This window comes from Arachis hypogaea, chromosome 6, assembly GCF_003086295.3.
Source record: "Arachis hypogaea cultivar Tifrunner chromosome 6, arahy.Tifrunner.gnm2.J5K5, whole genome shotgun sequence".
Lineage (NCBI taxonomy): Eukaryota > Viridiplantae > Streptophyta > Magnoliopsida > Fabales > Fabaceae > Arachis > Arachis hypogaea.
The window spans coordinates 16213431-16285519 of record NC_092041.1 but is presented as its reverse complement, the minus strand read 5'-3'; the positions used below and the strand labels follow the sequence as shown (position 1 = coordinate 16285519).

General features: G+C 31.2%; 4 protein-coding genes and 1 pseudogene across 9 annotated transcripts; 1 reads left to right on the top strand and 4 right to left on the bottom strand.

The window, feature by feature from the left end:
- Positions 1-31930: 31930 nt before the first annotated feature.
- On the bottom strand, positions 31931-33154 carry LOC112805366 (uncharacterized). The gene is made up of 3 exons (XM_025847760.1): positions 32638-33154; positions 32172-32489; positions 31931-32082 (listed from the first exon to the last, which is right to left on the bottom strand). Exons 1-3 carry the CDS (start codon positions 33152-33154, stop codon positions 31931-31933), a joined length of 987 nt encoding a protein of 328 aa, XP_025703545.1.
- Positions 33155-38952: 5798 nt separating this feature from the next.
- LOC112696223 (pre-mRNA-splicing factor ATP-dependent RNA helicase DEAH7-like) lies at positions 38953-46392 on the bottom strand (annotated as a pseudogene).
- A 5989-nt stretch (positions 46393-52381) lies between these two features.
- LOC112696221 (uncharacterized) lies at positions 52382-53987 on the top strand. Its single transcript, XM_025748857.3, has one exon. The coding sequence runs from the start codon at positions 52915-52917 to the stop codon at positions 53833-53835; it is 921 nt and encodes a 306-aa protein (XP_025604642.1). The 5' UTR covers positions 52382-52914; the 3' UTR covers positions 53836-53987.
- A 447-nt stretch (positions 53988-54434) lies between these two features.
- Positions 54435-55427, bottom strand: LOC112696222 (uncharacterized). The gene is made up of 3 exons (XM_025748858.2): positions 54949-55427; positions 54743-54884; positions 54435-54658 (listed from the first exon to the last, which is right to left on the bottom strand). Exons 1-3 carry the CDS (start codon positions 55188-55190, stop codon positions 54575-54577), a joined length of 468 nt encoding a protein of 155 aa, XP_025604643.1. The 5' UTR covers positions 55191-55427; the 3' UTR covers positions 54435-54574.
- Positions 55428-55868: 441 nt separating this feature from the next.
- LOC112696220 (F-box protein SKIP17) lies at positions 55869-60216 on the bottom strand. Of its 6 annotated transcripts, none has more exons than XR_003150688.3 (14): positions 59839-60216; positions 59523-59698; positions 58933-59106; positions 58743-58853; positions 58352-58437; positions 58154-58275; positions 57803-57867; positions 57629-57701; positions 57488-57550; positions 57339-57403; positions 57019-57093; positions 56736-56918; positions 56119-56174; positions 55869-56026 (listed from the first exon to the last, which is right to left on the bottom strand). XR_003150688.3 is itself a non-coding variant. In XM_025748854.3 (12 exons), exons 1-12 carry the CDS (start codon positions 60121-60123, stop codon positions 56903-56905), a joined length of 1311 nt encoding a protein of 436 aa, XP_025604639.1. In that variant the 5' UTR covers positions 60124-60216; the 3' UTR covers positions 55869-56902. The 6 variants fall into 6 exon arrangements, 2 of the variants coding, with proteins under 2 accessions (XP_025604639.1, XP_025604641.1); XR_003150687.3 differs by having other exon boundaries at positions 56133-56174; XR_003150686.3 differs by having other exon boundaries at positions 56119-56918.
- Between the last annotated feature and the right edge of the window lie 11873 nt (positions 60217-72089).

The following is a 72089-nucleotide window of genomic DNA, read 5'->3' as shown; positions in this document are numbered from 1 at the left end:
CTTTCAAAATTTTTTTGTTTTCATTTTTCTAAAAAAAATTATTATTTTCAAAAAATCCAAAAAAAAAATCATAAAATAAAAAAAAAACCAAAAATATTTTTGTGTTTCTTGTTTTAGTCTAGTGTCAATTTTTAAGTTTGGTGTCAATTGCATGTTTTAAAAACTTTTGCATTTTTTTCAAAAACTCATGCATGGTGTTCTTCATGATATTCAAGTTGTTCTTGTTTGATCTTCATATTTTCTTGTTTTGTGTTTTTTGTTGTTTTTCATATGCATTTTTGCATTCATAGTGTCTAAGCATTGAAGATTTCTAAGTTTGGTATCTTGCATGTTTTTCTTTTCTTAAAAGTTTTTCAAAAATATGTTCTTGATGTTCATCTTGACATTCAAAGTGTTCTTGGTGTTCATCTTGACATTCATAGTGTTCTTGCATGCATTATGTGTTTTGATCTTGCATTTTCATGTTTTGGGTCATATTTGTGTTTTTCTCTCTCCTCATTAAAAATTCAAAAAATAAAAAATATCTTTTCCTTATTTTGCTCATAATTTTCGAAAATTTGAGTTGACTTAGTCAAAAAATTTTAAAACTTGGCTATTTCTTATAAGTCAAGTCAAATTTTCAATTTTAAAAATCTTATCTTTTCAAAATCTTTTTCAAAAATCAAATATTTTTCATTTTTCTTTTATGATTTTCGAAAATTTGAAAATTTATTTTCAAAATCTTTTTCTTATCTTTATTTCAAAATTTCGAAAACTATACTAACAATTAATGTGATTGATTCAAAAATTTGAAGTTTGTTACTTTCTTGTTAAGAAAGGTTCAATCTTTAAATTCTAAAATCATATCTTTTAGTTTCTTGTTAGTCAAGTAATCAATTTTAATTTTAAAAAATCAAATCTTTTTCAAAATATCTTTTTCAATCATATCTTTTTAAAATATCTTTTTCAAATCATATCTTTTTCAAAAATTTGATTTCAAAATATCTTTTCTAACTTCTTATCTTTTCAAAATTGATTTTCAAATATATTTCAACTAACTAATTGACTTTTTGTTTGTTTCCTAATTTTTTCAAAACCACCTAACTACTCTTCTCTCTCTAATTTTCGAAAATCATCCCCCTCTTTTCAAAATTCTTTTAAATTAACTAATTGTTTCAAATTTTAATTTTTAATTTTATTTCTTCTCCTAATTTTCGAAAATCACTAACCCTTTTTCAAAATTAATTTCAAAAATTCTGTCTCTCTCATCTCCTTCTATTTATTTATCTACTAACACTTCTCTTCCACTCAAGAATTCAAACCCACTCTTTCCCCTTGTGTTTGGATTCTTACCTTGTCACTTCTTCTATTCTTTTCTTCTTCTACTAACATAAAGGAATCTCTCTACTGTGGTAAAGATGATCCCTATTATTATTTTTTGTTCCCTTCTTTTTCATATGAGCAGGAGCAAGGACAAGAATATTCTTGTTGAAGCAGATCCTGAACCTGAAAGGACTCTGAAGAGGAAACTAAGAGAAGCTAAATTACAACAATCCAGAGACAACCTTACAGAAATTTTCAAAAAAGAAGAAGAGATGGCAACTGAAAATAATAATGCAAGGAGGATGCTTGGTGATTATACTACACCTACTTCCAAATTTGATGGAAGAAGCATCTCAATCCCTGCCATTGGAGCAAATAATTTTGAGCTGAAACCTCAACTAGTTGCTCTAATGCAACAGAACTGCAAGTTCCATGGACTTCCATCAGAAGATCCCTATCAGTTTTTAACTGAATTCTTGTAGATCTGTGAGACTGTTAAGACTAATGGAGTAGATCATGAAGTCTACAGGCTCATGCTTTTCCCTTTTGCTATAAGAGACAGGGCTAGAACATGGTTGGACTCTCAATCTAAAGATAGCCTGGACTCTTGGGATAAGCTGGCCACGACCTTCTTGGCTAAGTTATTTCCTCTCAAAAGCTGAGCAAGCTTAGAGTGGATGTTCAGACCTTCAAACAAAAAGATAGTAAATCCCTCTATGAAGCTTGAGAAAGATACAAACAGATGACCAAAAGGTGTCCTTCTGACATGCTTTCAGAGTGGACCATTTTGGATATATTCTATTATGGTCTATCTGAGTTCTCTAAGAATTTACTGGACTATTCTGCAGGTGGATCCAGTCACCTAAAGAAAACACCTGCAGAAGCTCAAGAACTCATTGACATGGTTGCAAATAACCAATTCATGTACACTTCTGAGAGGAATTCTGTGAGTAATGTGATGCCTCAGAGGAAGGGAGTTCTTGAAATTGATGCTCTGAATGCCATATTGGCTCAGAACAAAATATTGACTCAACAAGTCAACATGATTTCTCAAAGTCTGAATGGATGGCAAAATGCATCCAACAGTACTAAGGAAGCATCTTCTGAAGAAGAAGCTTATGATCCTGAGAACCCTGCAATGGCAGAAATAAATTACATGGGTGAACCCTATGAAAACACCTATAATTCCTCATGGAGAAATCATCCAAATTTCTCATGGAATGATCAACAAAGGCCTCAACAAGGCTTTAATAATGGTGGAAGAAACAGGCTTAGCAATAGCAAGCCTTTTTCATCATCTTTTCAGCAACAGATAGAGAATTCTGAGCAGAGCCCTTCTAGCTTAACAAACATAGTCTTTGATCTGTCTAAGGCCACTTTAAATTTCATGAGTGAAACAAGGTCCTCCATTAGAAATTTGGAGGCACAAGTGGGCCATCTGAGTAAGAAAATCACTGAAACTCCTCCTAGTACTCTCCCAAGCAATACTGAATAGACTCCAAAAAGAGAGTGCAAGGCCATTGACATAATCAAAATGGCCGAACCTAGAGAGGAAGGAGAGGATGTGAATCCCAATGAGGAAGACCTCATGGGACGTCTCCCAGACAAGAAGGAGTTCCCTATTGAGGACCTAAAGGAATCTGAGGCTCATACAGAGACCATAGAGATTCCATTAAACCTCATTCTACCATTCATGAGCTCTGAGAACTATTCTTCCTCTGAAAAGGATGAAGATGTAACTGGAGAGCAAGTTGCTCAATATCTAGGAGCCATCATGAAACTGAATGCCAAGTTGTTTAGTAATGAGACTTGGGAAGGTGAACCTCCCTTGCTAATTAATAAACTAGATACATGGGTTCAGCAAACTTTACCTCAAAAGAAACAAGATCCTGGTAAATTCTTAATACCATGTACCATGGGCACCATGACCTTTAAGAAGGCTCTGTGTGACCTGGGGTCAGGTATAAATCTTATGTCAATCTCTGTAATGAAAAAACTGGGGATCTTTGAGGTACATGCTGCCACATTCTCATTACAGATGGCAGACAAGTCAGTAAGACAAGCTCATGGATTGGTAGAGGACGTGTTAGTAAAGGTTAAAGGCCTTTACATCCCTGCTGATTTCATAATATTAGATACTAGGAAGGAAGAGGATGAATGCATCATCCTTGGAAGACCCTTCCTAGCCACAGCAGGAGCTGTGATTGATGTTGATAGAGGAGAGCTAGTCCTTCAACTGAATGGGGACTACTTGGTGTTTAAAGCTCAAGGATCTTCCTCTGCAACTATGGAGAGGAAACATGAAAAGCTTCTCTCAATACAGAGTCAAACAGAGCCCCCACAATCAAACTCTAAGTTTGGTGTTGGGAGGCCACAACCAAACTCTAAGTTTGGCGTTGAACCCCCACATTCAAACTCTAATTTTGGTGTTGGGATGTCCCAACAATGCTTTGATGATTTGTGAGGCTCCATGAGAGCTCACTGTCAAGTTATTGACATTAAAGAAGCGCTTATTGGGAGGCAACCCAATTTTTATTTTTATTGTTCTTTTATGTTTTATTAGGATCATAATCATGTGGAGTCATAAAACAAATACTAAAATTAAAAATAGAATAAAAAAACAGCAGAAGAAACAGCACACCCTGGAGGAAGAGCTTACTGGCATTTAAACGCTAGTAAGGAGCATCTGGCTGGCGTTCAACGCCAGAACAGAGCATTAATCTGGCGTTGAATGCCAAAAATAAGCAACAGTCTGGCATTTGAACGCCAAGATTACACCCTGAGGAGAGCTGGCGTTAAATACCAGAAACAAGCATGGAACTGGCGTTTAACACCAGAAACATGCTGCAGACTGGCGTTGAACGCCCAAAACAAGCATAGAGCTGGCGTTCAACGCCAAGCATCAATCTGGCGTTTAACACCAGGATTGCATGCAGAGGGCGTTTTACATGCCTAATTGGTGCAGGGATAATTCATCCTTGACACCTCAGGATTTGTGGACCCCACAGGATCATCTCAGGATATGTGGACCCAATAGGATCCCCACCTACCTCAACTCACCTTCTCTCTTCTTCACACAATCCAATAACACTCTTTCCCAAAAACCCTTCACCAATCACCTCAATCTCTCTTCCCCATCACATCTTCACCACTCACATCCATCCACTCTTCCCCATAAACCCCACCTACCTTCAAATTTAAAATCTCTTTCCCACCCAAATCCACCCTAATGACCGAACCTACTACCCTCTCCCTCAACTATATAAACCCCTCTATCCTTCTTCATTTTCACACATCACAACCCTCTCTTCTACCCCTTGGCCGAATACACATCCCTCTCCCTCTCCTTCATATCTTTTTCTTCTTCTTCTTCTATTATTTCTTTTCTTTGCTCGAGGGCGAGTAAAGTTCTAAGTTTGGTGTGGTAAAAGTATAGCTTTTTTGTTTTTCCATAACCATCTATGGCACCTAAGGCCAGAGAAACCTCTAGAAAGAGGAAAGGGAAGACAAAAGCTTCCACCTCCGAGTCATGGGAGATGGAGAGATTCATCTCAAAAGCCCATCAAGACCACTTCTATGAAGTTGTGGCCAAGAAGAAGGTGATCCCTGAGGTCCCTTTCATGCTCAAGAAAAATGAGTATCCGAAGATCCGACATGAGATCCAAAGAAGAGGTTGGGAAGTTCTGACCAACCCCATTCAACAAGTCGAAATCTTAATGGTTCAAGAGTTCTATGCCAATGCATGGATCACTAGGAACCATGATCAAAGTATGAACCCGAATCCAAAGAATTATCTTACAATGGTTAGGGGAAAATACTTAGATTTCAGTCCAGAAAATGTAAGGTTAGCATTCAATTTGCCTATGATGCAAGAAGATGCATGCCCTTACACTAGAAGGGTCAACTTTGATCAAAGGTTGGACCAAGTCTTTATGGACATATGTGTTGAAGGAGCTCAATGGAAAAGAGACTCAAAAGGCAAGCCAGTTCAATTAAAAAGACTGGACCTTAAGCCTGTGGCTAGAGGATGGTTGGAGTTCATCCAACGCTCTATCATCCCCACTAGCAACCGATCTGAAGTTATCATGGATCGGGCCATTATGACCCATAGCATCATGATTGGAGAGGAAGTAGAAGTCCATGAAGTCATTTCTCTTGAATTCTACAAAGTAGCCGAAAATTCCTCCACCATGGCAAGGCTAGCTTTTCCTCATCTTATCTGCCATCTATGCTACTCAGCTGGAGTTGTCATAGAAGGAGACACCCTCATTGAAGATGACAAGCCCATCACTAAGAAGAGGATGGAGCAAACAAGAGAGGCCATCCATGGATCTCAAGAGACGCATGAGGAAGCTCATCATCAAGAAATTCCTGAGATGCCTCAAGGGATGCACTTTCTTCCAAACAACTATTGGGAACAACTCAACACTTCTCTAGAAGGATTGAGTCATGATATGAACCAATTAAGGGTGGAGCACCAAGAGCACTCCATCATTCTCCATGAGATTAGAGAAGATCAAAGAGCTATGAGGGAGGAGCAACAAAGGCAAGGAAGAGACATAGAGGAGCTCAAGTACATCATTGGTCCTTCAAGAAGAAGATGCCAGCATCACTAAGGTGGACACATTCCTTAACTTCCTTGTTCCTATTTCTCTGTTTTTCGGTTTTAAGCTTCATGTTTATCTATGTTTATGTCTTTACTACATGATCATTAGTGTTTAGTCTATGTCTTAAGGCTATGAATAAATCCATGAATCCTTCACCTTTCTTAAATGAAAAATGTTTTTAATACAAAAGAACAAGAAGTACATGAGTTTTGAATTTATCCTTGAATTTAGTCTAATTATATTGATGTGGTGACAATACTTTTTGTTTTCTTAATGAATGCTTGAACAGTGCATATTTTTGATCTTGTTGTTCATTAATGTTAAAATTGTTGGCTCTTGAAAGAATGATGAACAAGGAAAACCTTATTGATAATCTGAAAAATCATAAAATTGATTCTTGAAGCAAGATAAAGCAGTGAAAAAGAAAAAGCTTGCAGAAAAAAAAAAGAAAGTGGCGAAAAAATAATAAAAGAAAAAGAAAAAGCAAGCAGAAAAAGACAATAGCCCTTAAAACCAAAAGACAAGGGTAAAAAAGATTCAAGGCTTTGAGCATCAATGGATAGAAGGGCCCAAGAAAATAAAATTCAGGCCTAAGCGGCTAAATCAAGCTGTCCCTAACCATGTGCTTGTGGCATGCAGGTCTAAGTGAAAAGCTTGAGACTGATTGGTTAAAGTCGTGATTCAAAGCAAAAAGAGTGTGCTTAAGAGCTCTGGACACCTCTAACTAGGGACTTTAACAAAGCTGAGTCACAATCTGAAAAGGTTCACTCAGATTTATGTATCCAGTGGTAATACTGAAAAACAAAGTGCTTAGGGCCACGGCCAAGACTCATAAAAGTAGCTGTGTTCAAGAATCAACATACTTAACTAGGAGAATCAATAACACTATATGAACTCTGAGCTCCTATAGAAGCCAATCATTCTAAACTTCAAAGGATAAAGTGAGATGCTAAAACTGTTCAGAGGCAAAAAGCTACAAGTCCCGCTCATCTAATTAGAACTAATCTTCATTGATATTTTGAGATTTATAGTATATTCTCTTCTTTTTATCCTATTTGATTTTCAGTTGCTTGGGAACAAGCAACAATTTAAGTTTGGTGTTGTGATGAGCGGATAATTTATACGCTTTTTGGCATTATTTTTAGGTAGTTTTTAGTAGGATCTAGCTACTTTTAGGGATGTTTTCATTAGTTTTTATGCAAAATTCACATTTCTGGACTTTACTATGAGTTTGTGTTTTTTTCTGTAATTTCAAGTATTTTCTGGCTGAAATTGAAGGACCTGAGCAAAAATCTGATTCAGGCTGAAAAAGGACTACTAATGCTGTTGGATTCTGACCTCCCTGCACTCGAAATAGATTTTCTAGAGCTATAGAAATCCAAATGGCGCGCTCTCTCAACAGCGTTGGAAAGTAGACATCCAAAGCTTTCCAGCAATATATAATAGTCCATACTTTATTTGAGATTAGACGACGCAAACTGGCGTTCAACGTCAGTCCCATGCTGCATTCTGGAGTAAAACGCCAGAAACATGTCACGAACCAGAGTTAAATGCCAAAAACACGTTACAACTTGGCGTTTAACTCCAGAAGAAGCCTCTACATGTGTAAAGTTCAAGCTCAACCTAAGCACACACCAAAGTGGGCCCCGGAAGTATATTTCTGCACTTAGACTTATTTCTGTAAACCCTAGTAGTTAGTGTAGTATAAATAGGACTTTTTACTATTGTAATTTCATCTTGGTATCTATCTTTGAACGTGTAGTTCTTAGACTTTGGGGGCTGGCCATTCGGCCATGCTTGAACCTTGATCACTTATGTATTTTCAACGGTGGAGTTTCTACACACCATAGATTAAGGGTGTGGAGCTCTGCTTTACCTCAAATTTTAATGCAATTACTACTATTTTCTATTCAATTCAGCTTATTCTTGTTCTAAGATATTCGTTGCACTTCAACCTGATGGATGTGATGATTCGTGACAATCATCATCATTCTCACCTATGAACGCGTGACTGACAACCACTTCCGTTCTACCTTAGAACGAGCGAGTATCTCTTGGATTCCTTAATCAGAATCTTCGTGGTATAAGCTAGAACCCTTTGGCGGCCATTCTTGAGAATCCGAAAAGTCTAAACCTTGTCTGTGGTATTTCGAGTAGGATTCAGGGATTGAATAACTGTGACGAGCTTCAAACTCGCGATTGTTGGGCGTAGTGACAAACGCAAAAGAATCAATGAATTCTATTCTGACATGATCGAGAACCGACAGATGATTAGCCGTGCTGTGACAAGAGCATTTAGACCTTTTTCATTGAGAGGATGGGAAGTAGCTATTGACAACGGTGATGCCCTACATACAGCTTGCCATGGAAAGGAGTATGAAGAATTGGATAAAAGCAGTAGAAAAACAGAGATTCAACAGGAACTAGCATCTCTATGCACTTATCTGAAATTCCCACCACTGAATTACATAAGTATCTCTATTTTATTTTATGCTTTATTTATTATTAATTTCGAAACCTTTATAACCATTTGAATCTGCCGAACTGAGATTTACAAGATGACCATAGCTTGCTTCATACCAACAATCTCCGTGGGACCGACCCTTACTCATGTAAGGTTTATTACTTGGACGATCCAGTGTACTTGCTGGTTAGTTGTGCGGAGTTGTGACAAAGTATGATTCACGTTTGAGAGTGCTACCAAATTTTTGGCGCCATTGTTGATGATCACAATTTCGTGCACCACCAGGCAAGTGTGAGCTCCGTTGTACCTTCTAACCTCCTAGTTACCCTTGCGCTACTGAAGTGCCAAGCAGATCATCCACATGCAGCCGTTTTCAAACTCCTTGCACCTCCCAACATACTTCAGATGATCTGACTCCATAACTCGATACTGAACTCCACGACGAATGCTATAATCCTTAACACTCATCATAGCTTCCTCCTTAGTTTGGAAAGATTGGCCAATCTGAAATTTCCCAGAAGTATTGTCCTCGTGTAATCCTTGGTCTCCGAAGGTGTGTGCCTCAGCAGGTTATTGACTCACTGCTTCCAAGTTCAGCATCGAGGAATGTGGCGGTTGTTGCTGGGACCCAGAACTGGATGGCCCCTGAGGTGTAGGTGGAGCCATCGGAGTCTCCTCCTCATTATCCCCCGATATGTGATCGGGCTTATCGTTTGAATCATCTTCCCACATCGCGTCCTCAACGTGTTCCGGCTCACCACCACCAACAAGACCAGTAATCAAACCAGGTGACCTAGCTGCCGGTGCTGGAACAAGTGGAGGAGCAGCTAAGAGACAACCAGTTGCAACAACAGGCATCGAAGTAGAAGCACCCCCACCGTCGTCGATTGAGGATTTGGCACTGAAGCCCCGGAACTGTCGAGACTGTCTTCCAACTTGGCAAACAACTCGTGTATTCTCACCTCTAGAAAACTCCGCCGACAATGAAACAAGACCTCCGTATCTTCATCCAACCCTATCACAAATGTTTCATACTACACACCACTTGACACATTCGCTATCGGAATCTTGTAGAACACCTTCTTCACCAACTTGGCCCCACACAACCCTGCCTTCTGCAATATGTTCCTCTTTAGATTCGACAAAGTATTTGTCGAACGGATAAAAACGCTCAGCGGTTCTTTATCAGTGAACTTAACACCATGCCTATTACTTTTTTTATTATACCAAAGCAGTGGACTAGAACCAACAAGCTCTCCTCACTATTCATTTGTGAAAGTGTGAAAATGACTTTCTACAAATATCACACTCCTTATCTTGAGTGGTATATATAGACGAATTTGATAAAGCATAAACCACTAGATCTCTGTAATAGTTTATGCACGTTTACAAATCACACATAAACCGCGACACCTCTACCGCGAATTATGTAAAACTTTACTTCAAACGTAAACCACGACATTCCTATAACGAATTGCATCTATTCGTAAATTGTGGGACCCCTATCATAATTTACATAATTTATAAAAAAATATATTTCAGTATCTATTTTGTAAAATATATATTCTAAATTTAGAGGCCAAAATATTTACTGAATTGCCCATTTCAATTCTATTTGTCATGTCAATATCCATAATGAAATTCACTAGTATCTGTATCAAATCATCCTTGCACCAAAGTCCAAACCAATATATATATATATATATATATATGTGGTAAATACTATCAAATCCCTCTAAAATAACATGTAAGTTACCCTTCATTATGTGCCGCATTGTAATTGGTTCTTATCTTAACCATAGTTGGGTTATTTTATAATTTATTATTCTTAAAATATCAAAACTCCACTCTCGTTAATTAAAGCACATTCAACTCCTCCATTCTTTGTTTATCACTTCATCACCAAGATTTGGTCCTTCCAAGCACCGTCGCGTTCGTGAGAAGAAGCGCTAACGTCATCACCATGCCCTCCCACACAACCTCTCTTCCCAGTATAGTATAGTCAATGCCTCTTTTTGGCGTGAATCACTGCTTACCCACATAATTAATTGTTAATTTGGTTATTAAATTTTTTTATTAAAAAAACATATCTTTATTTAGTTACGTGATGGAACATATATTTATATGTAAAATATAATATAATAAAATAAATATATTCAAAGTATTTAAAAGTATAATTTAAATTATGAACATACAAATATAATAATAAAATTTGTACTCCAAACAAATAAACATATTTTTTTATCATACATATATTATTTAAAAAATAAATATATTATTAAAATTAATAACAAAAATTTAAAATAATAAAATTTAACTTTCTTATCGTATTTTTTATAATATTTTTATTTTTTTAATTTTTAATTTATTAGTACTTTATTATTTAATTAAAAATTAAACAAATTATTTTTATGAAAAATTATTTTTTGTATTATATTAGAGAAGAGACCAATATAACAGTTTAAAAAATAAATTGTATAAATATTTAAGAGATAAATATGAAATACATACCTAAAATAAATAAAACAGACAAAATGGGAGTACTATTGAGAAATGGAGAATTATTTTTGTTTGTTTTATTTATTTTAGGCATGTATTTCATATTTATCTCTTAAATATCTATCTATATAATTTACTTTTCTATTTAAAAAATTTAATATTATCTTTTTTTTATTTAAAAATCATTTTTACATTATTTTTTAGACTGTTATACTGGTCTCTTCTTTAAGATAATACAAAAAATAATTTATCATAAAGATAATTTATTTAATCATTAATTAAATAATAAAATACGAATAAATTAAAAATTAAAAGAATAAAAATACTATAAAAAATACTTGTAAGAAAGTTAGATTTTATCATTTTAAACTTGTGTTATTAATTTTAACAATTTATTATTTTTTAAAATAATTTATGTACGATAAAAAATATTTTTTTTCTAATTTTAATTATACTTTTAAGTACTCTAAATAGAGTTATTATATTATATTTTACATATGAATATATGTTCTATCGTGTAATTAAATAAAGATTTATTTTAATAAAAAAATTTAATAACCAAACTAAACATTACTTAGGTATGTATTTCATATTTATCTCTTAAATATTTATACAATTTATTTTTTAAACTGTTATATTGGTCTCTTCTCTAATATAATATAAAAAATAATTTTTCATAAAAATAATTTGTTTAATTATTAATTAAATAATAAAGTACTAATAAATTAAAAATTAAAAAATAAAAATACTATAAAAAATACGGTAAAAAAGTTGAATTTTATCATTTTAAATTTCTTTTATTAATTTTAATAATATATTTATTTTTAAATAATATATGTATGATAAAAAAATATGTTTATTTTTTTAGTACAAATTTTATTATTATATTTATATGTTCATGATTTTAATTATATTTTTAAATACTTTGAATAGATTTATTTTATTATATTATATTTTACATATAAATATATATTTCATCACGTAATTAAATAAAGATATGTTTTTTTAATAAAAAAATTTAATAACCAAATTGACCATTAATTATGTGGGTAAGCAGTGATTCACGCCAAAAAGAGGCACTGGCTATACTATACTCAGAAGAGAAGTTGTGTGGAAGGGCATGGCGATGACGTTAGCGCTTTTTCTCACGAACGCGACGGTGCTTGGAAGGACTAAATCTAGGTGATAAAGTGATAAACAAAGAATGGAGGAGTGGAATGTGCTTCAATTAACGGGAATGGAGCTTTGATATTTTAAAAATAATAAATTATAAAATAACCCAACTATGGTTAAGATAAGGACCAATTACAATGTGACACATAATGAAGGGTAACTTACATATTATTTTAGAGGGGGTTGGGTAGCATTTACCTATATATATATATATATATATATATATAATCAAGAGAGAAAAAGCAATAATACACTGATACACTACAGCCATGTAATGGACAATAAATTTTACCTATTTGCCTTCTTTACACGTAACCTTTGAGGATGGAATAACGTTGTGCTTCACCATCACACTAACATGCATATATACATGATCTATTCCATCCTTTTTGTTGCAAAACCCAACAGTGCCCACAAACAAAATTTTGTTAATATAATAATAAATGATATCACTCGAACAAGGATAATAAATAGCTAGAAAGAAAATAAAATAAAAAACAACATAACTTCTTATTATTCATAGTTTATTATTTCATGCACATGTGTATGTAAAATATGTAAACCGCTACTGAAATTTAGAAAAAATTAAGATGTTTTTGAATTTAGACAAAAAAAATCAAAATTTATTTTAATATTATTTAATATATAAATTTAATAGACAAAAATTTTTATACATATTTTAATTTTCATTTATTTATTATATATAGAAGTGATGAGTCATGAATTAGAATATGAATTAATCAATGAGAATTTGCCAAGCAATCACCAGGTGTCGCAATTGCTGCATGCGATTCAAATGCTCTCGGTCGCCGCTTACTCTAACCACACCATCATACGACACCTATGAACTCCTAACACTCAATTATAAGTTCATGATCTTCTTGGGAAGGTATACGAATATATTTAGAATAATATATAGTTTAAGTAGGCAAACAATGCCCTTAAATTTGATCGCCTAAATGCAAATGCAACTCCTATATTGTAGCTCTCTGCTTTGGAATATACGTAGACTCACGTGAATTTTGTTCGTAGTCATAAAATTAGAAACTCCTTAACTGCAACGAACTACGATGGACTTCTTTAAACGAAATTTGATCCTTCGTGAGAAGAAAGCTAATTAACACTGCATAATAAGCATAATAAGTCACAGTAACACCTATGGTGTATTTGTTTGAGGTAAAAATAGAAAAAAAAATAAGAAAAATAAATAAATAAAAAAATTTTGGTGAGACTTATTAATTTTTTTCTTTCTAATAATAGAGAAAAAATAAAAGAAAATTAATTCTTTCTCTCTATTTTTAATATTATTCTTTTATTTTTTTAATATATTTTATAATATAAAAATAAAATTATCTTTTTATAATATTTTTTTATTTTTTTTTATCCAAACATATTTAAAAAAAAATAAAAATTTACTTAATTTCTTTTTTTTTCTTTTTTTTTTTCTATTTCTTTTCTTCCAACCAAACATTGCCGGATCTATTAGTAAATTTGGTAAACTACCATTTAATTATAAAAATTTAAAATATTAACAAATATATTATAAATAGAAGTAGTTTTCTATTTAAAAAATATGTATATAAATTTTTTAATTATATTAAATATATATTAAAATTAATTATAAAAATTAATTAATAATATAAAATACATATTAAAATATAAATATATTAATAATTAAAATTTTAATATATAAATAATATTTTTAAATAATTTTTATACATAAAAAATGTCTATTATTATTAAAATTTCCACAACAATATAAAATATATAATTCTATATATGTGTGCAGAATAATGTGATAGTTTTCCACTTCAATTCCTCTTATAAAGGTGACCATTTCTAGCAAAAAAGATAAGGATGAAGAAAAACAAAATAGCTGAAATATAGGGAAAGAAAGTTACTAGTATACAATATCTTGATAATAATTATGAGCCAGCATCAATCACGGAGAGATGAGGATGAAGCAATTAGGTATGGGGAAGTGTTCAACGTGTATGGGGAGTTAGCACGCAAGCCTATCACCCCGGAGACGCAGCCACGTTGCAATCCTGGAAGGCCAAATTCTCTTAGAAATCCGAAAGGGTGGCCCTGTTGTCATGATGGAATTTGCGGCTGCAAAACACTAAAAAGCCAGTGTTGTTGACTGCAAAGACTTCACAAACATTTCCCAAATCGAAGGGGTTACCATGTCGAAACAGAAAAATGAAAGGGGAACTCTTGATGGATAGGTGTATATATATATATATACTAAAAAAAGGTGAAAACTCACAAATGACTAAATAAAAATTGTTAAATTATTTAATATATTTAAGTAAATTCATAATTATTAATTTACATAAAGGTAAGAGTATTCATCCGATGAAATATATATGGTTGGAATTTAACTTTTGTAATATTTATTTAAAATTTTTGTAATATTTGTTTAAAATGAGCATAAGTAGGTGAAAGAGCTGAATTACTTGATCAATTCGAAGAAAAAAAAAGTTCTTATATATTATTTGTTGGATAATTTTATAATGTTTTTATTTTGATATTTAAATTATTTAATTTATTATTTAAAATAAAATTTTTAATATTTAAAATTTAATAAATGTTATTTTTTTAATAAATTAAATATTAAGTTAAAAACTCTATAACGAACAATCACTCTATTTATTATATTATCTAAATATTTATTATTAATAATGTTACGTAGTTAATAAATATTAGAGGCCTGCTATACATACAAGTCTTTTTGACTTACAAGTCTTACAAGTTGCTACACATACGGACTTTTAATGCGTTATTCAACCGATTCCTATTTTTAAAGCGCTACACTCACCATGTATTATGAACTCTTCTTCTTTTTCTTCCTCTTCCTCTTCCTCTTTCTCTTCTTCTTCTTCTTCTTCTTCATTTTTTTTTCGATTTTTATGGTTTCTGAAATAAAGCTTTGAAATCGTTTTGAAGATAATGGAACTTTAGAAATACATCCAAACGATTATAGAAATACACCCAAACGATTACAGAAATACATTAAAAGGATTATAGAAATACACCCAAATAGTTACAGGAATTCACCCAAACGATTATAGAAATACACCAAAAAGATTACAAAAATACACCCAAAAGATTATAAAACTACACCCAAAGGATTTAAGAAATACACCCAAAATTTGTTGAAGTACACCTTATGCATAATTCAGAACTCTTTTTCTTTCTCATCTTCATCTTCTGCTGCTTCTTCTTCTTCAAAAATGATTTCAGAGATTGATGTCAAAAAATAATGGAAATCGAGAATAACAAAGAAAGAAAACAGAGAAAAAAGCACGTAAATGAAGAAGAAGAAGAAAAGGAAGACGAGGAAGAAGAACGTGCAGCAAGAAGAAGAAGAAGAAGAAGAAAGAGAAGGCAAAAAATGAAAGAAAATGAGAAGAAGAAGAGTAAGAGGAAGAAGAACATGCAGCAAGAAGAAGAAGAAGAATGAGGAGAAAGAGAAGGCAAGAAACGAAAGAAAAGAAGAAGAAGAAGACGAAGAGGAAGAAGAACGGTTCGAAGCGCGTTTTGAGCATTAGTTTTAATTGGACTTGTAAGGTTTACAAGCCTTAATCGCTTGTATGCGAAGAATTTCTCTAAATATTATTATTTTAAATTAATATTTAATTTTTAATCATTTATATTTATATTTATAAAAAATAATATATATAAATTAATAAAATTTTTTTTTAACGGTAATTTAGTATTTGTGTTAGTAAATTACGGGATTAAATTACTAAAATGTTTTGCCTCTAAGACTTTAATTTCTGATTTTCTAAAACGACGAAAAGTATTTATTTAATTCCGAAAAATAGGTTGTAGGGCAGTACGAAGAAGTAGATGAGGCAAAGGATAAGATAGATGTTAATTATGGTGGTGGTAGCGGTGGCGATGCTTTAACCCAAGCTCCACACGTGAAACAAACCAAGGATGATGAGTACGATTTCATAAGTAACCAAGATGATGCTACTTCTCTTAATCCGCGCCTTTCTACCACTGATCACCTACAACAAAATATACTCTCCGCTTAGTCCGCTGTTTCAACGGTATATCAATTATTCTGTTCCTGATTTATTAACTTGAATATGCAGCGTTATTCCCCTGCATCTAACAGCATTTTTTGGGATAGCAATATATATTGATGAATTTGGCAAACAAGGGCAGGAGAATCTGAATGTTACTACAAGTAGCGTACCTGGTGGCATGGGAGCATCCATGGCCACCGCTGATAAGAGAATTTAGTGTGTTGGGTATTGAAATTGGGTATGTATGTGTGATATATGTGAATTAGGCTTGTATATGTGTATGTTGGAGGTTGCTTGAGTACATTGGAGGTTTGGTGGAGTTTGGGAGACCTTGCCTTGGAGATTTTGAACCCTGAGGGTTGTGTTTGGTGTCTTGGTGGTGTCTCGGAAAATACGTAAAAATCGGCCAAGGTGTAGTTTAGGTTTCACGTATATAATATATAATGTGAAGGTTGTGGTAGGCTTAGAGAAGGGGGGTTGAATCTATGCCTTCCTTGTTAGTTGTTGTTTTGACCCTTTTTAATCAAAGTTACAAATCTGATTCTGTTTGAACTCAGCAGCAGAAATTTATGAGACAATTTGTTTTTGTCTCATGAATATCAGAAAACAGAACATGACAGAGAAGAAAAAGCTAACACCAGCATATATCCTGGTTCGGTTGCTTTGTGCTATGCAACCTACAACCAGTCTCCTCCACAACTGTGGAAGAATTTCACTATAGTTAACAGTATTACATACACCAATTTCACACTCAAGTTCTAACCTAACTTGACATTGGCTATGCTAACCCAACTAAGAAAGGGATACCAAAGAGGTACAAGATACAAGACACTTAGCTAACCTAAAGAAATCTGAAAATAACTCTAGGCTTTTCTCTCAAGTGTTTCACTCAGCCTTTTTTTTTAACTCATGGCTTTTTCTTGAGCTTTCTCACAATGCCTTTTCTCACAAGAAATTAAAGAAAGATAAACTTGGAAAAGTACATTACAATCAGTAAAACATGAAGGATATTGACTTCATCAACAGCCTCTGTGCTATGCGAAAAACCAGATTAGCAAGCCTCTGATTTAGTTCTTCATACTGGCGGAATGCACCTTTGAATAGGTTACACTGTCCAGTTAGTTGAACTTCTTCAAAGAGCTCTCTTCAGAACAAACACCTCAAGTTCACTGGTTATCTCTCCTTGCCTCAGAATGAACAACAAGCTTCTTTTTATCTCCTTGCATGTTCCTTGGTTCTTCCTCCAAGGTCAACATCTTGAGCCTTGAGCTTCACCAACCCACAAGCTCACTTTTTCTTCTCAATCATCAAAGTAGAACCTTTCCTTCTGACTTTCCCAACTTGACCGAAAGCCATGAAGGAGTAACCGAAATTGTTTTCTAATGGTCAACCAAATCTGAGCCATAGATATGCAACTTGGTCCCCAAGAATCTCTTGTGACCGTGGATTTGTAACAGTGAAGAACAGAGATCAACTTTTTCTTTGAATACCATTTTCGGATAGAACAGAGAGTAGGGAAGAAAGGATGAAGATCTGATGCATGCAAGATGAGATGGATTACCTTTCTTAAGCTTGATTTGTATTAGATTTTCTGCTTTTGCTTCTGTGCTTCAAGCTTAGATTTTCTCTTTCTTGCTTCTTTGGTTACTGGCTTATGGAAGAAGCTTTTCTTCTCTTTCTCTTTCTTACTTTACTGAAGTCTTGATGTGACTTGATTAGAGAGGAGAGGAACGTTGCTTTGGTTGGAGCAAGATGGTGGGAAATTGAAAACAATTTCAAGCTTGGATCGGGTTATTCTCTTTTTGGCCCATGGTGCCTTGCTATGCTTCTATGGAACTTGTTTGATATGAATGACTTGGGCTTGTCTTTAATCACACTTTTCATTCAGCCCATTAGCTTTGTTTTGTTATTCATTCAACTTGGGCTGCCAAAATTGAATTATGGCCTGCAACATAACATAAATAATTAGCAATGTATACTTGTTAATTTAACAACTCTAATTTATTTATTTTGCCAAAAATAATGTTTGTCATCATTAATTAATTTTGTTAATTTCTTAACTCAACATAATGTTCTGTGAAGATTTAGGCTAATTGACTATAAGATAGGAATGAATGTATGAGCATATAAATTGATTAGTATTTAATGATAAATATTGAGTTTTGGTTTAGTTGTTGATGTTGGAATTGGAATGCTAGTTGATGACTTATTGGTGTTTGTAAAGTGGGAAAAGGAATGAATATGAGTTGTGGTGGTATGTTGGTGTATGTTGTGACTAAGGTCATGAAATTTAGGTATGAGATTATGTACATATTGATGTATAATTGATTGAAGCAGGTTGTGGATGACTTTGGTAACATAAATGATATGTGGCTATGTTAAATATATGTCATGGAAGTATGAATTGAGTTTGGTTTAATGAAAATTGAGGTTTGAAGCTTTTTGTGTAAAATTGATTTTTTGCCAAAATTCGGCGAAGCATAACTTGGCTTTCAAATACCCAAATGATTTTAAATTTATTTTATATGAAAATTGGGTCCGTAAAGTTTACGCTGTTCGAAGAACGGATGAAAAATGTTTTAAAACGAAAAAGTTATGCGCGTCGGAAGTTTGGAGGGTAAAACTGAAAATTCTATAGCATTAAGCATTTTGCTTATTCTGCACAGCTTGCGTACGCAACCACTGCACGCGACACGACCAAACTCTTTGGGTTTGGCTGCTTGCGTATGCAAGCAGTGGTTGTGTACGTGAACATTGATTTTTAAGGGGTTGGGATACTCACGTACGCGAGCATGGTTTTTCGCACGCCCACGCGTACACGTGGCACCTGTTCCAGCAAAAATGGACTTTGTATTTTTAAGGCAAATTTCAAACTTCTAAACTTTTATTTTCATCCTTTTAGCCTCAAATCATAGTATTAGCTCTAGTAGTAAGATGGAAATAAGGAATTGAGGTAACTTGGGAACGAAGTAAAGTAGGAAAAGTGATGAAGTAAATATAGAAATGAGTACATTTGGAGTGTATATATATGATACCATGGCTTATATAATATGATTATGCAAAGATTACAATGATTATGAATATTATTTGGCATTATACACTCAATTGATTTGAGATACGAGTTTCGTTGGGTAAAGTACGGTGGCTTGTCACCATGTGTTCCACGTCGAGACTCGATACTCTGTTGACCATACGACGTAAGATGTAACCGGGCACTCTAAATTTTTGGGAAGGTTGACCACCATTGAGCAATTTTATATATTTGAGAAAAAGCTATGCATATGGTTTAGCAACTTGTCAGGTTGGCTTGATAACCGACAGATGAGCCTCATCAGCCATAGGACAGGCATTCATCATGTGCATTATGTTTGCTTTGTTTGCTATGCATTATTTGGAAATGCCTAACTGAATATATTATGTTATTTGCTATATCTGTTACTTGCATTACTTGTCTCCTACCTGTGTTTGTAATTGTTTGTTTGTTTGTCGTTGTAAACTCACCGGGGATGGAAGAACGAAGGAAAGGTGAAAGGGGCTTAGTAATAAGTTTAAGTTTAAGCTAGACTTAGAACTCCTTAGATAACCACCCTTTTTATGGTTTCTGTTTAGTATTTTAAACTTTATAATCTGAGTGTCGCCGTTCTAGGATTGCCTCTGGCATTTTCCAGGACCTTTTATGTGCGTGGCACCTTACCATGCTGAGAACCTCCGGTTCTCACCCCATACTGTGTTGTTATTTTTCAGATGCAGGTCGAGAGACACCTTGCTAGACGTCTGAACTTCTGAAGCGAAGTAGTTTTTGGGTTTTATTTCGATGTACAGTTATGTATATATGTACTTAACTTTCTCTTTGAATAACTTGTTTATTTTACTCCTCTTATAGGTTTATGGAGAGTTAGAATTTTTGGCAATGTATTTTGGGTTTTGGGATATATATATTCTCCGATCAGCCTTAGCTTTGCAGGCTAAGTTAGAAGCTTTTTATTTTGTACTTTTGGCCCTCTATTCCCACTTTCTGTTTAGTTATACCTATCGTTTTAATATTTCTTCGCATGCAAGTTATCTTGTTTCCTGAGGGTTGCACTTTTTATTTTGTGAATTTTGTTTCACCTGTTTTTCAAGGCTCCTAGTGTATTATATTCTTTCTGCTATTATATGTATATATTTTATTTTAGAGGTCGTAATACCACACTATCTCTGTTTTACGGCTTAAGCGTAAAGCTCTGTGTAGTAAGGGTGTTCATGGTTTTGTTAATCCAAAAACCAAACCAATTTTTTGGTTAACCAAAAATATAGTCTTGATTATTAACCAAATTGGTTTTACATTATAAAACTGGTTATTAACCGGTTAGTAAAATTCAAAATCGGTTTTTAAAATAAAAATTGATTTTTAAAAAATAACCGGTTTTTATATAGAAAAGTTGGTTTATACATCAAAAAATTGGTTTTTATTCTAAAAAATTGGTTTTTACACAAAAAAAACTCCAATTTTTACCTTTTTTAAATTAATTTTTTAATCTAAAAATTAATTTTTTTCTTTCTAAATAATACAAATAACATTTGTAAATAATGAAATCCCTTCCATTATAAATAGTAATTACTTTTCTAAACTTTAGGTGGCAACACTTATCACATACACCAAAAACAAAGAAGGTATAAGGCACATTAGGATCAAACTCTTCATTCCCAATGGCACTTCAAAAGATCTCTTCAATGATAGAAAATTTCTCCTAAATCAAAGAAACCATGCAAAATTCCAACAGCACCCAAAACTATACAAGAAATTCACTGTGAATATAATCCCATTGAAAAAATGACATTCCAACTGCTATAATTGTTGACACCAATATCTCCATTTAAAAATGACATTACAACTGCTATAAGTTGTGCCTCAAACAAACCAACATAAACATAAGCATAAACATAAGCAAGTCTAATCATATATGAAAAAGCAAGTCTAATATCTTTACTACCTAAGTGTTTAGAACATAACTAAAGAAAACATAAATAATCAAGACTTTTTAGTCATCTTCAAGCGCAATTGAACCTGGACCCACTGAACAAGTAATGTCCTCTAATAAAATCAAATCTGCACAAAAAAAACTATAATTATAAATTAAAAAAAGTTATACAGACTAACAGAATAATTTAATTAATTGTATTCATCATTTGAATCTACATAATTAATTTTATTCAATTTACCTTGCTCGACCTTTTCAAGCTCTTCGAAATTCTCAGGTGCAAGAGAAGAGAAAAAGTCTCCTTTAAGACAATCTTCGGTACATACAAGGGCTTCTACCATTTTAGGAGTCAATGAGCTACGATATTGATCGATGATTCTTTCCCCTATACTAAAAGCAGACTCAGAAGCTACTGTTGAAACTAGTATAGCCAATATGTCCCGTGCCATATTTGCTAGGACGGAAAACCGATTTGAGTTAGTCTTCCATCATCCTAGAATATCCAAGGGTTTATCATCTGGCTTACAGTCTTCATTCAAATAACGATCAAGCTCAGATTTAAGATCGGATTTGCGACCGATTGATCGACGATATAACCCCATATCATAAATGTCTTTGGCTTTATCACTTGCACTCGGTTGGGATAGGGTATCATCTGCACCTTGATATAAATTAAAAAGTGAATGAAGACAAGAAGACAATTCACGGCCCACTTTCACACCAAAAGAATTAACTAGGCACCACTCAACATAATCCAACTTATGGCTGGGATCTAGAACCACGGTAATTAATAACAACATGTTAATAGTTTTTGCATTTCTCCTGTACTTGTTGTATTTTTCTTTCATCTTACTTGCCATAAGACTTATGCTCAAATCATCATCATCACGATATTGTTGAATCCTCTTTTCAAGAGCAAACACTTCTTTCATGTATAAGTTACTAGTGACATAAGAGGATCCAGAGATACGAAGTGTAGCATTGTAAAACATCTCTAAAAACGATAAGACAGACTTAGCATAATCCCAATCTTGAATTGAAGGTACCCTTCTTCCCTTGTTTAATTTTTCAACAAATTTTTTGTCTTGCATCTTTAATAACTCAAATGCCTTCTGATATTTTAAGGCTGCTATTAACATTAAGTATGTAGAGTTCCATCGCGTTTCAATATCTAGGCAAACAAGAGTCTTATGTAGAATATTCTCTTGTGCAATACATGCCTTAAACCTAGTTAATCTTGAATTTGAAGATCTGACATACTTCACAGCATCTCAAATTTTGACGACCGAATCATCAATCTCCTTCAATCCATCCTTCACAATCAGGTTTAAAATATGCACACAACACCGCATATGGAGCTACTCTCCATTCAAAACTGAACTCTTCCAAAAATTGAGTCTTCTTTGTAAATACATAATTCCTACGTCGTTAGACGATGAATTATCAACTGTCAAACTTAAGATCTTGTTCAACTTCCAGCTATTCAAACAAGCTTCAACATTTTGAGCCATAATTTCTCCTGTGTGGCCGGTGACTTGGATTATCTAATTCAACATTATAGTGCAGCCAAGACTTAAATCCAAATGAAAGACTTAGGTGTCTCATAAAGTGTTGTACAAAAATTCGAATCTCATCAAGTGTTGTACAAGAATTCGAAACTTGAGTAAGTTCAAAAAATGTAAAGATTATCTTATTCTTTTACCTCCAAAATTATCGACTTGTTACAATAAACCAATCTAATTAACCACTCATGTTGTGAGCATTTTCCAATATTATAATGGAAATTAAAATCCAGCCACATACCAAAAGAGTTGAAAAGAAAAGAGAAATAGAAGGAACATGGATTAATTTGGTATTTCGGATATAATTAGGAGTTAGTTTTAGGTGGAATATCATAAATTACTGCTTTGTAGTTTATTAGAGATTTAGTTAAGATAAAATGGTTATCCAATTTTAGAATTGGTAATGTTAATGTGACAAAAAAAAAAAAAATTTATTTTATTTATCATTCATTAATTATTATAACAATTAATAAATACTAAATAAAATAAATTTTGATTATTTTTAATTAATTTATTTTAATTACTAAATATTATAACACATTTCTTTAATAAAAAATTTAGTAATTTTTTCATATATTATTTGTGTAAATTTTGCGTTTCTACTCGTAAGTTCTGTTTCTTAACAAAAGAAAAATCTAGACGCTTACTTACCCATATAAAATAAATAAGCAAGCAAGCCTATAAAGATTAGAATGACTGAATTACCCATCTCCTGATCTAGCTGTAACCAATTCGGCTTGATTACCTTTCAATCCCTAAGCAAGAACAAATTGAATAGAATACTAGAAAAATAAAAGTAGTAATAATTTTATATAAAGAGTGTACTCTCCTCTTAATGTAAAAAAAAATAATAGTGAATATATAACTCAGTTCTTAACAATTACTTCGAAAGGATTATGAGATTTTTAACAAAAAAAAAAACACTCAATCCAATTCTTGAATTTTATTTTTATGGGACTGATTAGTTTTTGTGCAAAAAAAAATCAAAAAATAAAAACATTACCCCAGGACTAATAATCCCATAAAACAAATTTTAGAAATCGAATTAGATATTTTTTTTATTAAGGATTTTGTTGTCTTTTAAAATAATTATCAAGAGAGTTTAATTTTTTTTTTAAAAATAATACGTCTACTTTCTTTTAATCTTATCGTTAACCTCACTTCTTTCGCTCTTTACTTTGCATTGGTTCCCACTCTTCATATACAGATGCGTTCATGAAAAACAAATTAGGAGTGGATGTGATTGTAAACAATATGTGTTGCTATTGCATGTGGCTCAGATTCTCTTTTCATATATACGAGCTCAAGAACGTGTGTGTTTGCAAGGGTTTGAGCAATTTTTGACACTCATGGTCCCACATGCATTATTGTCTTGATCCTCTCTTTTGATAACTCTTGCAATAGTTATTATTATTAATGAATTAATGACGGTGAAAATTCTTATTGGAGCGTGGAAAGAAATTTAAGTGAAGTCGCAACCATTAAATTCGAGTATATTATAGTATGTATAGGGTCAATGATGATTTAGTTCTTGTCACTCTTAATTAGGGGTGGAAAAAGGCTAGACAGCTTGCCAGGAGCCTGCAGTTTGATCTGTATTTAGTTTGACCTGTTATAAAATATGTATAGGTTTAGATTCTTTTAAAAGTCTTAATACATTAATAAGTTAGGTCCAGGTTCACTAATTAGTTTTATAAACTTGTCAGGCCTGTCTAGATCTATTAAAATATAATTAAATATATAAATAATTATTTATTATTAATAAAATTATGAGATATTTTAAATTTTATATTTTATTATAAATATTTGTATATATTTTAAATATGTTAAAAATTTAAAATTTTTTATAAATATTAAATATATGACATATTACATATAACTATTTTTATTAAAAAATAAATTTTTTAAATAGGCCAGACCAGACTGAATAACAGGCTAGACCTAATACTTTATAAAAAATCTATAACAGACTGCAAACCAGACTCAGACCAATCAATTATATGATAAGACAGGCCTGTTAAGAACAAAACCTGGCCTGACCTGACCTGTTTCCACCCCTAATCTCAATGCAAGCTGCTTCTCTCTTCAATAAACACAATAACAAAGGCAACGAGAAATATGTACATGATGGAAAATTGTATTAATATATTTTTGTATATATCTACATATAATCTGCTTGTTGTATGCAAGGTAATTAAATGAGAGAATCATTATTTATTTAGGGTGATTTATATGGTATAGAGGTATTTTTACAAAGATAGAACAAAAGCAACTTCAGGTTGACATGTAACAGAAAGAACAAGAGACGGATTCCCAAGTTACGAAGCAGAAGTAGATGGCTCCGTAGTTGAGCCGCGCAGCGCATGGAAGATCCCTTAAAAGAATGAGAATAAGAGATCACGTCATTAATGGGTAGAAAACAGTGCTATAATAATATTAAAATATAATAATATATAAAAAATAAATCATAACTGTTTAACTATAATAATATAAAATATATATAAACTAAATATATTCTAACATGTATAAAAATAATCATTAAATATATTCTAACATGTATAAAAATAATCATTAAATATATTCTAACATGTAAAATAAACATCAAAGCTAAAATAGGAAATAAATACAAGTATAAAATAGGAAAGTTTGAAATTTATAATTAATCCAAGAATATAAATTTATATATAAAAAATAATTACAGATATAAAATAAAAAAATTTAAAAGATATAATTAATGGCTATAATTAATATAATTTATAGGTTAGATAATATTTTGATTTGTTTAACTTTGTTTTTTTTTTTTTTATAAAAGATTAATTCAAATGGTATCATAACAAGAAAATTTTAAGAATATAATTAGGGACGGTAACACTACTCGAATTCGTGGGTATCCACTCCCGTTCTTACTCCCGTTCGGGGTAAGTTTTTAGTGGAATGGTGCGGGACAGGATCAGGTTTAGGTAATACTTGCTCCGATATATATAATATATGTAATCTATTTAAAATAAATTATTAATAATATTGTATCATATTAAAATTTTTATCTTAATTTATATTATGTATGTGATGATAGTTATATAAATTTTAAAATTTAATTTTATTTGTTGGATTTTAATAATTATAGGAATGAGTAGGGATGGAGCGGGTACCCGCAGAGCGAGTTAGGGTTTAATATTTTACTATCTACGAGTAGAAGTGGGACAGATTCTATGCGGATTATTGTAGGGTAGAGCAAGATCGATTAGGGCAAAAATCCTACCTTACCCATCCCACTACCACTCCTAAGTATAACGGCCGACATAAATAGGCACATGCTAAACAAGCATGGTGGAGAAGAAGACTGGTTATTGGACAAAAAAAAAAGGATATCATATTCTGATTTCATAGTGATGTATTCCAGAGGTTTGAAACAATTCTATTTATTTGAAGACATAGATTAAATTTTTTGTTGTTTAAAAAAATAGGGATCCTACACATCCATGTAACCATGCAATCAAGTTGCCCAACACAAAAAAAATCCAATACCATTAAATGAAACGTGAAATACACGCGCTCAACACACATAAAATCGTCCTTGCATAACGCTTCTTCTCTTCTCTCCCATGCTTCTTCTTCTTCTTCTTCTCCCATGCTTCTTCTTCTTCTTCTTCTCACAATTGTTTACGCACGGAGCGTCTTTCTTCTTCTTCGCCTTCTTCTTTGCGTTCCTCCTCCTCTTTCTTCTCCTCCTTCTTTTTCGCGTTCCTTCTTCTTCACGTGTTTTCTTCTTATCGTCATTCTTTTGTTGTTGTTGCTGCTGTATTTTTGTATTTTTCTCCTTTTCTCTCTCGTGAAGAAGCAGTAGAAGATAAAGAATAAGAGTTTTGAATAGTGCAGAATAAACCGAACACAGTACTCATGGTGAAATAATTGTACAGTACTGAGTGAACGAAATATAATCCATTATATAAAATCAAATTCAAACAGCTTTCTGCAGAATGAATTGAACACAGTACTCATGGTGAACCGAACACAATACTCATGGTGAATTGAACACAATACTCATGGTAAAACAATTGTATAGTACTAAGTGAACGAAACATAATCCATTATATAAAATTAGTACACCTCCGTCCATTTAATTCAATTCAAATTCAAATAACTCTGCCTACAATTTACATATTATCAATTCAATTCAATTCAATTCAGTACACCTCCGTCCATTTAATTCAATTCAAATTAGCAATTGCATTTCATTCAATTCGATTCAAAATTGAATAATCCAAACTTTGTCAATTTGATTCGTTTCAGAAGAGTAATCCAAATCGCTCTCCATTCAACTGATTTGAAGTTGAGTCATTCATTGTTTCGATTCAGAAGTGCAGATCGAAGAAAACGAAGAAGAATAGGAAGAAGATAAATGCAACATAACCATATCAAAATAAGAAAATGAGAAGATGAACGCGACCAGAGGAGAACGACGAAGACAATGCAGATCAATAAGGAAGAACGCGAGCAGAGAAGAAGGTTTATGTTGCAGCAAAAGATTTACGTTGAGCAAAGCTTTAGGTTGCAGCACATTATATGTAGCGCGTGTATGACAAACGAGTGAGGGGTGAGGAACGCGCGTGCAGAGAAAATCACTTGGTTAACAACCGTGTAAAAAGTACATGAATAAAAAACTTTTCCATTAAAAAAAATGGGTACACACATTTTCTAATAAAAATTAAGACATTATTTTATTGTATATTATATATATTTTTAATTAATTTAATTTTTTTGAATTTTTTGTTAGGTACTTTTGGTTATTATTCACATTAATAAAAAATTAAATTGAGCTTAATTTAAAGTTAAATATGTTAATTTTTATTAAAAATACTTTAAATATAAATAAAAAATTAAATATTTTTCGTACATTGCACGGATAGATACACCAGCATATACCAGCATTATATAAAAATTGAGGTAATACATTTAATAATAGGACTGACATGACAAACTGAAAATTTTTTTAATTTATTTCTTTTAACTTATTAAATACAATTTATTACGGTAAAAATTATAGCTAATACAGTGCACTCTGAATTATACTTTTATAATTGGTAAAAAGTTCAAAGTAATTAAAAAAGTTAAATAAAATTGGATAGTTAATTTTTTTATTTGAAATCTTTTATTAATCATATAAATGTTAGGTATAAAAGTGAATTTTAATCAAAGAGACTAAAATAAATATTATTTAATTTTTGTAGAAAAAGAATATATCATTTAATAATCATATTAGATGTACACTAAAATCAACTATCAATATAAAATATATATTAAAATATAAAATATATATTAAAAAATAAATAATATATATTTATATATAAATATATAATGACTAATTTTAATATATAAATAATATTTTTGAACATTTAAATATCTTACAAGAAAAAAACATCATTTTCTCTTTATTAAAACGTTTTTGAATTTGACTTTTCTAAATACATGTTACTTGCTTAAAATAAAGTGACGTTTTTTTTTACTTTTTAAATAAAAATAATATAATTAAAAAAGCAAAAATCTTGACAGAAAAAAATATTCAAAATTAAAATATTCAAAATTACATATGATAACACAAGATATCTTAGGCAAAACCAAGCCTTGTTTAATATACTCATTTGGTTTAAGTATTAGTGTTTTATCTATTTCTACTTTCAAGTTTTTACTGAGAATTAGAATAAACAACAAATATTTTTCTTTAAATTTTAGGTTACACTATAAAAAAGAAAAGAAAAATATTGTTCTAATGTTTGTAGGTTCACACCCTTCTTTGTACCCTTTCCCCTGCGTTAAGAAAGAAAATCGCTTATGCCTAGCCAACTAGCTAAGCCAATTTCCTGCGCTAGCGCTGCATGCCAAGCTGCTCCACAAAATGCACGTGTCGCAAGGAAAGCTACTCTATGAGAATTTCTATAAATTTAGATCTGTATTGTAGTGCGCACTTTATTTAGAGGGCAAGGAAGAAGTAGTGGTGGCCCCACACTCAACCAATATTGACCACAGCACTTAAACATCTTCGCATGGACATACATGACTTCACATATCTTTGTATAAGCTAGATTTAAATTTACATCCCTCTCCCTATAAATCAATCAATAAATAAATCATATAAAAAAGAATGGGGAGTGAAAAACCAATCAAAGAACAACATTAACATGACCTACACAATTAATATAATTTGGAGAAGAAAAAATCTAGAAAACTAACTACAACCTAAACCAATTCAAGTCAATCATTTATGTTTTTAGTTTGGAAATTCAAAAAATAGATTAGTAGAATATTATTTTTTTTATAACAGATTTTTTATTTTTAACTAATTAACTCTAATTGACTATCTTTTTTAATTGGTTTTTTAACAAAATTATTATATATATATATATATATATATATATATATATATATAGGCTGCGTCTCTGGTAGCCACGTTAGTCGTGGCTAGCGGTGGCTATAAGATAAGCATCTAATGAGATACTGACACATAGTTTTGGAGTTAGTTTCTTTAAGGCGTGTTTAGCAAATTAAGCACCGATCATATCAAAATGAGTGAATTTAATTTTCACAAGTAGTTTTTTTTATTGGGATTTTTTAAAAATAAATAATTTAAGAAAAAATTTCAATTTTCTCTTCTACGAGATGTTGAAATGATATTTTTCTCATTCCTATTTTATAAATGTATATTCTTTTTCCTTCTAACTTTTAAAAAATCTCCTATTTAATTTAATTTAAATTTTTTGTGTTAACTAATATTAACTTTATCTATTTTTTAAGAAAAAAATTATTTTTTAAAAAAAATATTCATTAACAAATTTTTATTTTTTATTATTAATTTTGCTTACTAAAATATATTTTAATAAATTATTTTTTTATTGACTAAATTGTATTTTTATCAAAATACTTTTAAAAAAAATAATAATTAAATTATTTTTTTCTAAAACATATATCCTTCAATAATTTTTTAATTATTAAATTATAATTTTATTAAAATTTTTGTTAACAATTATTTTTATATTTTACTATTAATTTTTTGATATCAATATATATTATTTTAACATTAAATAAAAAAATATTACCACTGTTAATATGTATAACAAATAATATATATTGATATTGAAAAATAATCTTACTAAAATTTTTTATTTAATGTTAAAATAATATATATAAATATCAAAAAATTAATAGTAAAATATAAAAAATTTGTTAACAAAAATTTTGGTAAAATTATAATTTAATAATAACAAAATTATTGAAGGGTATTTTAGAAAAAAATAATATAATTGTTACGTTGGGTAACCAGAGGTTAATGAGCTGGACTCGTAAGGTTGGCCCAATCGTATGAGGGGGGAAGCCTTTGAGCGGGTTTGCGCCTTTTGAGACTCCTTCCGACTTGCGAGTGTGAGTGAATGGGGGGTGGTACCTGTAAAGACACTCTGATGCCTAAGTTAGCGAGAGTGTGAGCAGGTCTTAGAGAGTATTGGGACTTAGAGATACCTGAGAGGTGTCAGTGTATTTATAATGGTGAGCCAATAACCACCGTTGGAATAGTTTCACCTTTTAAGGTGGATAACCGTCCCTTTATCTTAGGGAGGTTGCGATATGGCTCATGGAAGTGGGTTGAGAGATCTTAGGGGCAGTTATCATCTGCCAGCTAACTTTTGCTCCCAACTTCTTTAGAGCAAGTCGTGTGGAGCACTGACTTCTTAGGAGAAGGTCGGTGTTCTGTGAGGCTCAACCCCGTGGGTTGGGTCTGTCGTTTGTTAACGGATATCTTAGTAAACAAAATTTAATGATAAAAAATAAAATTTTTGCTAATGAGTGTTTTTTTAAAAAATAATTTATTTTTTCTTAAAAATAGATAAAGTTAATATTAGTTAACACAAAAAGTTTAAAAGGGATTAAAGATGAGGTTTTTTAAAAGTTAGAAAGGAGAGGAATGTACATTTATAAAATAGAGGAAAAAGAAATGTCATTTGAGCATCTCATAAAGGAGCGGAGTAGAATTTTCTAATAATTTAATTATCGAAATATGTAATTTATAGCGTATTTATCAATTTACTTCACATTAATTTATCAAGATAATTATAAATATATTTCGTTTACCGTGTAAAGGAGATATATATATTTGTAAATATAAAAATATAATTTTTGAAAATAATTAAAAATTTTAATAATTTAAATTGTATCAAACTCTTAAAAATGAAATGTTTCAAATAATAAAAAGACAAACAATTTTAAATAATAGAAAAGATAGACAATTTTAAAATACCAGGCAAAATAGGTGATTTTAATTAACTGATTAATAGACGACTGGACGCATTATATAATTTAAAATTTTTCATTTAAAATCAGCATACTATTTTCTTAAAAATTAATTTATTTAAATTAAATTAATATTTAAAATAATAAAAAATGATAATTAAAATAATTAAATTATTTATTTTAAAAAATTCCCTTCCCTTATTTTTGTGAGTTTAACTAAATGGCAAAACTAAGCATGGATCACGGACATTCATAATTACCGTTTTCATTAGGATGATAGAGAGTTAGGTGGTTTTTCAAAACTGGAATCCTGTAACAGTCAATCTAGCACGTATCGTTTTATCATAGGTCAAACTCCCATAGTCACGCTAGTCACATATCGCAGCTAGCCATCACAGAACGCACCATATATTTTTATCATAGGTCAAACTCCCATAGTCACGCTAGTCACATATCGCAGCTAGCCATCACAAAAATATATATATGTTGGTGGAAAAATATAAAGCCAGTAAAACTTTCTAATCGAAACTACTATATATAGTAGCTATTTACAAAGTCTTTTATGCGAAGCTAAAGCTTTGTTTACTATAATTTCATCAATCCTTGGTTTCCACGTATTTGGTGAGTTAGTTTCTTTCGATCAGCGTCATAAATATACTACTTACTTTATTTAATTTGGTAAATTTTAAGGTCGTAAAAATCTGACCGGTTATTAAATTGGTCAGATGATTAGTTTAATAGTTCAATCAAAGTTAAATCGTAATTGAATCAATTTAATTAAATATAGAATAAAATTATAAAAAATTTAATACACAATTTTAAAAAGTTAAATTTAATAATTTTTAAACTAATAAGATTCAAAATTTAATAATTTTACAAAATGAATAATACGTAATTTATCATTAAAAGGTTCTAAACAACTTTAAATATCAAAATTTATAACTAAAAAAATAAAAACGCACATAAATGACAAACATAATGTTTTGCAATAAAAAAAAAACAATATTCAACAAATAATACTTTAACTAAACAAAGACACTATTCATCAGAAGTCATAATCATCATTAAATGTTCCGATGTCTCCATCATAAACATGTAATTCAAAGCCAGCATCTTTAGAAATACCACCAAAAGAAGTATTTGAGGATTCAATTACAACATCAGGCATATCCACTTCAACTTCCATGTCTCCTCCATCTAATAAAATAGAAAGAAAACTCAACAAAAAATAAATATTAATGACATGTATTTTTATGGAAGGAAACAAAGTTTGCTATGTCACTCACTATTAGAATACGAAGGCATAGCATTATCAGTGTATATTATACTTTCAATGCCTTCAACATCTCTATTAGTAAATTCAGGATCATCCTCATCTGTCATTACCCAAAAATCTACCGTGTCAATGCTTTGAATGTCAAGTGGATCATAATTCATCTTCTTTCGATGCAACCCAGATTGAAGATGTAGGTTATAGGTGACATAAACAATGTCACTTAATCTTTGATACTCTAACCGATTTCTCCTCTTTGAATGGATTTGTTCAAAAAGACTCCAATTCCTCTCACATCCAGATGAATAAGAGGTTTGATAAAGAAGACAAACTGTCATTTTTTGTAAATTAGGAGTACTCCCACCGTATAACCTCCATCATTCACCTACGTAAATATAAAAATCAAATACTTTTTAATGTTTATCACCCAACATATTAAACTTTTAAACTAAACTGAACTTGGATATGAAATAACTTACCAGGTTCGAGTCTTGATATCGCTCTCTTAGCACTTTCTCTCCCAAAACTTTTTTTACAATCTTGATACCGCTGTATCTCTTGCATTGCGACAACTGAATCATCACAAAGTGTTTTAACATCAAGCAAATTAAGTAAAGATCTCAAAATATTTGCTTTCTCAACAAAATCTTCACTATAGAAAATGCCTGGATTTAAAAAGTACGCTGCCGCATGGAGATCACGCTTCAAATGCTTATCCCACCTCATTTTCAAGATACTCGTGTATGGCGTATAAGCAGCTTTTCGATTTCTAAACATTGTCTTGATAGCATTTTTGGCTCTTTGTATGCTTTCATACACGATTCTCAAAGAGGATTTTTCATCAGCATCAACAAGCCTCAACAACTTAATAAGAGGACCAACAATTTTCACAGTGGTAACACAATTTTGCCAAAACTTACTATCCAAGACAATTGAACTAACAATCTTTTTATTAGCACTTTTGGCTAACTTATGAGAAGTGAAATATTTGTCCATCATCAATGCCTGCAAATCTTCCTTGTGATCATATATACTTTTCAAAGTAATGAAAACAATGGCAAAATGTGTGACTCCTGGTCGAACAATTTCTGTCTAACTTTTTTTTTCTAAGCCAAGACAATAAGATCAGATGATTATAAACAAACACAGTCACTTTTGAAACATGGAAAGTAAGGTGAGCTATGTGAGGAATACTTGCAATGTCTTTTAAAATAAGATTGATACACTAGGCAGCACAAGGAGACCAAAATATATTTGGGTATTTTTCATGAATAAGTTTTTCAGTAGATACATAATTAGCAGCATTATCAGTGACCACATGCACAATGTTACTAGACCCAACCCACTCAATAACATCACCAAACAAATTAAACAATGCATCGACAGTTTTTATCACATCAGAAGAATCAACAGTCTTAATAAATGACATACCACCAGGACAATAAACTAGAAAGTTAATTAAAGTTCATTGTCTTTGATCAGTCCACCCATCTGCCATCAGCATACAACCGGTGCTTTTCCATGAGTTCCTATACTTTTCAACAAGCAACTTACACTCTCTCTTAAGATCGGCCAACAAATGAACTCTCATTTCATCATATGATGGTCCCTTGAAACCAAGTCCAGTTGCAGCAATACCATTTAATGTAGGTTGAAAGTAAGGTTATTGAATTGCATTGAAAGGAATACATGCATCAACGATCCATTTGGCAAGTCCCAACTTAGCCTTGTGCACAATTTTTTTACTAACCAAAACACTTTTCAAAGTCGATTGAGATCCTGGAGTAGTCCTTTCTTTAAATTAACTTTCAGTTTGTGTAGCTACTATAGCTCAGCAGCTTGTACAGGGTTAGGCGATGCAGCCTCTTGTGCATGTGTTTCTCCACCATAAGACTCCTCTTCAATTTTTTTTCCATTTTATTTTTTTTGTTTTCTATCAGAATCCTTTTGAATTGAAGTTCAACTTCTTCAGTGATTTTGTTACATACTTTAATTTGTTCAGAAATTTTCGCAAGATGATATTTCATCCTATATATCCCCCCTCCATTATAAGTATTCAAACAAAAGATACATGTATATTGTGCCTTATAATTTTTATCATACTTCACAGTGAAATATTTTTAAGTCGGGTCAGATTTTCCTCGAGAAGAACCTGTCTGAGTTTGAAACGTAGATCATCGCCGTTCTTAACCGAGACTCAGGTTAAGCTCCGTCTCGAAACCTTGTGAGATTCTTCTACAGTATTATGTTGTTGTTGCTGATCATTTTGTGACTGTTCTATTTAAATTCAAAATACTAGTAATTTAGAATCCAAACCAATATATTAATTCAAAATTCATACAATTCATATGACATTTAACATAATTAAATTTAGCAATTTATCTAGTTAATTCAACAGAACAAAATTAAAAAAATCAAAATAAATTGTTTAACTAAAGAGAAATTAAGACTCTCAATCTATCAATTCAAACAAAATAAAATTATCTTAATTTGTGTGTGCATAATAATTTTAAATATATATAATAGTACTAATTTATTTAATTTTATCATTCATGCCAAGATAAACTTTCATCGGGTCTCTTTTCCTCAAAATTATTGAAAGATGAAAAGAATTGGAGGAGTAGGGTAAGTAAAGTAATAGTAGATCAACTTTGACATATGAACCGCACATTTTTCATCTAGAAATCAATAAACTAATAGTAGCTATAATTGAAATAATAAAAAATTAGCTCAAATTCAATCTAAAATTATTTTATTTAATATTTATTATTAAAATAATTATATAATTTTAAATTAAGAGATATATAATTATAAATATTATAGATATAAAATTATAAATATTATAGTATATAAAATAATTTTAGATATTATTTTTTTAATATTATATATAATATTAAAAAAATAATATTTATATATAATGCACGTAGAACTTTTTCGATTTGTGTTAATCTTCATTGAGACGCCCACGAGCTTTTATTGTGGTTGATGTTATATTGTTGGGTGTGTGACCTAGGTTTAATATGACCAACTATTATATTTGAAAGTAAACTGGCAATCTAATTGAATAAATAATTTAAATAAATTAAAAAAAAGGTTTAAAATATAAAATTTTTAATTATAAATCAGAAATATTTTAAAGTTATAATGTTTGAAGAAATGAATAAAAAAATACAATTTTTTATATAAGAAAATAGATATTAAAATAATAATAATAACAAATATCTTTTAATAAAATTTTAATTCATAATAATTTTGACGATAATGTCAAAAAAAATTATTATGTAGCTAGTGTTTAGTATTTAATTATGTATGATATGATAGGTGTAAAAATAGAAAACAAATATAAAATATATGACATGTATGTTTTGTTATTTTATTTTATTTACTATTCTTACTAGAATTTTCTCCTCTTTTATAAGGTTGAGAACTTGCTTTAACAATTATAAAAGAAAATTAGTAAGTTATATATATAAAAATAAAATCACATAAAAAAATAAAATTAAAACTGAGATTTCATATCACACATAATTTTAAATATAAATTTAATAATAAAAATAAAGTGATAGAATGATAAAAAAAAAAAAATATGAAAAGGACATATGCTTTAGGTAGTTTAAATGGAACATTGTGTGAAAATTATGGTGGAAGGATAGTAAACAATTAAATATGACTTGAAGATATTTTTCATAGAACTTTCTTTTATTTTGAAGTCAAATTTTTTTTAAATAAAATTGATAAAATAACTCATCGAAAATAAGATAAGTAATATTTTTATATTTTTTCAAAAATTCTGAATTAACTTTTTAAAAAATTAAAAATATTTTTTAAAAATAATACTAAACAACATAATATGAATTTTTATAATTTAAAAATAATAATTTTTGTTACTTTGCATATTTGAATATTTTTTTTTTTTAGGCTAAACCCTTAAATTCTATTCAAACTGAACAATAATCTACCGGTCCCAAATTCAGACCCCTTCTCTGTACTTAGACAGTTAAACTACGTTATTTTATATGAAATTAAAAGTAATGTTTCCATAACTTTGTTTTTAAAAATACGATCCTCTTCTCTTAGACACATTCATATGAACCGTATGCAGCAATTGCAACAGCTGGTGACTACTTGATAAATTTTCAGTTGATTGATTTATATCCTAATTTATGACTGACATTACCTTTATATATAAATATAAAAATACGTATGGAAGTTTTTGTCTATATATGTTAAGTAGCATTAAAACAAATTTTGACTCTTTTGTCTAAATTCAAGAGCATCTTAACTTCTTCCAAATTCCAATAGTGATTTACATATATTACATACGCATATTCATGAAATAATTATTATTAATAAGAAACTTTGTTATTTTTTGTTTTATTTTCCTTTTAGTTATTTGGTTTTTATTTTTTGGTCAAACTTTTCAACTATTTGTTATCTTGTTAACTTATAGGTGATGGGGGATGAGAGTTGCTAAGTAATCTTACAAACCCAAAATTTAAATCATTTTAATTGTTTTTATAATTTGTGTTTGGGCTTATTGGGAGTCACCCAAATAGGTTTATAATTTTTCTGGTAATGAAAAGAACAACCCAAATTCCTCTTTATTATCGTAAGCCAGTTTCATTATATTTAAGTCCTAAAATTTTTTTATAATTTGTATTTGGACTTATTGGGAATAACCCAAATAGGTTATATTTTTTCTGGTATTGAAAAGAACAGTCCAAATGCCTCTTTATTATCCGGAGCTAATTTTATTACATCTAAGTCCTAAGATTTTTTTATAACCCAACTTTATTTTTTGGTAAAACTCCTGTAACCCAATTAGATTAGGAAGGATTGGTATAAAAAACAAACTAGGTTTTGGGTCGGATTTCAAATAGTCCAATTATATTGTGTTTTTGTTACTTTGCAAATTTGAATATTTTTTCTCTTTAGGATAAATCCTTGAACCTTATTCAAATTCAACGGTCTACCGGCCTCAAATATAAATCCTTTTCTGTACTTAAACAGTTAAACTACGTTATTTCACAAGACCAAAAAAAAAAAAAAAAACTACGTTATTTCATATGAACTTGAAAGCAATATTTCTATGACTTCGTTTTTAAAAACGTGATTCTCTTCTCTTGTACAGATTCACATGAATTGCATGCAGCAATTGCAACAGCTGATGACTGACAAATTCTCAGTGAGTTGATTCATATCCTAATTCATGACTGATATCACCTCTATATATAAATATAGAAATATGTACAAAAGTTTTTGTCTCTAATATATATATATATATATATATATATATATATATATATATATATATTATAAGTAGCATTAAAGCAAACTTTAACTCTTTTGTCTAAATTCAAGAGCATTTTAACTTCTTCCAAATTTCAATAGTAGTTTACATATATTACATACAAATATTCATGAAATAATAAATTATTATTAATAAGAAGCTTTGTTATTTTTTATTTTATTTTTCTCCTAGCTATTTTTTTTTTTTTTTGGTCAAGCTTTTCAACTATTTGTTATCTTGTTAACTTATGGGTGATGTACGATGAAATTTGCTAAGTGACCTTACAAACTCTAAATTTGAATTATTTTAATTATTTTTATAATTTGTGTTTGGACTTATTGGAAGTCACCCAAATAAATTTATATTTTTTTGGTACTGAAAAGAACAACTCAAATACCTCTTTAGTTTTATTACATCTAAGTCTTAAGATTCTCCTATAACCCAATTTTATTTTGTTGGTAAAATTCTTATAACCTAATTACATTAGAAAGGATTGGTATAAAAAATAAACTAGATTTTGGGTCGGATTTCAAATAGCCCAATATATTATATATCATGCAGTTCGGTCATTGTTAAACCAAAAAGAATTAAAGAATTCTTTATTATTATTTAGTTAATTAAATAAATATTACCAACCAATTCAATCTTACATATAGATATATAGCTAATAATAAGATTCAAAATTCTTTATAATTATATTCTACTATATACGTCAACAAATAATAAAGCAAATTTTTGTAACATATTTTTGGTACAATACATGACTTTTATATTAATTTTTTTGTTACCACTACAATTTCTTACTAAATTTTTAATATAGTCCAAATATCTCATTTAGTTAATCACATAATTAACCTATAAAAAATGGGAGACTATCTTTTAAACAAAGAACGAGAACATAACCTACTAGTAACTCTATATTTCGTAAGACCACCGTAACAATAACACAGTGTTTGGTTCAAACGAAAATAAGGGGAAGGAAAATACAGGAAAAGAAAACGGATGGAAAATCAAGTTTTCTATTGTTTGGTTTATCAAAGAAAACGAAGAGGAAAAGAAAAAAGTGGAGTGAGGTCCACGAAAAAATTTTCTCTTCGGCTGGGAGATGAAAACTAACAAGAAAGAGAAAATAGTGATATAATTACAAATTTACCCTCTATTTAATAAAAAGATCAAAATATTTTATTTTATTTTTTTTACATTTGAAAATCATCTCTTGTACTCTTCTTAATTTTACAGTACTATCAAACTTCATTTTTTTTAAATATAATTTAAGAGATTAATAATATAATTTATGAATAATTATTTACTTGTAAAATTATTTACTTGTAAAATTAATATATTATAATTTATATATAATATAAATAAGGATATTAATGTAATTTTATTCTAACATAATTTTCTTTCTTCTCACTTTTCTTTCAATCCAAACAAAAGAAAATTTTCTCTCTATTTTCTTTCCATCTATTTTCTCTTAATCCAAACAACATACAAATAACTCTACTTTTCTTTCAATTTTCTTTCCTTTTATTTTCTTTCCTCTTATTTTCTTTCCTTCCATTTTCCTTCTTATATCCAAACAAAGCCTAAGTGAGATCAATAGCCACGTGTTACATTTTCAGAGTGACACACAAGGACATCATCACATGTTTGTTTTTGCCATCAGCATCATAGAAGTTTCCTATTTACAAATCAAGTTTCTTTGGTCTCAAATATGTGGAAGACCCCTTTTTCAAACCTGGCATGGAGACTTGCTGTTGCTGCTTAGCCAACTTTTCTTTCTCCTCCTGCTTCTGTTTTCTCTCAACCTCTGCTTGCATCTTCTTTAAATTCTCCATCTCCTCCTCCATGGCCGTCTTCTCTTGTTTCTGTTTCTTCTTATCAGACTCCTTAACAGAGAAAAACATGGGTCCAAGCTCAGCCAACCACTGGGGCTCCACGGCTGTAGCACATTGCATATACTCCTTCGTGGTTAGGATTAACTCGTGATAAACCACATACTCCGGAGTTGCACCCATGCCATAGAGTGCGCTACTGGGGTGTAGATGACACGGCATCCCAGTCCGGCAGTTGACATACTCTCCAACACCCTTTAATCTTGCTGCATTGTGGAAGTATGCTGAGCAAATTGCTTTTCTGACTATGTCTGTATCAGGCCAACAGGTGGTTAGAGAGATCTTCAGTGTCTTGACAATATCAAGCAGCTGGGATCTCACCTCTCTGGCCTTTCTTAGACCTTTAACATGCAAAAAATGATCATTACACCAGTCACCTCTGTAATCATGCTGTTTCCATTGCTGATAGACATTGTACAGGGTTAAGTGATCAGATTCTGGCACAAAAAATCTTTCGCGTGCAGCATCACTCTCCTCTGCTCGGTCCTTGGGTCTAAAGAAAACTGACGGTACTGAAAGCATGGAAACAATCGTCAGAACCTCCTTAAGGCACCCTAGCTGTTCACCCATCAAAAGCATCTTGGCAAGTGGAGGGTCCAGTGGAAACTCAACCATTTTCCAGCCAAGATCTGTTAAGGCACCCACATTGTTAAGGGCACCCAATACCCACAACTGGTACATAGAATTGAGAATATTATCTTGCGGAGGTGGGTCCATGAAATCAAAATCAAGTAAATTATCAACTTTAAGAGATTTCAGCAACAAGACCACAATGCCGAGGTTAGTCCTTTGAATCTCAGGGACAGGGCTGGGCAACATTTCATTTAGGTAAGCACTCTCTGTGTACAGTCGACAACATGTACCAGGCCCAGTTCTACCAGCTCGACCAGCACGCTGATCAGCAGCAGCACGGCTGACGGGGAAGACTTGGAGAGTGTCCATTCCCATCCTTGGGTTATACACCTTCATTTTACCATAACCTGTGTCTATGACATATAAGATACCATCCACAGTCAATGATGTCTCAGCGATGTTAGTGGCAACGATGCATTTTCGGGCTCCATCTTCAGCTCTCTGGAATATCTTAGCCTGCAAATCAGCAGGAAGCTGAGAGTATATGGGTAGAATCAAGAGTTTAGGGAATGCTTTCTTTGAAGAAGAGACCATCTGCTCCATTCTTTCTGCAAGGACGTAGCAAGCTGCCTCAATCTCATCTTGGCCAGTCATGAAGATAAGAATGTCACCTGGAGGACTAGTAATGTGAATCCTCATGGCCTGCTGCACTGCACCTTCAACATAATCTTCAACTGGAGTTTTACTCCATAATGTAGTCACAGGAAATGTTCTCCCAGGAATATGATAAATTGGCACACTGCAAGAATGCCCTAATTAGATCGTGAACCAACCAAAATGTGGAAAATGAGATATTAGACAAGATTGAGGAGCTGAAACTCACCTTGCGAAGAAATGTGAAAATTTCTGTGCATTCAGAGTTGCTGATGTGACAATCAACTTAAAATCACGACGCCGAGCTACAACTTTCTTCAATATTCCAAAAAGAACATCCGTGTTTAATGATCTTTCATGGGCTTCATCCATGACAATAACCCTGCAATAGTTTCAGATACTAACGTTATTTTTTTTGCAGAAACACCATAAATGTCATTGTTGAGGGTGAATTTTCTCAATATTTTCATACCGATACTTGTCTAGATCAGAGTCTTTGAGTGTTTCTCGTAGAAGAACCCCATCTGTCATGTACTGTAAAATTCAACCATTCAAGTTTAGAGTACATAGCAACAAAAGTTAATAATGTGTCCACATAACTAATGTATATGTTAGACTTGTGTATGCTCAAAGGATAAATACAATGAAAAGAAACCACAGTCAATAGCACAATAGTCACATCCTTTATAAAATAAGTGTTTACCTTTATAATGGTATTTGGCCCGGTCACATTCTCAAACCGTATAGCATAGCCAACCTTCTCACCCAGCTCTGTCTCCATCTCCTCACTGACTCTCTTGGCCACACTCATAGCTGCCACACGCCTGGGTTGGGTGCAACCTACTATACCTTTTATAGTGTAGCCATCCTCATGCAGATACTGTTCAGAAAACTCAAATGTCAAATTTCTGTCTTGATTGGACAAACATGATCATGTAAATAATTGAAAAGAAAAGAAAAGGACAATGCACCTATGTCAATTGGGTTGTCTTTCCTGAGCCAGTTTCTCCAACCACTACCACAATCTGATTTTCTCGAATTACCTACACAAGTGTATATCAACAAATTATTGCAACATATATGAACCACTGGCTCTATTTGCTTCTCACTTTCTTCACAAGTGAGAGGGCAAAACATTTTTGTGGGTACCACATTCAATTTTTTATATTAATCTCCCACTTTTTCTCTTAGCTGATTATGAGATACATATACAATAAAGAAAAAACCAACCTGTAATAGGTCATCTCGCACTGAAAAAATGGGCAGATATTGCCTTTGCTCTGCAACATTCTTTGACTTGGCAAAATCACTCACAGCCTCTTCCTTTTTCAAATGCTGTGAAAACTTAGCTTCTTCCTTAAAATTTATTTCACCCTCTTCACCCACTGTAGCAGTGTCTGCATCAATCTGCATTTGAAAGGATTTTAAAAAGGATAAGTCTTTATACACCAGTAAGAGAAAGCAAAGATCACAACTGTTCCAGAAGAATACCTGTTCTGCTGTCTTTTCAACACCTAAGATATCGCAAAGTTTTGAGCCTGCAAGCTCCCAAAACGTTGGCGAGACTTATTTGAACTCTGTTTCTCACATATTTCTCTGACCATAGTAGATCCTTTACCAGAAATTATAGCCATGTCAGATGTTGGATCTTTTATTGGCATAATTGGCTCTGCCTGCTTAGTAAAAACAACTCTGCCATCAAGGAATGGAGGTTTTGTATCTGCGAATGTTGGTAAAAAATAATCAGTTTAAAGAGGTGAATGCCATACAAACTGCATAAAACATCAATTAGCCAGATGAAGATTTACCATGCACCAGAAGAATAACTTTGCGTTCTTCCTCATCATCAAACTCAGTCTGAACCTCTGTACCTCTAACGGCTCCTGATCTCAGCAGTTGTCTGTCCTCCCATTGAGCATTATCAGCTGTGAGCTGAGACAATTTCTTGCTCTGAGCAAGGGACATCTTGGTCTCATCTCTTCTAGTCTGTTATTTGTTAACAACTCCTGATTACTTTAACAAGATAACTAAATGCAAGTTGCTAAAAACAATGCACAATCCATGCTGCATATATAAGATATATAACACGGTGTATAGAACATCTACATATGTGACATTTCAGTTTTAATATGTATCAGTGCTACTTATGACAAGGAACTATCTTTAATTTATCCAAGAAAAATTTGCAAGTAACAAGAAGCTCTGTGTGTATAACTGTTTGCAGCAAATATTAGTTTACATATAATTAGAATTCTTAATGTTTAGTTATTTACCAGTCTTTTGGCAAGCTCAGCCTCTTTTTTTTTGAAAGGTAGCCTCATCTCCAAGAAAAAGGGATGAGTTATCTCCTCCATCAAACATTGTGCTACCTTCCTCTCTATCATACCTACACAAAGATAATCTTAATCAGATTGATGTATTATACATCAAAAAGTGAAAGTTTGAAAATTACACAATATATGTTAAGGTTTAAAAGGTCATCTATAACTTCAACCCTATCACAAGGTCAAACTTTTATGATGTGTCAAAATCTCAAATTTTGGATCTCTTCAAAGAACTAAAATTTTAAACTAAATTTGACCGAGCACGTATTATAGAAGACAAGCATAGAAAAGGAATCAAATTATTTTCCAAGAACTTAACACCACACATGTCAAATACAAGGATTTAACACAACATCAAAACAGATACTTCTCAAAATGAAGTTTAATTAGCATAATTACCATGCCCGGTCAGCATCATATTCCATCTCTGCGCGCATGCTTTCAGTAATCTCATACTCGGACTTATCAGTCACTTCATCCTGAACACATGACAAGATGTACATGCATATTATTAGAAATAACCATAATGAAACCATGGAACCTTTCTAGACATTTTGTTTAGTGATCAGCTTAAAATCATCTATTTAAAGTATCTTAGATCAATTATCAACTAAAGAAGGGCAAAACAGATATTATTAAGCACAAGATATACCTCATACGAACTTGAAGCTCTCGAAGAAAAAGTAAGTTGATGGGACCTTCCACTATATCTAGAAGTAGAAGATTTGACTGAAGATCCAGAAGCACGAATTGGAATAGGAGATGGAGACACATGGTTCCATGGAGAAGAAGAATAAGGAGTATTGCCTCCTGACCATGGAGAAACCAATCGTGCATCAGGTGAGACACCAAGAAACATAGGGGATGGTGAAGGTTGATGATGTCTAGAACTAGAGACACTGTCCCTTCGAGGAGTATCCTCCCATTCCCATTGCTCATCATCCCAGTCAGGCCTGCCTGCAAATAAAACACTGGTAACTCTTAAATAATAATAATGATGATAATGATGATAATACTAAGAGCCAGATTTTACAAATGTGATGGGGATAACTTGCATATTATACTCTGGAAATGATATTTTCTTAAATTTCTGTTCGATATAATGATACAAAATTAAGAAAGCAGAAAGTTTTCTAGCATTTCAAATTTGGATTAATTTACTGCATGTCTGGCTCCAGTAATTGGATTAATACGGGAAATTACAAGAAGCAGAATAATAACATACCAGGTGTTCGCCTGGAACCCTCATATCTGCTTCGCTTTCTACCATATTCATGGTCATATCTACTACATGAATCCCTCTCAAAATAATGCTCACTTTTTCTGTTGTATTCATGGCCATACCTACTACGTGAATCCCTCTCAAAATAAGGCTCCTTACTTTCAAAATTGTCTACATGTTGCAGTCTTCTGCTACCACTTCTTGACTGATCTCTGTGATGCCTCCTCTCATTCCTATAATTCTCCCTTTCATATCCAGAAGGTGAAGCAGGGACCTTCAAAGTTGAAATATCATAACGAGACATGCAGCAAAACTTCAAAATATTAAATTTTAATTGAATAAGAATTGCTAACTGATGAAAGCAACAGTAAGAAGTGATATAATATTGAACAGTGAAAATGTAGGAACACTTATTTTGGACAGAAAAATATTGTATTGATTATTTATTGGAGAGATTAACAAAAGCAATCATTGGCATATTCAATAATGACTAAAAATATTCTTCGTGTCCTTCATAAAACAAATATAGACTCAAGGGTTAGTTTCACAAAAAATATACTAGGCACTAGGACAACATTATGACAAACTAAATATTTCTCCTAAAAGAGCAAAAGGAACGAGTCCCATGTGAATCACCATCATGATCTTCGGTCACAGAACTTTCTGCATGTACAAAGCCAGAGAACCATCTGAGATAATTGTTTTTATGCATACTAACAACCCATAGACATTCATATTTCATCTAAGACAGCTTGAAATAACCATTTTGCATAGATTAAACATGTTGAGTTTGAAAATTTTCCTTTATAATAACTGAATTAGCCTTTGTAAGTACAATAACACTTTTCACATGTTCCCTTTGCATTTCCAGAAAGCTTTATAAGGACCATTTTATCTATATCTCCCCCTTCAATAACTCCCATACTGACACCCCCCTCCCCTCCCCCCTTTTCTTTTCTTTTTTTCAATATTAAGCAAGACACAAAATCCCCTAAATAGTAGCAACTATCTTAATGGGTGTCAGGTGTGACACCTTCATAAACCCTCAATGAGTACCCATTACTAAAATAAAAGGTCCATCTTACTGCTACCAAAAGCATTCATTTGCATCAAATATGAATATAAGAACAAAACTTCCAAACACGTGACATGCGTTTGCAACTTCAAACACGGCACCATTAACACAACACAATAATATGAACTTCCAACATTAGTATGAGTTTTGAACAATATCTTTTTTCCTACACATTGTGTTGAAATAAATTATTTTATTAACACAGATTACCCATATTGAATTACCAAAAATATATTATAATGTGGAAGCGTACGTTTGCTCATAGAAATCAGAAATTAGTGGAAGGATTTGGATCTTGTAGCCAAAGCCTTTTGTATTTCTAGAACTGAATTGTAACTCTTATGATGAGAAAAGAACGACAAATGCGGCTTTGGTATGTTGGAGATGGAAACCTGAATGCACTATTTATATTTGAGCATGGCACCATTAAATCCTAAAGTCCAAATAAAATAGTATCTAAAGTCCAAAAGATAATATATCTAAAATCTAAAAGATAATTATCTAAAGAACAAAAGATAATACCTCATGTTATTCTCATTTAATTCCAAATAAAAAATAATAATGACTTATTTAATTTAATATTTAAAATAATAATAAAATCATCATTATATAAGTCATTTAATTTGAAATAGCATGTGATTACATGTATTGTCCACAAACAAATTAAAAAATTAAAATAATTTCCTAAGCTCTTTCACAACTGATAAAACCTACCAATAAATCCAAACGATAGCAAAACGAAGAGATATTGATTTAAAAAAATTATAACCTGCTTGTGATGATTCATTGGTTTATTTCCGGTATCTCGTATTAGGTCGTCTGTCTTTACTAGCAGTTCCACCAAGCCCGCTTTCATCCTCAATGACAGTAGACTCAGATTTTGCAGATGCTGCAATAGAAATGGACCTTGGTTTCGGGACCTCGAACACTCCATCATTTTGAGATCCTTGACGTTTTGCAATCGCAAGGGCATCTAGTCCTATTGAAATCATTCATTAATACCAAACAATTAATCTATGCTCAGTGGAACTAAATCAGAAACACACCTAATTCAAAATGCATAAGAAACTACAATACCTAAACGAGATTTTCTTTCTTGAGGCACGTACACCACTCTGTCCTTGCCAGGAACATAAAGTTCACCACCAGTGGACTTCTCCGGTACCATGGTCTCCGAATTTCAATAGTGGTTGGTAAGTATTTGGATCTTCTAAATTTTAAATTTATATTTTAAAGGGTAAAGTGATATTTTATTTTTTAATGGTTTTTCTTTTATATTTATTATTGGTTCCACCTATAAAATAAATGGTGAGAAATCACATTTTACTCTCTAAAGTAAAATTCAAACTTTATATAATTTCTCTTATATTTATTGTTGGTTCCACCTATAAAATAAATGGTAAGAAATCACATTTTACTCTCTAAAATGAAATTCAAACTTTACATAATCTAAATCCGTTAGTAAATGCTATGGTGCCTTTGAGATAGTGACTAGCTTACAGTAATTTTGGTGTTTTGTAACCATCAATTGGTCATCCATAGTGTTTTTAATTGTGTAAGATTATATCTAATAGTATCTAATGGTGGGAGATCTATCATTTTTGTTTTGATGGTTAAACACTGATTAAAAAATACAAAAATTACTGTCCCCTAGACTTTTCCAAAATCAAATAGATAATATTTAATAAATTTTAAATATTTTACTTTTATTTTAAATATTTTATTTTTACCTTTAAAAATAAGTTAAGCAATTTAAATACGATAGTAAAAGACACCATAAAACTCACCTTACATATATTACTTGCACATATTCATGAAATAATAAATTATTAATAATAAGAAGCATTGATACTTTTTGTTTTATTTTCCTTCTAGTTATTTTGTTTTTTTTGAATATTTTAATTGTTTTTATAATTTGTGTTTGGGTTTATTGGGAGTCACCTAAGTAGGTTATATTTTTTCTGGTATTGAAAAGAACCGCCCAAATGTCTCTTTATTATCCTGAGCCAGTTTTATTACATCTAAGTCCTAAGATTTTTTTATAACCCAATTTTGTTTTTTGGTAAAACTCCTGTAACCCAATTATATTAGAAAGGATTGGTATAAAAAACAAATTAGGTTTTGCGTCAGATTTCAAATAGTCCAATTACATTATATTTTTGTTATTTTGCAAATTTGAATATTTTTTCTTTTAGTCTAAACCCTTAAACCTTATTTAAATTCAATAGTCTACCAACCTTAAATACAGATTAAACTACATTATTTCATATGAACTTGAAAACAATGTTTCCATGATTTCATTCTTAAAAATACAATTCTCTTCTCTTGGACACATTCACATGAACTACATGCAACAATTGCAATAGCTGGTAATTGGCAAATTCTCAGTTGGTTGATTCATATCCTATTTTATAACTGACATCACCTTTATATATAAATATAGAAATATATATAAATATAGAAATATTTAGGGAAGTTTTTGTATATATATATATATATATATATATATATATATATATATATATATATTAAGTAGCATTAAAGCAAGTTTTGATTCTTTTATCTAAATTCAAGAACATCTTAACTTCTTTCAAATTCCAATAGTGATTTACATATATTACATACACATATTCATGAAATAATAAATTATTATTAATAAGAAGCTTTGTTATTTTTTGTTTTATTTTCCTTCCAGTTATTTTGTTTTTATTTTTTTGGTGAAGCTTTCCAGCTATTTGTTATATTGTTAACTTATGGGTGATGTGGAATAAGATTTACTAAATGATCTTCTAAACCCTATATTTTAATGGTTTTTATAATTTGTGTTTGGACTTATTAGAGTCATCCAAATAGATTTTTTCTTTTTTGGTATTAAAAAGAACAGCCCAAATACCTCTTTATTATCTTGAGCCAGTTTTATTACATCTAAATCCTAAGATTCTCCCATAACTCAATTTCATTTTTGGGTAAAACACCTATAACCCAATTATATTAGGAAGGATTGGTATAATAAATAAACTAGATTTTGGATCGGATTTCAAATAGCCCAATTAATGTCTCATTGGTATAACCAAAAGTACTACTTTAACCACACAAAAAAAAAAAAAAAAATACAAGGTAAACAAATAAGAGAAAAATCTAAAGATTTTAGTAAAAAATTTTAATCTAATAAACTTCTTTTAGAATTGGTTGTTTAAAATTATAATATCAAATTTAAATTTTAAGATTTTAAGATTTTAGTTATTATGATATCAGACATGCGATATTTAAAAATTTTTAATATCAACTCCATCTTGAGTCACCTCACACATTTTTTTTTAACCAATGATTTTTATAATAAATTGTATGTACATTTATATTGTGCTTATAAAAAATATATATTATTACTACGTGTACATGAGTACATCTCGTCTCAAGTTTTATTGTATTAATTTTTTCTTTTTCAAGATATTTTATGTTGATAAATTCTTTTCTAGATCATTGACTTCTCCAACTGTGTCTGACTAGTACACACATAAATATGGCTCCGTTTGGTTGATGTATTTGATGAGACATAGACATAGTGACACAGACATTAAAGACATGGACATAAAATATTTGTGTCTATGTATTGTGTTTGGTAAAAATAAGAAACAAGACACATATATTTAAAAAAGACTGAATTACCCTTCATTCAACCACAAGTTTTACCACCATTACAATACACCGATTATCCCAAACAATACATGCCATCACCATTAAATTTTTATTTCTTCTAATAATTTTTTTATTTCTTCTAATACCATCTTAAATTATCATTTAAATATTAAATATATAATTATTCTTGAAAAAAAATAGAAAATTAAAGTTCAGAATTTATCAAAGATTAATCAAAATTTAAATAAATAAAAAAATTAAATGTACAATTTTTTTTGAAAAAAATAGAAAAGTAAATTTAGTTGTAGAATCTAAAAGAGAAAGAGAAAAAAAAAAGATTTGGGAAGATAAGAAGACAAATTTTAAAAACTCAATAAGGGTAAAAGAGTAAAAAATTAGTGTCTCACAAGTTGTGTCTCAGTGTCTCACCAAATTGGAGGTACACAAATTTAGTGTCTCCGTGTCCATCCGTGTCCTCCCGTGTCCTTCGAAAATCTGTGTCTCACCAAACCAAACAGCAGACATGTGTCATCGTGTACCACTGTGTCTATGTCTCAGTGTCTATGTCTCAGTAACCAAACGCTACCTATGATAATCTTATCTGCGTATCGTAGCAAGACTTTAGATGTGTTTTCTTTCTTTTTTTTTTTTTACAACGAAAATACAAAAAATTAAAATAATTAGAATCACTTAGTAATAAATAAGATACTTTATTAGGTAAATTATTATTGATCACAGAAAAAATATTTGGATAAAGCGATTATTTTTTTTTACTTATCTTTCGTTATACTAGTCATTCGAAATATATATATATATATATATATATATATATATATATATATATATATATATATTAAGGTAAAATTTTATATACAGTTATCTTCATATAAATTTGATAATTGAAAATTATTAGATAATTTGACATGTTCAATTAAATTGTCATTTAACGATTTTTAACTGTCAACTTCAAATAAAGACAATTACATATAAATTTTCATGGTACGTCAAAAATAAAACAACCCATAACATTGCATTAAAGCCAGAATGTGATAGACCACTTCATATAGCTTATGTGATCTTGAGAATAACCAATTGCTACTTGAGATGTTTGAATAGAATCCGTCTCTACATTTAAAACTGAGTTACCTGAAATGAATCTTACAATCCAATATCCATTAGAGTTTCGAACTACTCTATATTTCTCATACTGCAAATGTGGAAAGTAGCTACCATCAACATTAAGTTTGACAGAGCCGATTTCAGGAGATTTTCATAACACAGTCGAAACAATATATGAGTAAAAAATATTTTTTCATATTGTGAAACAATATAAATTAAGCAAAAAAAAATTATAAATGTATTGCCTTAATAATAAAATTTGAAAAATGCTAGTTGTTTTTTAACTTTCGTCTTTATTCAACCTTTTTAAAAATTTATTATTATTTAATTAATTTAAATATTTAATTTTACTTATCAGTTGTTAAAAAAAAATCAAGAAAGTTACTTTTTTTTTCTATCATTTGAAGGCTGAATAAAAGACAATATTTAAAGGATACTTAGTTAAACTGATAAAATTTTCTGTTAAGATGTGATATTTGATTCAGAGTTATCATTTTTCACTTAATTTTATGAGTAATTTTTATTTTTCTTTGTCTCAATTTTACTCCTCGAGGCAATGATCTCCCTCCACTTTGGCTTAGTATATAAGTATAAAAAAAAGGGAAAAGACTCGATATGTAACGACAAAACGACAAAATAATGAAGGATAATATGGGTTCAATGCAAAAGGGTTATATGTTATGTATGTCTGAACATATCTCGTGAAAATTGGAAACATGCACATGATATGTTCAATTGTTTAGGTTAATGTTGCCTTTTATTTAATTTAATTGTTGACGAATACATGGGATGATTGAGAACTTTCATCATATCATAGAGGGTTTGGTTGATCAGTCACCTCAATCTCAATCTTCGTAATTAGTTCTCAAATCCATGCAATAATCCATGAAAAATAAACCATAAACCTATCATTATTAAACATTGTTGGTAAGAGCAATTGAGGTATTTACACCACTTATATTTTCAGTACAAACAAGGGTTAGGGAACAAAACAACAAAACGTCATCATATCATATGTATGTACCAAAAAAGTTAGTCCATTACAGCAACATAAATATTTTTAGTTTGAATTTAATTTTTATGAGTTACTAACATAAAAGAGTTTTATATAAATAATTAATATTATATTATCATATTAATTTTCAAATATATTACTTAAAAGATCATATGAATACATAAATTTAATTAGATGATTGTATAAAATATTTTATACTATTAATATATTAAAATTATTTTTATCTTTTACAAATGGAAAAGTCATTGGAATACAAAATTACAAATGCATGATTCTTATTCCTTTGTCAGCTGGCAATTTCTCTCGTGTGACCACATTCCTTCCTAAAACAAAAATGACATTCATATGAAATTAAAACTACCCCGTGGTACACTCTTTCAGTCTTTTGACTTGTTAAATTCTCTTTGTAGGATGGACAATTGATTATTGAATTATTCATATCATTAGAAAATTATAATTTTTTTTGTTTTCTTCTATTGACTTATTAATTTGTCAGTCATGGACTCATTCCCTACATTCTTTGTCTTTATCCATAATAAACTAGCAAATCTGAGATTAAAATTGGTTTCATATGACAAAATATCTTATTAGTTAAGCTCTCAGTAACATTTGTGATATCTTAAAAGATTAAAGAAAAAGGTGGTTAGTTTCTTGAAGAAGGAACCAAGATTTGTTTAAATTTCATGGGGCAAAATTAGCACTTTAGTTTAACCTCCTTCTAATAACTCAATCTAAAAAATCTTGGTTATAACTATGGACAAAATAAAATCAAGTTTGATGGTTTAAACACAATTATATTGCCCCGGCCAATTATTTGAGGGGTTGGATAACAATCATCCTTTATGAACCGTATGCTTAGATCTCAATTAATGTTTCAATTCAGGAGGAGCCCACTTAATTAGTAGCTTCCCAGTTCCCTCTCTCACTTGCTAACAGTATGCTCATTAATTGTTTTGGAAAAATTTATATTGGTCTAACTTGAAATGTAGACACTTATCATTTTTAATTAGTTTTAATATTATTACAACCAATTTCCCTTTAGACTTGATCATGTCAAGGAAAATTGATGGTTTTTAATATGAAAAAGAATGTGATGGATGATCATATATTACATTCATTTCTCATCATTTTACCGCAATTATTTTTCAACATTTTACTTTAACCAATACTATCTGCCTCTCTGCAGGAGGACATAATTATAATTTTTATAATAAAAATACTTATACATTAATAATTAGTTACTAAAATTAATCATTAATATATTTATATATAAATACATATGTTATTTAATTTATTTTTAATATATATTTATATTTCAACATATATTTCATATTAGTAACTGATTTTAGTGTACATTTAATATGGTTATTTTTGAAAATTACTTTGCATAATTCTTTCATTAAAAAAGAGAAAAGAAAAGAAAATTTCTTTATTAAAGAAATGACAATATCTGCAACAAAGCAAATACATACACCAACTCCAAGTGATTTGATATTTATATTATAGATTAGACCAACTCTCACAATCTCACTGCCCTGTTTTTCTCAAACACTTTGTCCATTCTTTCCCCATCCATGTGCTTAAAGCAACTTCTCTTTACTTACCCTTTCCCTGTCTTTTATGTTCATTCCAAATTTCAAATCAAACATTTTTGTGATTACTCCTGTTAGCCTTAGCAGTTAGCACATAATTGATAGATATAGTTATATAGCAAATTTCACTCGCTCACAATCTCTTTTTCTCCTCTTTTTCTATTCTTTTATGAAGAAACAAGAGACCCTGATGAAAAGGAACCTTTTTTCAACTGATTCTCAAATATTGTAGCCATGGCTACTTTTAGACAGATCCTTCTGTTTATATTATGATCCAAAAAAGTCACCTTTTTTCAGCAGATATACTTGTTCAGGTAATTTTGTGGCGGCTGCTGCTGTTGCTGTCGGTGGTGGTGCCTTGATGATGAAGGATTTTCCTTCTTGTTTTGGAGAGAATGGTGTTCAGGTAGCAGATGCATCGTCATCCTCCTCCTCTTCAATCACAACATCAAGAGCATCACAGAATGTGGTTACTTGTGTCTATCAGTGCAAGCTAAGAGGATTTTCTTGCTTGATCATCAGTCTCTCATGGAGCAAGAATCTCATGGGTCAAGGCTTCACTGTTGGAATAGATGAGATGAACAATCGTCAAAGCCTCTGCAAGGTTGATATAAAACCATGGCTCTTCTCAAAGAGAAAAGGGTCCAAGAATTTGGATGTTGAATCTAGCAGAATACACATACTTTGGGACTTGAGCTCTGCTAAATTTGGTTCAGGGCCAGAACCATTGGAAGGGTTCTATGTAGCTGTTTTGTTCGACAAAGAAATGGTGTTGCTCCTAGGTGATCTCAAAAAGGAAGCATGCAAGAAGGTTAACAGTGACTATGTTCATTATGTTAATGAAGCCATTTTCATTGCAAAGAGAGAACACATATTTGGCAAGAGATTCTACAGTTGCAAGGCTCAGTTTTGTGACAAGGGTCAAGTTCATGATGTTAGGATTGAGTGTGACGCAACAATAGGTGTTAACAATAATAACAGTGAGCCTTGTCTTGTGATTAGGATTGATAGCAAGACAGTGATGCAGGTGAAGCAACTCAAGTGGAAGTTCAGGGGGAACCACACCATTTTGGTGGATGGTTTAGCAGTGGAAGTGTTTTGGGATTTGCATAATTGGCTCTTTGGAAATGCTCTGGGGAATGCAGTGTTCATGTTCAGAACATGCATTTCAAGTACTGAGAAGGGGAAGTCATCAGTTTCAGATCCTAGTGTTTTGTCTCAACAGTTAAGGGATTCACAGTTACAATTCTCTCTCATTTTGTATGCTTGGAAGAATGAGTAGACAATAGGGGACTTAATAAGCAAGAAAGGATGTTACTATTCTTGAGGGTTATACTGATATTGCTAGCCACAATTTTCAACAAACATGTGATCATAGAGTTTTCTCTCCCTTTTCTTGTGCTTTATATATAATTTGCAGCTTTTTAAAGTTCAGAAGATTGATTTACATAGAGAACTTCTGTTTCTAAATTTTGGTTGGGCATGAAAAGAAAAAAGGTTTCAATGCTTGCTTTCCAATTCTACTTTGAATAGTCACCTAAACATGCTGCATGAGGTTTGAATAATCCATAATAAAGCAAAGACAAATACTGAGTACTGAGAAGTGAGTGCAAGAAAGTAGAAACAGAATCTGCTCATATTCCTAACTCTGACATGTTTAAATAAAAATCAGTAGGGTAGACTTTGACTCGGTAGTACAATTACTTTCCTTCTGATAATGCGGTGCACTGAAGAAAGAAGGTGCTATTAAATTATGTTTCTATGTACAAAACTTGGATGTATTTAATTTATTGAAATTTTTTGGTGGTAGGGGGTTGGTTTTGGTTTGAGTCTTAATTCTTTAGTCATTAGCCTTAGATATTGATTTGGAAAACTTAAATATATGAAAAATAATTTCTCTTGCTAGCAAATTCTCATATATGTTGGTAACCCATGGTTACATATATTCATACAGAAATTAACGTTACAATCTCTAAGCCAATTCACCTAATTTGAATGAAAGTTTTATTTTAAACAGAAAATCACTGCTTCTTGGTACGACCATATGTGTCTTCAACACCATTTGTAACTCTTTCTCTTCGCTCAGCAATCATTTCTGAATATGCCTGACCCAACACCAAACACATTTAACCTCTCTATCCCTAGTTTTGAAAAAACAAGAGTATTTAGGGTTTGAGATGATAGCTGACCTTGGGGTAAGAATAGAGGAAGATGAACCACCATGCGAGTATTAGTGATGATACGAGTGAAGTAACTAGCACTGAATGCGAAATTAACCAGCTAATAGCAATAACTGAAACTCCTGTTAGGGTTATTGTCCAAGGTTGACACCTACACAAGACATACGTATAAAAATACGATTGTTGTATGGAAAGGGAAAGAGGTTTGGAGTTACCAAGAAGGTTTGGTGTCCCAGACGGAGTCGTATTCGAGGGAGAGTTGATTCAGGTAACCATCCATGTCATCCACAGCACCATTTTCTTCCAAGAACAATGCTTCTTTTTTTGACTCGCTGGGATTCACACCAAACGCCGTAACCCCTTTCGTTCTCCAATTCATTTGTGTTTGGATTGAGCTACGTGGGAATGCGGACACAGGAACCGCCATCAGAGGCAGTGTCAGTCTCACTCCCATCATTTTTGCCGCTCAATGCACTTATTAATTATTATCTGCTCCCTCTTATATTTTTATATAATTAGATCTGATTAATGATTTTAACCTCACATTTTTCTGCGGCTACGGTTTCTTAGCCTTTTTCCTTATGTATATATATTTTATTTATTCTTGGGTATCCACTACCCATTACTGCTCATAAGAGAGCTTTAAGCTTCATCGTTAGTTGGCTTTGGTTTTACACTTCTACCGTTCTCCTTTGTTCAACTTCATTTTTCGCTCTCTTTTAAGAGAAGGGGTTGTGATTTCATAATTCATATTCAATGCCTAAATTGTCTGTTAGCAGTATCACAATAAACTATAGTAATTAGTAAATAGTAAGTTTAGCTAGTACGTTCCAAATTGCATCACCAAAACTGGACCCGAATGCGTTGCTATGAATAATGTTTCCCTTTTCTTAACCACTAATTCGGTGAATGATTTCATTGATTTGCATAATATATTGTTCCTTTTCTTTTATTTATTTTTCTGATTCAGTAAATGATAATGGACTATAAATACTCTACATTAAAAATGGTGATCTCCAACATGATGTATCGAACTACCGAAAATTTCACCATCATGTGATTCCAAAAATTGCGTGTTTTTAACCCATCTGCATACAACTCAATTTTCAAAGGGAGCAAGGGAGCAAGGAAGAAATGACATCAATTTGAACTGTGTATCAAGACAAATATGGAGGGCTCCAACTACATAAAAGATCCCTTTCGGGTTCACAAAAAGTAGAATACATCTCTTCCGAAAAAATAAAATAAATCCATTGTACTGATGCTTAATGAAAACAACCTTCTATAGGGGAGCTGAGGAAGAGAACAGAAAAACAATTAGGGAAAAGAAAAATCTAACAGTAATGAACTTCAACAAGAAAAGGTCAATGAAAGTTCGAAGTTACCGGTCCACAGTTACCTGGTATCCATCGTACCATTTTCATCTTCCTCTATTGCTCCCCTAGTACACAAAATTCAGAATGCAAAACACGAATGCTATGATTAGAGGCGAGAGTTAAACAAAGCATCTCTCACAAACAGTGCAAGCAACAACATAACTAACTCCAAATGAGAAATGCTAGAGGCCAACACCTTTTATCAATATTAGCCAACCGTTTGGAGTTTGGACCAACACTTTAGTTTTATTATTTTATACTATTAGGATTTACAGTTTAGGGTTTAGAATTTAAAATTCTCTTTGTTGGCCAAGTGTTGACAAAAAAATGATAACTTTTGTTGGTCATACAGTATTTGCTCATCAAATTGTAGCATCCGTTTTTGTGACGGCAGAACAGCTATCTCGGATATCCAACATTGGATATGAGAAACAGACTAGATGCAACTTGTCATGTAAGTTACTGCATTCGCCAAAATATATTATATCTATTCCTTCATAAGCTTTCAAAATAGTAAGATCATAAGCTAAACAATCACTGTAAATTTTTTACTAATATAAAAATTCAATTGATTACTTTCAACATGGTCCATCATGCGCGAGTGCGCACACACAAAAAGAGAGTACCTAGTTCACCAAATTGTCATCCTTATATCAATGCGATAAAATGTGATCCGTTGCAGGGCCAGAAGGTCGATGCCATCGGGACTTTCTTTAAAAAATACCATAGCTAGCACAATTACTATTTTAGCTGCTCAATGGTGATGGAGGACTTCTCTCACTATTCACCAGTATCAGGGGTCTCTGTTGCTGAGAAACAATCAAGAAATATGAGACTTGGCAACTATGGAAGTAAAAACAAAAGGTCTCTCAACCTGATGTAAATACTCAAACTTGAAAAGTGTATAACCTTCTGTCTGATGGATAATCAACCATCAAACGCATCCAAGGCCTTGTATCCAAAACCTCCTTGACCGGCATAATACTGCAAAATAGAGCAGAACTTTATGATTGAATATATAATCACAGCTTTTTTTAAAAGAAAGTTTACGCTATGTGACCTTAAGGTCGGGCAAAACCATAAAATCAGCCACTGATGCAATGACCAGGTTAGCCAGCCTATATTACACCGCTTTGGCCCTTCCCGGACCCTGCGTAATGTGGGATGCTTGTGCACCAGCTGTCCTTGAAGAAAGTTTAAGGAACACATTGACAAATTATAAGCATTACCTAGAGCTGTAGCACGTATGCTGCCGGTCAGTCCTTAATCCTAAGCCTTCCCTGTTGGATATGTCCTATTTAAGAGAAAGAATATTGAATTAAAATTTCAAATTTTAGAAGAAACTTATCTGTAGTGTAAAATATTTCTATCTACTCACGAGATGAACAAGTGATTTGAAATTGCCTGCAATGATTGCTGTCAACAATCTAGCAACTTCCATCTGCACATTAAATATTAGCATTTCTGGAAGAAATGAAGAATGGTTTGCAAAAGAAGGGAATGAAATTACAACACTCACCTCTTTGAGATGCATGCAATCCCTCAAATTTAAGAACTCAAGAAAATTCCCACCGTTGCTATTTCCAAGGTTTCTGAGAAATAAAGTTTTTAGCTTTTCAAATAAATATTCAAAGGAGACAGTCAGAATCTGAGGTGCTATTCTCGAAGTCTTGTCAAAAAAAAAAAAACTGACCTCAAGAAGCTTCCCGTGATTGAAACGGATCTTGAAAAGTCGAGATATTTCAGTTTCTGAAACCCCTGCACATGCAGTTTGTGGTTAATAACTCTTTGAATACAGTGTTTTGCTTTTACTTTTATTAAACTACATTTCAGAGAACTATTAGCCAAATTAGGAAATAAACAGTGGCTCCAAATCTCATACCCTCACTTTCACTACTGCCATCTCAATGCACATTCGTATTAACAAGATACCTTATACCTACATAAATTAATGGAAAGTTCCAATAGATGCACAATTCAGGAATGTCTGAAGCAAGAGGTTTGAAATAGGACATTGGAAATAGAGAATTTCCTGACAACATACCTTAACCAATATGCGAACTTTATAATCATGTATCCTAATGCCTCTAAGAGATAAAGAAGTTAGATGTGGGCAACCAGCTACTAGATGTGAACAGGTTTGGATATTGAGAATTTCATTACGACCTATAATTAAAAAAAGATCAGCAAAGAGGCCAAAAAAAGTCCAATATGGCAAACTATAACTGAACAAGTGACTTACCAGTTGTTGAAGCTGCAAAAGCAAAACGCTCTATTAAGTGGCAGTTTGCACTCACTGAACTTAAGATACACCCCAGTTCAACATCTCTAGAAGATATTAATATATAAGTACAAGTTATAAACAAATTAATGGAAAATATGTGAAGTCACATATAATGGCAAAAATCAAGCACCTACAAGTTGAGATAATTAATTTAAAAAAAAAAATCTAAACCAAAGTTTAGAGGAACCAAAAAATAAATACATTATCATAAAAACAAGTCAGAACTCCCAATCTAATAATTGAAGACGGTATTTAAATAATGTTTTGTTCTAATTCATATCCACTAGCAATCTGAAAATTGTTTATAAAGAAAAGAAGTGACAGATTGAGAGGTGGAAAAATAACTTACAGCCCTACAATTTCCAGATCAAGGAGAGAAGGACATACTGACAATGTCTCAACAAGTGACGGTGAATCCATCGGTCCAATATTATACAAGTGTAGCTTTCTCAAAAGGGCCCTAAAGAAAGAAAACTCAATTAAGATCCCATTTAAACAAGTCACCCAAACACACTAACCATTAAAATCCATGAACATACCCCAGAGCACCACCATCTGCATTTAAAGGGTTTAAACAGCATCTTGTAAGATGGCATGAATCCTTCTGTGACCTCTTATGACCACATGAATAACATTTTCTGCGAGTATCAGAAAGTGGCTGACATGATCCGGATGAAGTAGTAGCATCAGGGACAACACCAAGCATGAGAGACCTTTTTGAAGGAAGGAAAAAGATTGACGAAAGAAGTAATCAGGAAAAATTAACGATGTTGTCATGCATGTTCAAGAAGCTCACAGAAGTTGAAATGGAAGCCGTTATTCATTTTTCACCGCAATAAAAGAACTAATTAAATCTAAATAAAAAACAGTACCCTTGAAACTACAAAATCTTGAAATTACTTAACCATGCAATTATAAGGATAAACAATTTAGATCAAGGATTCTGCAATACATATTATCGAACAAGTCATTGATTAAAATGTGTACACAACGCAGAAGTGGCACACCTTCCAAACAATTCAACTTATAATAGATACGCAAGCAATATTGTGTTTTGGTTTAAGGTTCAAAACAGTAACAGATGATTCCAATGATTCAACTTATCATGGAAAGGGTCAGTACTCAGTACCTTAGTGCCTTTCCAGCTCGGTGTATGATAGTGGCGACTAGTGCATCGTTCACCTTTGGAACAGGTGTTCTCAAATCAATGTGTGAATAGCAGAAAGGATCTTTAGCCCAGTTTCTAAACAACTTACAAGTAGCTGCTGCATGGCACAGGCTACTTGTATCGACCAATGAGAAGACCTAAACATTGCCACATAAAAATCAGAATTCAGCATCAAAGAAGCATAATAATCACGTTATATACGCACGGCAACAAAACTGATATAATGGATTAAGTAAATACGGAACAATTATATAAAAAGTTGTGAAGAATAAGTAACCTTCATGGTGAGGTCAGGGGGGAGGGGCCAGGTGAGGGAGTTGTGAACGGAAGCGCGGTTTCTGTAGGAGTGTTTGGCGACTTCGAGGAGGATGGAACCCATGGTGAAGGCGCGGTCGACGAGGTGGTCGCCGTCAGAGAGGGAGGCGGAGGACTGAAGGAGGCGATCGAGAGAGAGGGAGAGGGAAAGAGAGAGCGAAGGGAGGTCGGAGAGGGCGAGGAAGTCGTGGAGGACGTGGTCGACGTGGTTGTCATCGTTGTCGTTGTTGTGGAGGCGGGAATCCATATATTTGCAGGTGGCGGGTGCTACTGGTTATTGTGATTCTCACGCTCACTCCAGACTCCAGAGTGTAAAGGAGAGCTGTTAAGTACTCAGTACTCACTCGGTCTGTCAGTCACTCTAATATGCGTTGGGGGATTGGGCTTGGGCTGAGTCTTGGGCCAGAACATACTACCCCACCCCACCAATTCTGAATTTCTGATAACTAGCCTATTGTGTTGTCAGCTGATTATTTTTAAAAGGAGAATTATAGTGTAAAGAGCAAAAGTTGTACAGATTTAAAGATTTGCTTACGTGGCAAAACTTAAACCACACATTCTAAAGTCACATTTTTTACTTAAAATCGTAACTTTTCACAAAGAAAAGCGTCACCTTATGGAAAAAAGTAAATTAGAAGATTTAAGAGAAGAAATAATTAAGTTATCAAAATTAATAGATAAAAAATTAATGATTTTAACTAATGTTAACTGTAATGACACCGAATTCTTAAAATCAATACAAAATGATTTTTCTCAAAATCTTTATTTTACTATAAGTTTTATTGAAGGACTTCAAAAACCTGAAAAAACTTATTTTTCACACGGAATTTCTAAAAAATGTTACCATGGAAATGATTCACCACATCTTTATCATACCTTTAACCCACAATTAAATTCTATAGTAGACATGCTTGAAGAAATATTAGTATCTATAAAATTTCAGAGAAATAAGGAAAAAGAGAATCCCAAAGAAGAAAAGTTTCAAAATATAATCAACATAACAGATTTAAAAGTAAAACCACCACTAAAATTATGAATATTGAAGAAAAATTAGAAGAAGTTACAATGCTTTTTAAACAATTAAAAATGGCTCAAGAAAATAATATTATGGAACAGGAATTTCAAATAGAAGAAGAATTAAATCCTGAAAATATAGAAAATGAAAAACACATCCTAGATTATTCAAGTGACGAAGAACCAGCAATTCCAATACAAGTAAAAAATGAAGCTGGAACATCTAAGGATAATCAATCTCAATTTAAATGGAAACAGGTTTTGATAATTATGCTTTTAAAAAAGGGTTTATAAATAAAGATTCAAAATATACAAAAATACCATCAAAATATGTTCCTAAAATCCAGGAAATGGAAGGAGATAGAATGCTCGATTTAGACTGTAAAAAGAATGAAAAAGAAATTTTCGAAAACTGGTTAAATTCCTTCTTATTAGAAGCCTTTACCAACCCAAAACTTAGTGAATTGTCTGGAAGAGACATTTAGAATTACATAGGGTTTCATACTAAAGGAACTATAAGAGATTATATGACATCAATAGAAAACTAAATAATAGAAGAATTAGCAACAAAAACAACAACTTATGATAAGATATTATATATAATGATGATTCTATATAAAGAATTTTTTGGAAAAAATATTATAGATCATAGACAAGAAGTCTATAATAAAGAATATCAAGAAGCAAAAAACCATTTAGCTAATATTCAAATATATGATTTATGTAATGTGGAGTTTTATATATGTGAATATAGAATACATTATTACAAATTAAAAGAAGAAGATAAAAATCATTATCTTAGTATATATATAACAAAACTTCCATATCCTGCTAATGAATTTATAATGGGAAGATTTATAAGAGAAATAAATAGAGGAACAATTGAAAATAATTTTGGTGGAGCAACCTCTGCAATAAGAGAGGAAATAAAAGAACGTTGTATGCAAGAAGCAACTCAAAAAAGATTTGCAAATATAATTAGAATTTGCTGTCAGGATAATGAAGAGATACCTCAAAAATATGGTCTTAATAAAAATTTTCAAAGAAAAAGAAAATATCAATTTAGAAAAAGAAAATACTATCCAAACTGGAGAAAAAAGAGATATTTTAGAAAAGAAAATAACAATAAAAATAAAAGACAAAGAAATAACTATTGCTCGAATAAAAAAGAAAATTGTAAATGTTGGTATTGCCAAGAAGAAGGACACTATGCAAATGAATGCCCGAAAAAGAAGGATAAAAAGGATCTTACTAAACAAATAGAAATTGCTAAGTCTTGTTTCATGGAACCATTAGAAGAATCTGATGATAATTTAGACTATATTTTTGAATATGTCTCGGAAACAGACTCAGAGACTGAGTAATAATGCTACATTTATTACTATAAAAATAACAGAAAAGTTTATAAATGCTTTCATAGATTCTGGAGCAACACAATGCTTTGCTAGTTCAAATATAAAACTTGATTGGAAAAAATTAAAGAAACCATTAAGAGTTAGAATAGCTGACAAATCAATACATAAAATTGATCAAAAAGCAGAGATGGTTGAAATTTTTATTCAAAATTATAGGTTTATTGTTCCATCTATATATATGTTAGATTCTGGAATGAATTTTATCATAGGAAATAACTTTTTAAAGCTATATCATCCATTCATTCAAGAATTAACATATATAGTTTTAAAAGCTCCACACGATTCTTCAATAAATCAAAAATCAAAACGTATAAAAATACCAACTACTACTATAAATAAGATCTTAAAATTTAAAATATTTTCTATATTAGAAACATGTTATTTAAATTTATACTTTCAGATAAATATTCCAAAAAATAATCTTGGAATAAAAATAGAAGAACTTTTGGATGAAATTTGTGCTGAAAATCCTTTAGATATTAAAAATACAAACAACGAATTAGTAAGCATTAAATTAAAAGATCCCACAAAAGAGATAAATGTTCCAAATAAAATTTCTTATTATGCAAGAGATAGAGAAGAATTCTCATTAGAATGTAAAGATCTTTTGGAAAAAGGAATTATAAGATTAAGTAAAAGTCCTCGTGCGGCTCCAGCTTTTTACGTCGAAAACAATAATGAAATTAAAAGGGGAAAACGAAGAATGGTAATAAACTATAAGAAAATGAATGAAGCAACTATTGGTGATGCTCATAAACTTCCAAGAAAAGATTCTATTTTAGAAAAAATCAAAGGAGCAACTTAGTTTTCATCTCTTGATGCAAAATCAGGATATTGGCAACTTCGTTTAGACGAAGAAACAAAGAAATTAGCTGCTTTTACTTGCCCAACAAAAGAATCAACAAGTGTATTGCTCTATGAATGGAATGTATTACCATTCGGATTAAAACAAGCCCCAGGTATTTATCAAAGATTTATGGAAGAAAATCTAAAAGAGTTAAATAAATTTGTTTTAGTGTACATTGATGATATACTAATTTTTACAAAACAGGATAAAGAAGATCATTTTCAAAAATTATTAATAGTTTTAGAAAGATGTAAACAGAAAGGATTAGTTCTTGGCAAAAAGAAAGCGAGAATAGCAAAACAAGAAATAGAGTTTCTTGGATTAATTCTATCCAATCAAGGAAAGCTAAAACTTCAACCAAATGTTTTAGAAAAGGTAAATTTATTTCCTAATAAAATAGAAGATAGAAAAATAATTACAAAGATTTTTAGGGTGTATAAATTATATTTCGGATCAAGGAATTTGAAAGAATATAACAGAATACACTAAAAGCTTATTTCCAAAAATAAGTACTAAAAAAGAATGGAAATGGGATGAACAAGATAGTATGCAAATTCAAAGAATTAAGGAATTATGTGAAAAACTGCCAGAACTTTATATTCCAGAAGAAAACGACTACTTAATAGTAGAAACAGATGCTTCAGACATAACCTGGTCAGGATGTCTAAAATTTAAGAAAGCTATAAAAAGTTTGGAACAAGAAAAAGAATCACTAGATTCTAAATATTCCATAAAGGAATTACTTTGCAGGTATATTTCAGGAACTTTTACTCCAACAGAACAGAGATATACCACTCATGAAAAGGAAACTCTAGCAGCAATTAAATCTCTTAAGAAATGAAAAATTGATTTACTACCCAGAGAATTTACATTAAGGACAGATTCAAGTTACCTAACAGGTTTCATACGATATAATTTAAAAGTTGATTATAATCATGGACGATTGGTAAGATGACAACTATTTTTGTTACAATATCCAATAAAAATTGAATATATTAAGGGTGATAAAAATGTTATTACAGATACATTAACAAGAGAATGAAGTTCGTCTACAACGCATTAGATCAAGAAATTCAAAAATATGAGCAAGAACTCGAAAAATGCAAGCATTGTCAGCAAATAAGGACACAGATCCAATCTCTCAAGAAGGCCATTGAAGCAATGAAATCAACACAACAAGCAAAACCATTAGAGTTCAGCCAGCTAAGCATGGTAGACAAATCAGGTGAAGAAAAAATTTCAGAAAATAAAACAATTGCTGAAATCATTAAAAAATCCACCCAAAATAAAAAATATTATGTAATTTATAATGGCCCCATGAAAGGAGTATATGATGCCTGGGAAAAAGCAGCACCATTCACACACCAGTTAAGGATAACTCATAAAGGAGGGTTTCTAATACTGGAAGAGGCAAAGAAATCCTTCAGTGAATATGAAGCTCTCCATCCAGAGCAAACCCTAAAAAGAGCAGATAAAGCTCCAATTCAAACCCAGAGAACAGGGATAATAAGAAACATTCCTACAAGGGCTGAAATCAAGGAAAAGAAAAGGGTCTGTAGATCAAATCTCAGAGAAACCCTTAACATAGTCCTGAATTGGACTGAAGAAAAAAGGGCAATTTTGGGATATTATCCTATTGCTAAAGAACAACTAACAAAGCTGGTTATATTTCCATATGCTTCCCCATTTGACACCTATCAGTTTTTTCAATATGGATTAATTGATACAATTTTAATTTTTAATGATCTAAAAATTATTAGTGAGTTTTCTGCAGGATTCGTTGATGCAGTAAAGAGATTTAAAAATATGATTGACAATGTAAATCCAAGGGATATATCCCTAAAATTTACAAACAGTCAACCTATTTTTAATGAAGAAGAATAATGCTTGGTTCCAGCACACCAAGTAATATTCATGTCCGTCTTCCCATGAAATTTTCAACCAATTGATCAAATTCAAGACTTAACAATTTACAGTCATGAAGGAAGGCTAGCCAGCACATTAGCAAGGGTCTTTGAAAGAACTCAAAAAATAACGAAGGAATCTCACACAAGGATTAATTATAAAAGTAGAAATACTTTACTTGTGTCCAGTAAAAGAAATGAAATTGAAGAAAGAGAGATGAGACTCTTGGTAGAATTTGAATCAGCATTCTACAACTTATCCAGACTTTTAGAAAAGCTCCCTGAAGGGATAAAGAGGAATCTCTGCTATTTGATAAAAGACAGAGAAGACCACAAGTGCCAGCTATGTGCCTCAGAGTTATCTGAAGAAAGCAATAATGAAACGGAATCAACTCACATGATGAAAGAAGAGGACAACGCATCTGAGGGTCACATGATAAAAGAGGAGGACAGTGCATCTGAAACATCTCTTAACATTATTGCATAGTGACGTAAGCACTTAGGTCATAGAGCACCAACGATGTAGCTGGTGCAAGAGAACAAACAATGACGTAAGCAATGACGTCATAAGAAGGGTAAGGATGGGAATTGTCCATCAAACCCAACTATTATAAATAGGTTGCTTAGGCAATTGTAGAAGCATCAGACAATAGAAAGCAGGAGGCTAAGAGTACTCATATGCTAGGAGAGCAAGGAGGAAGCTGCCAAGGCGATTCTATAGTCTGAGGAAGAATTCCCTTAGGGAAAAATAATTCTAAACTCCCCTCTGGAGTTAGTATCTACAATCTCCCCTCTGGAGATAAAAACACCTTATGTAAAATATACTAAATAAAGGAAGTTTTTTCTCTAGAAAGGTACATCTTCATCCTAGTCTTTCAATTATGAATTATTTAGAAAGTTTAGAATTAACAGAAGAATCTGATTATTATAGATTAACTGTTTTATTAGATAATGAAAAACAGGCTGTTCTAAAAACAGAATTAAACCTCAAATCAAATGAAAATTTTAATAAACAAAATCTTTTAAAAGAAGTTTTTAGAAAAAATATAATATACTATGGAAAAATTCAACTTGAAGCCCCTATAAAGATAAAATCTGCTAATGGAGAACTTGAAATAGCTTTGATAAATGATGAAGAATTGAGTAAACAGATTGAGAAAATTAAGGATCAACAAAAAAGATCTAAAATTGGATAGATTCATATTAGTACTATACCAGTCTTAATCAAATCTACATATATGAAAGGAATTAATTCACCAATAAGCTTAGCAATCTGTGACAAAAGAATTACTGATGACCCAATAGATCAAATAATTGGAATTGTTCATGGAAACTTGGCAAACGTAAATGTTAAATTCAATGCCCATCTTGGATATGCTATACCTTTATCAACTGAAAATCTTGGAAGATTTATAAGTTTGGCTTATAAATTTCACAGAAAGAATCTAATGGAACAAGACGATGAACCATTTTCAATTACATATGCAATAAATTATGCTTTAACAAATAGCCATCATAGTATAATATTTAAAAACAGAGAAAGAATTTATGTCGATGAATTATTTCAGAAAATTGTAAAGACAGAAATACCAAAATATAAAGCTATTGAAAACCCAGTTCTTTTACTAAAAGAACCATCAAGAAAATTAGTTTCATCGAATTTTCAAATAAGAGAATCCAAAATTAATAGCCCTTTAAGTTTATCTAAGTTAAAGATTAAAGAAGAAAATTCTGAAATAAAAGAATTAACAAAAAAAGGTCGAAAAATTAAATGAAACCATAAACACTAAGTTATGACAATAAATAAAGAAAAAATATATGTAACCTATCAAGACAAGAAACAAGAGCTCTTTGAAAGAGAAAATCAGTTGAATTATTTACAGTTTTCTGAAATAAATCAAAGAGCATTTGAAGCTCTAAAAATAATCTATGACAAGTTGAAAGTAGAAGTTGAAGAGTTAGAAAAAATAATAGAATCTCTAGAAAATAGTGATGAATCGATGATAGAATTTGCAGAAATCCTAAGATAAATAATTAAGTATACAAAGATTGAAAGACCAGAAAACAAAATAAAAAGAAAAAGGGCGAAAAAATTAAAAAGTAAAATAAAGGAGTATAAAAGGGAATTAAATAATCTTCAGTTCGAAATTAATGACCTTATAATAAAAAGGATAGAAATAAGAACAAATATAAGCAAGTTGGAGCTAAACTTAAAAAATTTATAAATGCCTGGAAAACCATATTATGACTTAAAAGAATTAAAGCTGTTGAAAGAAAAAATGGAGAATGAAGTTGAAAAATTAAAAAGATATTTAGAAACAACAGAAAGTGTAGAAATAAAAGAAATTTTTGAGGATTTGAAAAATTATATTAAAGAAAAAGACGAACAGATAAAAGATTTTATATACAATAATCCATGCAAAAAAGAATATTATAAACTAAAATAAGATTGAAAACTATAAAAATGAAATCAGAATTAGTAATAGTAGAAATGGTCAATACTTTTGATTATGAAATTGCAAATTATAAAGCACCACCAACCAAATCTATACAAATTATAAACTTATTCGAAGCAAAATATGAAGAGTTAATAGAAATTTCGAAAACGAGATTACAGGAAAAATCGACTTTTAAAAATTGGTATCAGAGCCAAGTTAACGATTAAGGGTAACACTTTCTCTTTAAGCAACACTTTTAGTGATACGCTTTTAAATCAAAAAAGACAAAAATCTGTATATATCCATCTGTACACTAGATGGACCCTTTCTAAAATATAAGGGTAATTAAAATATTATGCAGCAACCCATTGGTCAGCGGCAGACCCTTAAATAGAAATCAGATCCGCAGCAGATTAGTCCTTGATCTGTCGGGTTGGGGGATACCGTGGACAAAAAAAAATATTATGTTAGTCTTCAATGATGATGACATGAAGGATAAAATTGAAAAAAAAAAAAGATTGTTGATTGTATTTTGATCAGAAAATTTTGAATACGGAAATAAAATTGATGTAAATAAAAAATATTGAGAGAAAAATTAAAATAAATTAAAATTTATGGTCAAAAGATAATAATACATAGTTTAATATTTTAACTTGCATACTATCAAGTTAATAAACATAAATATTACTAAAAATTTTATTAGTTGTAAAATTTGATTAATTTAAAAGTTAAAAATTTAATTATTTGGTCAAATATCTCAACTTGAAATTATTATCTTACAACTCATAAGGTTATTATATTTGCTATAGTTTTTTACTACCTATAAATTAGTATAAATAGTTAACTTAGTTAATTTAGTTTTGTATGATAGAAGATTAGAAATACCAATATAGTGAGTGTTACAGAAAAAATTATATAATTTTCTTTGTATGTTTGTATTTTCACATTTGTTGTAAATTAAATTATTAGTTATTTTTTTTTTGGTTAGAGAATATTAGTTTTATACTTTTGATATCTTCTTTTTGTATTCGAATTCAACGTTTACACTAATTAATTTAGTATTTTAAATATAATTGAAACTTAATTTTAGATGAAATATATTAAATTACTAATTTTTATCTCTGTTATATTATAATTTAGATAGACTGATTACTATCTCTTTAGAAAAAATTGATTAAAATAAAATAGTATCACTGTAAAATTCTGTAAAATACTAAATAATTAATTGACAACTAATAAATAAATTAAATGAGAATGAAAAAAATTAAATAATTAATATTTATAATTTGGAGAAATAAAAATATTTATGGTGTGAATTAAAACGTTTATCTTAAAGGTTTTGATCTAAAATTAAGCCAACGGGCTAAGAAAATAAAATTGAGTCATACAAAGTCCAAGTCCACATATATATAAGCTGCAACACTTGGCAAATTCAGCATTTTCTCTCCCGTTTGATGAGTGACACGAAATTGAGAAAAGAGGAAAAAAAAGAAAAAATCCTAGCCATTCTCATCTTCGAACCTCCATAACTTTCGCAACTTTCGCTTCGGATATTCGATCGTCACATCATTTGTGGCTATACAAAACTTGTCTCCTCCTTTTTATTTCTACGTATTGTGGTGAGTAACTCGAAATTCCAGCCCTAGTTTCTCATTCAAAACTAAAATCGCATTTTTTGTTTGGTATTGAAGATTTTTAGTGATTTTAATGTTATAGGGATTTTCTAGCCTATGTCTTTTGTGGTATCCACCACTAATTTCAGTGGGTAAAGGTAAGAAACCCTTTTTCCCTCTTGGTTCATCAATTTATGAAAATTCTAATTTTTAATATTGTGCCAAATTATATAATATAGTATTAGATTGAGTAATTAGAAGTTTGGTTTGGTAGAATTTTGAAATAGAGAGTTTGAAAGTTTAGAATTACGACATTAAGTTATGGGTGGTAGTTTCAACTTTCAAGTAGATATTGTGTAAGGTTACGTGAAAACCTAGGTTATTTTCCCCTAGAATAAGTTGAATGGAAATAATTGTTAATATGTTTGAATAATGGTTAGTATGAGTATTGAGTTGGTTGATGTGTTTTGCCATGAAGTTGAGAGTGAAAATGATGAATTTTTGATGAATTGAGAAGTGGTACGTGATATGATTGCAACTTGGATAACGTGAAATATATTAGTATTATGTTGCATAAAGATGAGTATGTATTGTTGAAGTTTTAATTGATAATTAGATGTACGAATATTGTGATTGATGAATTTTTTGGTCGGAAGCCGTGAAAGAAAAGTTTGGTAAATAGATGAAATGAAATAGACATGGTGTGATTATGATTGTGATGATATCTTTGAAATTGATGTATAAAAATGTAAAGGGTGACTTATTTGGAAAGTAAGGTAATTTAAGTGTTGGATGAACGAGAAATGATGGAAGAGTAATTGATAATGTGTATGAATAATTAGGATTTGACTTTGTATAGTTTGGTTTGTTTTGGAATGAAGAGTCTTGAGATTTGAGGAAAATAAAAATTTTTTATTTTTAGGTAAAAATAGATTTTAAACTAATTTCAACATGCCATAACTCAATTTTTAGAGTTGAGAATTTAACGAAATTAGATTTTTATGAAAAAATTTATTCAACGATCTTTCTAATACTTTAAGAATGATTGAAAAATAATTTTTGTGCAAAAAATTATAAAAGTTCAAAGTTTGAGTTGAAAAACTGAATTTTCACAACATATAAGCTTTTTGGAAATTTGGTACTCATGCGTATGCAGAGGTGTCATATGACGCAAATAATTGGTTTTGCCAAATACTCATGTGTACGCGGAAGATGATCTGCGTATGCGAAAATGCCAATTTGAAACTTATGCGTATGTGGGAGATGTCGTGTCACGGTTCAAAATGAGTCATGATTGGCGCTCAGGGAAATTATCCCCTAGCAAACCTAACATATTCGAATATATTACAAAAAAGAATGTTACAAATATTTTGAATAAATTGGCAGTTTCTAGAATGAATAATTACTTATTTTTAACAAAAGATATAATAAGTAAGTTTGGATGGATCCTACCTGTGACATATGGAGTAGACGAGTCTAAAAACTCAACAAAGAATAGATATCCATTGCAGATCATTACTCTTGAATAGAAAGACTCACATAATCAATTATTTATTCCTAAAAAATATTTTTAAAAAAATAGAGTGAATTTTGCAATTCAGTGACTAGACAGTATATCTATAATTCACATGAGACCATATAAACATTATTAATAAAATAATTTTAATTAGAAAATAATAACTTATATGAATAAGTGAATCAATAAATGAGTTCTCATATAGAAATTAAATCAAAAGTTTACACTTGTGCGACTCCACCTCTATGGGTAGCCCTTTCCTCTTATGTGTCCTAACAGAATAACAAATCTAACGCACGTGTGGCCTACACGTTAGACTAGCAACACCTTTACTAGCTGGAGTCTGAGTTAGATGCATCTAAGTTAATGTCATAATCGCCGTTAACTACGATTTTCCAATACGAACCTCCCAAACTAATTCAAAATATATAATTTCAAATATAATAAATTCTTCAGCCTTGCAAACATATGAGGTATCAAATCAACTCATACTTTCTTATCCAAATCCCTTTTCAATCATATTTTTTCAATCTTAAGGCATTTTAAACATATTTTACAATTTCAAAATAAATACCAACTAATACTTCAATGCTTCAAAAATACATATTCAAGTAAAATCAAATATTTTAAAATAATATAAAGTTTCATCAAGAATACATATAGTCTCATAAAAACATATAGCCTCATGTTGATATTAAAATGAGCTTAACAAGGATAAACATTTAGTTAATAAATCAAATATTCAAGCCAATTTAAAATCTTTTGATAGTAATCTTATAAGTATAATTATAAGTTCAAAACACTTTATATTAAAATAATTATAAATACAAAGCCAAATAATTATAAATGTAAAGCCTACTCACAACATGGTTCTAAGGGACCGAAGAGGTCGAACCTGGAGTGCTAAATTAAAATGTGAGGAAAGTTGAAGTAGAATGAAATGGAAGAGCACATAATTTGGACCAAAACAATGGCAACAACTTCAATTTTCATGGCCGCGACAATGACCACAACACCAGGCAAATACAGTAAATTCAAATCGAATAAAGAGACAAATGCAGATAAAATTCTGAAAAATCCAAAATAGAACAAAGACAAAAATAAATCAAAACAAGAGCAAGGTAGAAAAATAAAACGGTGGCAGAGATAAGGTGAAAATAGAACAGATTAAGGGAAGAAGCTAGACCAGAACAGTGGCAAGGTAGTGTTGCCGGCGAGTTGAGAAATTCCAGCATGTTTTTGGGCAACGGTAGCGCCGTTCCTGGCGACCAGAGGCGCGACAACGAGTCTCTCTCTCTCTCTCTCTCTCTCTCTCTCTCTCTCTCTCTCTCTCTCTCTCTCTCTCTCTCTCTCTCTCTCTCTCTCTCTAAGCCTCCACGCCTGCAGCTGTGACAACGACAACGGGCTCAAAGTGGTTCAACGGCGGCAGAAGCATCCCCTAGCTCCTACCACGATGACGCCCTTTC

Bases quoted from the DNA above. Each gene is read 5' to 3' on its own strand.
- LOC112696222 (XM_025748858.2), bottom strand. From the start codon at position 55,190: ATGATGGGAGTGAGACTGACACTGCCTCTGATGGCGGTTCCTGTGTCC. The intron at 54,885-54,948 runs GTAACTCCAAAC...TGTCTTGTGTAG, and splicing joins TGGGACACCAAACCTTCTTG to GTGTCAACCTTGGACAATAA. The intron at 54,659-54,742 runs GTCAGCTATCAT...GTGTTGGGTCAG, and splicing joins TCCTCTATTCTTACCCCAAG to GCATATTCAGAAATGATTGC.
- LOC112696221 (XM_025748857.3), top strand. From the start codon at position 52,915: ATGATGAAGGATTTTCCTTCTTGTTTTGGAGAGAATGGTGTTCAGGTA.
- LOC112696220 (XM_025748854.3), bottom strand. From the start codon at position 60,123: ATGGATTCCCGCCTCCACAACAACGACAACGATGACAACCACGTCGAC. The intron at 58,276-58,351 runs GTAAGTCACTTG...TTTTAATTATAG, and splicing joins TTTTGCAGCTTCAACAACTG to GTCGTAATGAAATTCTCAAT. The intron at 57,868-58,153 runs GTATGTTGTCAG...CTGCATGTGCAG, and splicing joins AAGTTCGCATATTGGTTAAG to GGGTTTCAGAAACTGAAATA.
- LOC112805366 (XM_025847760.1), bottom strand. From the start codon at position 33,154: ATGGACAAATATTTCACTTCTCATAAGTTAGCCAAAAGTGCTAATAAA. The intron at 32,490-32,637 runs GTAAGTTATTTC...AAAAAATGACAG, and splicing joins GATATCAAGACTCGAACCTG to TTTGTCTTCTTTATCAAACC. The intron at 32,083-32,171 runs GTGAGTGACATA...CTATTTTATTAG, and splicing joins TATGCCTTCGTATTCTAATA to ATGGAGGAGACATGGAAGTT.